This window comes from Lacerta agilis, chromosome 10 (assembly GCF_009819535.1).
Source record: "Lacerta agilis isolate rLacAgi1 chromosome 10, rLacAgi1.pri, whole genome shotgun sequence".
NCBI lineage: Eukaryota > Metazoa > Chordata > Lepidosauria > Squamata > Lacertidae > Lacerta > Lacerta agilis.
Window position 1 is genome coordinate 17222485 of NC_046321.1, and position 57338 is coordinate 17279822.

Below are 57338 nucleotides of genomic sequence, written 5' to 3' on the forward strand. Positions count from 1 at the left end.
CAGCTGTGTTAATATCGTGCAGGTGTGCTGGGCCAGACATTAGTTGCACTCCTGCACAGTCCTGACCCAGACACCTCAGTTTCTCTGGTGGGGCATCATGATTAGAGATGGAGGAAGAATTGGATTCAGTTTACATTTACAGATAAACTTTCCTAATTCACATTTTCCAAAACTATGTGCAAACTGAAATAGCCACACTTTGAAATTCACACTTACCTGAATTTTGCAATGCCGCTCTCCAGCCAAATTATGTGTGCATAAACGTGTGTGCATGAAAATGCACACATCAGGGGGGAAAGAGAGAGAGCTCTAATGATTACTATCACTTAAATCACACACCCAATTCATTTTTGGTGCCATGGGCAACAAAGAAGGAAGTGCTGGTACTCTGTACTGATGGGTGCTATCACAAAAAAGCACTGTATAAATTATCCACTATATTGGGAAAGAAAGTGACCAGGTGGTTTGGGTGGCTAAGTCTCCTATCCAGGCATTAACTGTTGATGGGCAATGTCAAGGCTCTGACTCTCCAAATGATCTCACCACATCCAAAAGCAAGGATGTTTTCTGCACAATGTCTTTCCTTCCATAGCATTTGGTAATCCCTCTTCCTTCTCTTCCTTTACCTTTTGGGACTTTTGTTACTCATTTTAAACAACACTATTAGCTTCTATCACCACCACTCCTAGATGCAAAATGACACACAAACCTGTGCATATTTGGATAAGGTAAAGGTAAAGGGACCCCTGACCATTAGGTCCAGTCATATCCGACTCTGGGGTTGCGGTGCTCATCTCACTTTACAGGCCGAGGGAGCCGGCCTACAGCTTCCGGGTCATGTGGCCAGCATGACTAAGCCGCTTCTGGCGAACCAGAGCAGCACATGGAAATGCCGTTTACCTTCCCGCCGGAGCGGTACCTATTTATCTACTTGCACTTTTGATGTGCTTTCGAACTGCTAGGTGGGCAGGAGCTGGGACCGAGCAACGGGAGCTCTCCCCATCACGGGGATTTGAACCGCCGACCTTCTGACCAGCAAGCCCTAGGCTCTGTGGTTTAACCCACAGTGCCACCCGCAACCCCACACATATTAGGATAAATTCCCACAAAAATGCTTGTGAATTTTTGTCAGGGCTTATATCTATTGTAAACGTGGGGAACCAAACATGAGACTGGAAAAAAGAGAAGTTAAAATTGACATATTCACCCATCCCTAATCGCAACGAGCACAAGCAAGTGCATGGAACACCTTCCTCATTAATGGCAGTATGGCAGAGCTGTCAACCTTCCCTTTTTTGCAACGGGAAACGGCGCTGGAATAAGAGAATTTCCCGCAAAAAAGGGGAAAGTTGACAGCTATGCAGTATGAGTGTCTTCCTACATGCAGGATTCCTTTTTGAGCTGCTGTTGCTGCGGCTTCTGAGCAGAATCACCTTCTTCTTCTTTGACGATCACTCGTAGCCGAGCAAGATTGTCTTCCATAAACATGGTTTTAACAATGAGTCTGTAAGGCCAATTCTGGATCCACACGTCCTTCCACAGTGGGGACATTCGTTTCCGGGTGGGAGTTGACCACGGTGTGGATTTGCCAAGTGTGCCTTCCTCCTAGCACGTTTCTCCCTTGCGTTCTGAGTTTGAGTGTCTTCATAGTGGCTGTCTAGTGGCCCATGGAAGGGGAGAGATTAATTACACAGCAATGCTGCTCAAATATTCAAAGCAGATGTTTTTGCTGAAAATGATGGCCAGCTTTTTTAAAAAAAAACAAATCCAGCAAGTATTTGTTGCCACATTATTATTATTTTTAAAAAGAAATCATTTTTCTTTTGTAGTCCAGGCATGAAGGCATTTGTTATTCAGCAGTTCATTATTCACTGACTTCATTATTTGTCCATTATTCAGTATAGGCTGGCAAGCTGCAGACTGATGAAAGTGCATCACATGATGATGAAGAAGGAGGTGCTGAGGTGCTGTAGTGTGGAATACTAACAATTATTTGGGCAACGGTCCAGCATATTGATGGAACATTGCAAAAAGTCCTAGATTCTTTGAGGGAGATGGATTGAGGATTAAATATGTCGATTAAAATTTAAACCTCCTATACACATGTGTGGGAGTAATGGAAAAGTAAGCAGGCTGTGAAACCTCTGTAGCTGAGCAAAACACTTATATGTTTTACAGTTTGCTGAAGCTTAAGAATTACGAAGTTATACTGTTTTATCCCCTTTTATTTGTGATCTGCTGACCTTCCTCTCTTCACCCCCGTTGCAGAGAATGAACCAGACATTTTTTAGTAAGATAAGCAAAAAGTTTTACTTGCATTTCAATGAAGGCAGCAAATGCATCAAAGTAGCGTGCAGAAATATACTTCTAAGTTACTGTAATATAAAAGTTGGTAGTCTCAAAATAGGGTGTGTGCGTGTGCGTGTGCATGCGTGCTTGGGCCCCCAGACACATGTCTGCTTAGCTTGGGAGCATGGTGGAAAAGAGAGAGTCTCCTCAGAGGCAGAAGGAAGTGTAAGGGATTACAGTGGTACCTCTGGTTGCGGACACGATCCATTCCAGGGTGTTGTTCGCACCCCGAAAAGTCCGCAACTAGAGTGGCGATTTTGCGCATGTGTGAAGTGCCGATAAGAGTGCTTCTGCGCATGCGGCGAAACCCGGAAGTTAACACTTCCGGGTTTGCCGCATTCTTAACATGAAAAAACACAACCTGAAGCGGCCGTAACCCGAGGTATGACTGTATCACATTTGTTACAGAATTGTGCTGAGAAGGCAAAAGAAGTGGCCCCACAGATTTCATGTATGATTTCATACATCTTATCTCATTGGTTTTCCAGCTCTAGAAAATACTAATAATATTATATTATATTATATTATATTACTGCATAATACACCACTTGACTGTAAAAAAACCACAAAGTGGTTTAGAAAAGATAAAACAAGCAAGAAACATAGAAAAGTTAAAATGCTAAAACAGATTAAAGTTACCTCAAATTTCTAAGCATCTGCAGCAAGGAAGACTGCACAGTGCCAGCCACTGGTGAAATGACTTGTAGAATGAAGGAACACTAGCAGGCAAGCTTCAAACATCTCAAAAATGTGTGATGGAAAACTCTGCATTCCCCCCTCCCTGTGAAAATTTCACCGAAATTGTGTTAACTTTTGAATGCAGTTGGTTTAAAATTAATTGATTGAAAAATAGTCAGGAAGATAGTGGGAGAAAGTTTTGGCACTTACAATTCAGTATTACTTCAGCTCATCACTTGAACACAGTAAAGGTGAGCTACACCTGGGATCTTATAGGTACGGAAAGCTCACATGAACTTGCCTAGGTCTAGAGCAAAGATTTACAGAGGCCTTTGCTTTTGGCTATTTGATTATTGCCATCATTTAAACAATGAGGGACAAAGAACTAGAATATATTGTAAATCAGAGGACCTGCAAAAAACACACCAAAAACCCCTGTAGAACCAGTGGGGAGTTTTATTTACCAGGGAAGTCCATCGCTCAGTGGTAGAGCATCTGCTTTGCATGCAGGTTCAATCTCTTGGCATCTCCAGGTATGGCTGGGAATGCCGCCTACCTGAAACTTTGGAGCGCCACTGCCTGTCATGGTAGACAGTTCTGAATGACACCATACCAAGGGTCTGACTTGGTGTATAAGGCAGCTTGCTATGTTCCTACCAGGCAAAAATAAACAAATGACCATTTGAGTACATATAGCTCCCATTACGTCTTACTGATCAGCTTTGTGGGTGATATCCCACAGCCACCTCTCACAGCAGCAGCAACTGGGATTGCATTTTAAATAAAACTATAAACTTCATTCTAGCAGCCACAAGGTGTCCCCAGTACTTTAGCTCCTGTTGGTGATCTATGTGCCCTGCACAGCAATCGGATTGGAATTTGGGAAAAGCAATTTAAATGAACTTTAAACAGTTGAATTCAAGGGTGATGCTGAGTCTTCTGCAGCAACAGGATTCCTGTACACAGCAGAGAGCCCAAAATACCCCCATGGCATGTACTGTATTTCCTGATCCCAAAGCATCATCCTAAGGGTTCTTAAAAAAATATGACTATGATTGCTGAGTACCCTTGGGAAACTCATTCACGAGAAAGGCTTCAGGAGTAAAACCTGAGGAAAAATCTATACCCACTGCCTTGCAGGACATATTCAGGAGGAGGAGGAGGAGGAGGAGGAGGAGAAGAAGAAGAAGAAGAAGAAGAAGAAGAAGAAGAAGAAGAAGAAGAAGAAGAGTTTGGATTTCATAGAATCATAGAATCATAGAATCATAGAGTTGGAAGAGACCACAAGGGCCATCCAGTCCAACCCCCTGGATGGAAACACCATCAAAGCATGCCTGACAGATGGAAACACCATCAAAGCATGCCTGACAGATGGCTGTCAAGCCTCTGCTTAAAGACCTCCAAAGAAGGAGACTCCACCACACTCCACCACACTCCTCACAGCAAATTCCACTGTCGAACAGCTCTTACTGTCAGGAAGTTCTTCCTAATGTTTAGGTGGAATCTTCTTTCTTGTAGTTTGAATCCATTGCCCCGTGTCCGCTTCTCTGGAGCAGCAGAAAACTGCTATCCCGCTTTTCACTACCCGAAGGAGTCTCAAAGCGGCTAACATTCTCCTTTCCCTTCCTCCCCCACAACAAACACTCTGTGAAGTGAGTGGGGCTGAGAGACTTCAGAGAAGTGTGACTAGCCCAAGGTCACCCAGCAGCTGCATGTGGAGGAGTGGAGACACGAACCCGGTTCCCCAGATTAGGAGTCTACCACTCTTAACCACTACACCACACTGGCTCTCAGAAAAGGCTAAGGAGTAAATCCTACCCAAATCTGGAGTGGAGTCCCTAAGAAGGTTGGATGACACCTTGTATGCCTCCTTCCAGCAACTTTTGCAGCCAAGCATATTGCTCTGCTTTCCTTTGGACCACATTAGTCTTCTTGTCTGGGTAGCCCAGGACCTCCATACACACTGCCCAGGCTTGTGCCCCAGAGAGGTGACTTCACTGCTGCTAATGCAGCAAAATCAACGCAGGAGGCAGCAGTTACAAGCTACTAGTCCCTCCAGTCACAGAGAATCAGCACTGTGATTCTCCAGCGGTTTTGCTTAATCCCCGGAGGTTAACTCCATTGTCTCTCGAGACAGATGGGTGCCAACAACAGCAACCCTTGGGGAACCCACCTTTCCTGGGTACCCAGTCACTATAGCGCCCATGGCGTCTGATTGGGTAGGATTAATCAGATGGGATGAATCCAGTCAATGAGTGAATGGTACATATAGAAATAGAACTTAAAACCGGCAAGTGGTGTTTAATACTTTATTATAGGAGTGGGGAGCCTTTGCACCCCCAGGTATTGCTAAACTACAGCTTCCATCAGCCCTAGCAAGCATGGCCAATAGGCAGGGGTGATGGGAATTGTAGTTTAGCAACATTTGGTGCTTTTTTAGCTGCTCTGTAATGTGTTTATGGAGGACCCAGCTGGCGCTGTGGGTTAAACCACAGAGTCTAGGGCTTGCCGATCAGAAGGTCGGCGGTTCGAATCCCTGCGACGGAGTGAGCTCCTGTTGTTCGGTCCTAGCTCCTGCCCACCTAGCAGTTCGAAAGCACGTCAAAAGTGCAAGTAGATAAATAGGGACCGCTCCAGCGGGAAGGTAAACGGCGTTTCCGTGTGCTGCTCTGGTTAGCCAGAAGCAGCTTTGTCATGCTGGCCACATGACCCGGAAGCTGTCTGCGGACAAACGCCGGCTCCCTCGGCCTATAGAGCGAGATGAGCGCCGCAACCCCAGAGTCGGACACGACTGGACCTGATGGTCAGGGGTCCCTTTACCTTTACCTTAATGTGTTTATGAGTGTGGTTTTGCCCACTGTAAGGTGCAACACTCACCTTAACTTCAAGGAATTGTGTGTTTGCACATGTAGGACCTGCACCAAAATGTGACAGTGCACCTCAATGTTCTCCTGTTCAGGCTTCCTGCCAACTTGCAAAAAGTGTGAGGAGCTCAAGCAGAACATTCCCTGCTCCCTCCCATTTTCTATTTTACTTCTCCAACAAACGCCCAGTTCTCCCTGTGTGTGTTGAGGTTCCTTTGGTGTTCGACCCCAATAGTGGATTTTTTTTTTTTTAAAAAAAGTTTTGTTTCTACATCTGCAAACATTTGCTCCCCTGTGTAAGTGAATGCCTCCCTCTTCCTCTGAGGCCTCATTCTAGCTCTATTTTTTTGTCAGCACTCATCATCCGAGTTTGCTATTAGAGGGAGTGATTAATGATCTAGCAGGAATCTTCTCATCTGTCAGATGGTGCTGCTGTTTTGGTTCCCTGCCTAAGACAATCTTGATGACACAGAAGAGATGCCACAGCGTGCATGATGCCAGGAGGAGCTGCCTCAGCACAAGGGTTTACAATGCTGCATCTCCCCTGTGTTTTGGGGAGACTTCTCCCATGCCTCCTGAGATGCACCACAGCACACAAGGGGTTCATTGGCAGGAAGGCAATTCAGAAATACGCCAAGTCAATAAATGATGGAGCCTTCTGCATTATCTATAAGGACTGCACACTTCCTGCTGTTCAGAGGGCTTTACCCTAAATGTTCGATTGCCTGGCAGAATTCTAAACCTCCAAAAAAAGAGAGAGAAGAAATATTTTCATTTTGCAGTTGGATATGGAGGGTGATTTTAGGTGTCCAAATGGAATATCTTCTGGCCCTGATTCATGACTTGGACATGGGGATGTTATGTTACAACTGGCTCAAAGTTTAGAAAAAGGATGGGCTGCTCCATGTTACAGAACTGGCTTGGCGGAACCAGAGCTACAGAAGCTGCAGATGACAAGTCCCTCATTTAAGAAGCCTCTGTGCATACTTTGGAAACTGGTCGTGGACATTGCAGAGCTGATGCCAGCCACCTGCCTGGTCCTTTCTGTGGTGTAAGCTGTGCCAGGCATAGAGAGGTAACCAGCAGCACCATTGATGTTGCCATCTCTGTGCACAGGGGGTTTCAAAGGTCATCAAGTGCACCACTGTGCCTTCGGAAAATCTCGGAGCAGTTGAGCCCTAAAATCACTGGTGGTATCTCTTCCCCAAATTTCAGGCAACAGCATGGAAAGCTTAAGGCAGCCTGCATCTGCTTGCTTGTTTCCACAGCCTTTGAGTAACAAATCCCTTTTCTGACTTTCAGCTTACATAGCATAATCTTGACAAGTGCATCCTTTGGCAGTCTCCTCTTCATGGAGATGCAGCTTTCCCCACCTATATTTCTTCTCCACTCTTGAGGGGAAAAAATGTAGTTTCTGTATAAACTAAAATAAATCGTAAAGAGAGCTCTATGAAAGCCTAGGCTTAAGGTGACATTCACTTTTAAAGTGCTATGATATGACTTTAAACAGTCATGGCTTACCCCCATGGAATTCTGGGAGCTGTTAAGGGTGCCGAGAGTTTTCTGTGAAGAGGGGTTGACTGTTAAATGGCTCTGAGAACTGTAGCTCTGGGAGGGGAATAGAGATCTCCTAACAATTGTCAACACCCTTAACCACAGCTCCCAGAATCCTTTGGGGGGAATGTCATGACTGTTTGAAGTGTCATGACAGTGTTTTAAATGTGTGGGGTGTGTTTGACCTAGGTCTAGAGTCAGGCCACAGAAAGGTACCTGGCTTTGCTGATCCTTAAATATAATGGGCTGCAGCTCTTGTTCATTCAACCTTCCCCAAGCAGGTATTGGCTGTGTCACAGATGAACACCTAGAATCTCTATAACAGGACATGTGTCCAGATGCCTTCCCACAATACATTTTTAGTTGTTTACAGATTTCTCACTGAAAGAGTAATGTGTGAAATGTCTAAAAAGCAACAAATTGCTTTGCAAATGCACATATCATACAGGTAGGCACATCAGGGGACTGTGATTGGCTAATGACCCACAAGCCCACATTTACTTGGTATGGTGACTCATTGATTTATTATCACATGAATTTTGGATCTTAGGTCTTCAGCAGCTGCCTGCTTCATGCATTTTAACTTCAACTTTGCCGGTTTTATAACCATGACTTGAGGCATCCAAGCAAAAAATTACTTAACTCCTATGAGCACCTTATGGCAAACAGTCACTGGATCTTCTGCCAGCTGCCAGAGAGATCCGAAGTGTTAAAATGTAAGACTTGAGCCTTCCCAAAGTTCAGTTGCAGATGTCAACACAGCATTATAATATGCCAACAAAACAAAAGTTGTAAGTGATATTCATCATACCAGTTAAGGATTGTAACCAATAATTATTTTGGGTTTACTTATGGAGCCTGCAACCCATTTGCACAGATGAGCCACAGATTGGGAAGTGCTGAGGTAGAGATCTGGATTCCAAGTGCTTAGCAACTGAGGCAGCACATCAAATCCAAACCACGTGTATATTATCTGGAAGACATTGGGACAGAATGCAATCAAGCACATAGAGAACAAATGAGAACTCAAACACTGCATCTAGACTGAGGTTGGGTTTTTTGTCTGGCATCTTTCCAAAACCCACAACTTGCCAGTCAAGATCATGATGACTGACAAGAGCAAACCTAAGCCAAAGAAGCAAGGAAGTGGAAAAAGGGTATATACCAAGCACATAAGTACCACAGGTGGAAGTCCAGCCCCAGGCAATGCAGGAATCTCAGCTAAAGCATCTGTTACAGATGGCCATCCAACCTCTGCTTAAAAACCTCAAATGAAGGAGAGTCCACAACCTCCCGAGGGAGACTGTTCCACAGTTGAACAGCTCTTGTGTGGGATAACAATTGCTTGGTGCATGGTCACATAACTTCCCCAGAGACAAATCAGAATGAATGATCACTCAACAGCCAGCATTATATAACATCCCCACAAGCTTTTGCAAACAAATCAAGATTAATTCTCAATTAATAGGTAGCCTGGAGCTGACCCCTGTGTGGACTTCTATGTTTTCTCTGACTCCAGCACAAGGCTTGTGTGACAGGAAGGGAGTTCCCTGGAACATCTCCCAATGGATCTTTTAGAAAGACATCCGCAGTGTTAACAGACCAGGTGGGAGGGCCGTGAGTCAGCCCAAGCAGTTCTATTAAAATCTCTGCACCTGTTTCAGGAAGAAAAGGGCCAAGCAGAATAGGAGACAGAGGAGGCTCTGCCAGCTGGCAAGAGATGAATAGAGGAAGAAGAGGGCTTGTCGGAAGAAGAGAACTGCTGAGATGTAGCTTGTCCCCATTGTTAGGTTTAGCATTTGGTAAGACAGGAAGGAGACTGCAGCACAACACAGGTTATGGAAGAATACTGAATCCCGACTCAAGCATTGGGATTAGTCCAGTGGTGGGTGGTGGTGTCTGTCAGCAATGGTAGGGAGGAAGACAGCTGGTCTACTGGTAGGTGGAGAGAAAAAATGAGGCAGGTGGGAGCTGGCTGAGGGCAGACTTGAGGCTGATGGGGCCGGTGTCCATTTGCCCTCATGGACCAGCCCCCAGCAGATTAGTCTTCCGCCATGTCTGGTGTGCAGTTAGCAGGCCAAATGGAGATATTTTGCACAGGGACAGTAAAGAATGCTGGGAATGCATGTAGTTTTTGATACTATAGTGGTTTTTAAATAAAGCATAAATTGGGGAATATGGGGTGTTGGGGGAGGGGTAGTACCTTTGGTGGGGGACACAGAGTGCTCCTTCTGTGGTAGTTTGACAACTTTTGGTCCCCACCCTGTACTCAGCTCTCACCTGTGGCTCCTAGAAGCTGTCATCATGCAACAGCAGTCACATCCTGGGAATGGCTTCAACTGGCCGGCTAGACCAGGTGAGGGTAGTCAATGGGTCTCAAACCCTCGGTGAGTTAGGAACTTCCCTTGCATTTGAAGACAGGCTCTGAGAGATTGAGTGGATGAGATCAATAGTGGGTCCAACAGTCAAGAAAGCAGTTTCTGCACATGCTGTAGAGGAAAGTGAGGGGCAGATGGGGCCTGTCAACTTGGGAAGGTAGCCCACCTAGGAGAAGGAAAACTCTGATCCTTCAAGATGGTGGCATACATTTAAAAGCAACATTATAAAATGCAGTTTAATAAAAGCAAATTAGTTTTAAAAAATACCGGTAATTAAAATACACCCAAACACATTTAAAACCAGCAATTAAAAGCAGCCTGCCCTGACAGTGGTCCAGTGACCAGCATTGTATATACCTTAATTTTCGGAATAAGAAGGTCTTAGCCTGTTGCTGGGGACGACAGAGGATGAGATGGTTGGACAGTGTTCTCGAAGCTACCAACACGAGTCTGACCAAACTGCGGGAGGCATTGGAAGACGGGAGTGCCTGGCGTGATCTGGTCCATAGGGTCATGAAGAGTCGGACACGACTAAATGACTAAACAACAACAACCACAACAACAAGCCTGTTGGTGGAAGGATAACAAAGAAGGAGCTAAGCGAGCCATTATTGGGAGAGAATTCCATAATATGGGAGCAACCATGGAAAAGACTCTCTCTCCTGATGATGGTGGAACAGAGGGAAGGTGTTCACTCAAGATCTTACTGCCTCGTCAGGTTCATAATCCATACAGGGCTTTATAACTCATGACCAGCACTTTGAATTGTGCCCAGAAATTAGTAGTTAGTGAAATTGATTTAACAAATGGTCAGGGATGAGGCTTTGTAGCTAAAGGTGACCGGGGCCTCTCCCTTCGGAGGATACTTTATAAAATTCCTAATTTGGCTAGAACAATATAGGTGGCAGCACTAACTGACTTTTAAACTTTTCAAATACGGATTGACAAACTTCTGTCCATTGAACCCTATTATTGCACTTTGGAACTTTTTTTGTCAACAAAGTTTTTAAATAGATTGTGTAGCGATGTGGCAAGGATAGCAAATTCCCAAATGAACTTTGTATAGTATTCTCTACAAATACAAAGGTTTTCCTAATCCTTGTCATAGGATCTCCTCATTCATGCAAATCTTCAGTTTTTGACTCTCTGCTGCTATTCCTTCAGCAGAAGAAGATTGGCTCTTTAAAGAGTCTTGTTTAAACAATTAGCTTCTTTAAAATGTTGGCATTTTACTCTAGACCCCTGCCATAAGCAATGATGCCTATTCAACATTGCTTTTATTTTTAAGCAAACCATCTGGTTGCCTAATCATATTACATACATACAATATGTAAATGTTATTGTATGGGGTAATATGGCTTGGTGGAATTTTTATATAGATATAAAAAGAGTATCAGGTACCTAGTGTGGCTTTAAAGGGGTTTAGGATATGGCACATGGGTCTAATGTTCATTGAGAAAGTACCCCTAGTTTCAAAAGTGGCTTGCAATGTGGTATTCAAGGTCTGCTGCCTTAGAACCTCAAGCCCAGAGCCTGTTTGCCATGTAGTTCTCAGCATCCTGGCCACTGGGAATAAGGGCTGTAGCATTCATCATTCAGCTGCTGTGTTCCCTCACCCCACTTTTCTGGTCATGCAAACTGACCCAGTCTCCTCCTTATTTATGTCTTTTAATAACATCTATGGGTATTTCAAGGCAGTGGTTCAGGGAAGGTGCTCTAATGTTAGAAGGGTCAAGTGGGTGCAACTGGGCGTGGTGCAAAACGTACAATAGCAAATAATGTGAATATTGTATGAAGGGTTTATCAGTTCGGAAAGGCGTGGGAGCGCCCTTATTGCCAGATGTTTTAAAAAGAGCATAGCTTCTGTTTGCTTAACTTAACTGTGCCATTCTGGAATGTTGCTGATTAGCAACATGCACTGGGAACTAGAGAGTATTGCGCTTTTTAGAGAACCCGGCCCTGATTTGGATGTGGTATAGTGGCTAGGCTGTGGGATCTGGAACAGGGAAAATCTGGGTTCAACTCTCTGATCAACCATCAGTTCTCTGGGTTACCTTAGGCAACCCATGACCCTTGGCCAAGATACTATAACAGGATTGTTTGGGAGGATGAACCCAGGAACAATGCCCCAATTTCCTTGGAGGAAGCAAGGCATACAATTAAGAAACTTGCAGCACAGAGGTCCACTACAATTGTCCGTCCCCTTGCCAGCCCTTACATTAAATGCTAGTTTTATGGCCCTGGCTGCATGCCCTAGTCTCTGCAGCCAGTTGTCCAACATTAGTTTCCCAGCTTTTAGCAATCTCCATTCTGGCTGCATAAAGCCAATCAGATATTTATGTGACATTCCTCCGTTCTCCCCTTCCCATACATTTAGCAAGCTCTTGCTTTGTAAATTTCATTCCTTGAAAATTAACTCCCAGTGCTTACATACTTCCTTGCAATGCCAGCACGTGTGAAGATACAAGCCTCTTTGATTGCATCCCCTACCGCTGTATCCATTTACAAATTTTCATAAATAAGTATCCAGTATGAAGTTTCCCAAATTGTTGCCAGGATGGACTTGATGGGCTGCTTCTTCCGCAATCTAACCAAAGCTAATAACTTTTAAATCCTGTTTATTCAACAAACAAACAAACAAACATTTATTTTATTTATTTCCCCAACTCAACTTAGGTCGAGGTGTGATTTCCTTGTCAGCCTCTGCCTCCCAGTTTAAGCTGCCTTCCAGGGTTGTTGTGAGGGTAAAACACTGCCATGCTGAGCATTTTTGAGGCAGGAGAGTGAGTGGAGAACAGAAATGAAATGGATAAATCCAATGCTATAGTTGCAGAACATGGGCCAACTTTTCGGCTCACTTTCGTTGTCCGTTCAAACAGCAATAATGTGGTAGCATTCAGGAAGAATTGCACAGCAAATCAAAGCAGCATGAACCCACTGCTGATGCACTATCATGGTGACAAGAACACCCCCCCCCCACACACAAGGTCATGCCCACACCATACATTTAGAAATGTAAAGTACTACACTTGGGCAAAAAAAAAAATGAAAGGCACAAATACAGGATGGGTGACACCTGGCTTGAGAGCAGTACATGTGAAAAGGATCTAGGAGTCTTGGTAGACCACAAACTTGACATGAGTCAACAGTGTGATGCAGCAGCTAAAAAAGCCAATGCAATTCTGGGCTGCATCAATAGGAGTATAGCGTCTAGATCAAGGGAAGTAATAGTGCCACTATATTCTGCTCTGGTCAGACCTCACCTGGAATACTGTGTCCAGTTCTGGGCACCACAGTTCAAGAAGGATACTGACAAGCTGGAATGTGTCTGGAAGAGGGCAACCAAAATGGTCAAAGGCCTGGAAACAATGCCTTATGAGGAATAGCTTAGGGAGCTGGGTATGTTTAGCCCGGAGAAGAGAAGGTTAAGGGGTGATATGATAGCCATGTTCAAATATATAAAAGGATGTCATATAGAGGAGGGTGAAAGGTTGTTTTCTGCTGCTCCAGAGAAGCGGACACGGAGCAATGGATTCAAACTACAAGAAAGAAGATTCCACCTAAACATTAGGAAGAACTTCCTGACAGTGAGAGCTGTTCAGCAGTGGAATTTGCTACCAAGGAGTGTGGTGGAGTCTCCTTCTTTGGAGGTCTTTAAGCAGAGGCTTGACAGCCATCTGTCAGGAATGCTTTGATGGTGTTTCCTGCTTGGCAGGGGGTTGGACTGGATGGCCCCTGTGGTCTCTTCCAACTCTATGATTCTATGATTCTGTTTTTGCAAAACACTTAGAGGTGTGTGTGTGTGTGTGTGTTTTTTTACAATCAAGTGGTACAGAAATCTTGCTTAAAGAAATACATTCACAGCACCTGGCTTCCTCCAGAGAATCCCAGGGACTGTAGATTACACATCACAGAGCTACAATTTCCAGCACCCTTTTAAATAAACTATGGTTCCCAGGATTCTTATTTTTTTTTGGGGGGGGGAAAGAGCTATGTGCTTTATACATGCTAGAAATGTATGGTTCCAGTTGTTATACCTCCCTCCTTCCCTCCCTCTTTGACAGCCAATTGCGATGCCTTTTTACTTGGGCACAAGTCCCACGGAGTTAACTTCCTAGCAAGCCCATTTATGACGGCACGGGTCGCATGTGTGAAAAACGCCCCCTCAGTGTTGTGAAATGATCACAGTCTCCACATTTTTGGCCTGCCTGCTGGCCTCCCTCCCACCCTCTACTCTCACTGCTTCATAAAGAGAAGTATTATAAGGCAATCCGAGAGAGAGAGAGCAAGCCCTTTCTCCCCCCTCTTCAGAAATGCATATACACACCCTAACCCTCCACCCACAAGAGAACTCTGGTGATAATTCGCTTGGAATATCTCATGTAAGGGGAGGGAAAGAAGGAGGAGAGAAAGAAAGAAAGAGGAGAGAGAGAGAGAGAGAGAAAGAGAAAGGTTTGTTTGCTCAGCCAACTCTCTCTCCCTCTCTCTTTAGTGGCTCCGGATTTGCTTTTTCCTTAATATATTGTTGATGTTGTGGCATTCCCCAGCTGGTTTGCAGTGACCTAACTGGAACAAGACGGAAGCGTTTGTGGGACCTCGGGTGAGTGGCTTTCCCTTTTGCCTGTCACTGATTTTGGTGCCCTGCTTCAGTCGGAGAAGCCTTGAGAGGCAGCGCAATGCAACATGGGAAGTTGTACTGGAGGCAGCAATGCTTCGGCCCAGGGAGAGTAGACTAACAGCACAATCCTAAGCCCCTCTGTGTTCAGTGGGTCTTTGGCCCCATCTGCAATGTACATTCAAAACAGCACCATGCCACTTTAAACAGTCACGACTCCCTTGCAAAGAATCCTGGAAGGTCTAGTTTGTAAAGGGTGGTGAGAGTTGTTAAAGGTAAAGGGACCCCTGACCATTAGGTCCAGTTGTGTCCGACTCTGGGATTGTGGCGCTCATCTCGCTTTATTGGCCGAGGGAGCTGGCGTACAGCTTCCGGGTCATGTGGCCAGCACGACTAAGCTGCTTCTGTGCATGGAAACGCCGTTTACCTTCCCGCCTGGAGCGGTACCTATTTATCTACTTGCACTTTGATGTGCTTTCAAACTGCTAGGTGGGCAGGAGCTGGGACCGAGCAATGGGAGCTCACCCTGTCGTGGGGATTTGAACTGCAGACCTTCCGATCGGCAAGCCCTAGGCTCTGTGGTTTAACCCACAGTGCCACCCACGTCCTGGTGAGAGTTGTTAGGAGACCCCTATTCCCCAACATACATAGTTGCAATTTACAGAGTTATTTAACAGTAAATTCCCAGGGAATTCTGGGAAATGTAGCTCCACGTGTGCCTAGGATTGCTAGCTGATAAAATGAATTGGCCTTAATGGAACTCCTAAGCAGGATTTCTTTTTTTAATGCTCCTTTCCACTGGGGATTCCCTAAGGAAAATGGTGTTGGGAGTAGGGATGGATGAGAAATCTGATTCAGTTCCCATTTGAAGATGAACCCACCAAAATTTCACTTTCTGAAACAATATGCAAATTTACACTTCTCTGAATTTTCAGTGCAGTTCTGCAGCCAAGTAATGTGTTCAAAAAAATGCACATACTAGGGTAAAAATTCGCATGTCAGTGGAAAACGCCTGCAAAAATGTGTTATATTAAGGAAAATTGTGTATATTGGGAGAAATTATCATTTAAAATGCTGGTGAATATTCACAAGGATCATTTAAAAAATAATCACAAACTTATGTGGAAATGTGGAGAACTGAATTTAAGGTTGGAAAAATGAAAAACGGGGAGAAACTGAAATGGACAGGCTCCCTCATCCCTAGCGATGGAAATGGAGAGGAACGGGGCAATGAAGAGGTTGTATGTGGGTGTGGAAGGACAGGCCATGACAGGGTCAAGCAATATGAATCACAGGCTGGAAATGAATTGTGAAACACTGGAAACTGAAGGCCCAGTGGTGTGTGTGTACATGTGTGGAAAACAGCAGACCAGACTCCAAGAATTTGTTTTCATTACAATGAGGTTGAGAAATCACATTGTTTCCCTGAAAACAAGCACCTTGGGGAAAACATGGTTTGGTGCTTGGTGTGTGTGTTTGAGCCAGGCTAATACCTCTGTGAAACAAATTTAGGCTCCTTGATATATCCATTTTATTGTGCATCCATGATGATTTGGTCTCGTGATGTTATTGGAGCGGTCATACGCAAGACCATTGGCACTTGCGAACGTTTTGGTGCAGGGATACTGCTTCATTCACACCTCTTGCCCCCATGATAGAGGGGACCCAGGACTGTGTGACATCAGTGCAATGTTTGTGCATGCCTTGCCATGTGCAAGCATGACATCAGCACACACGTTTGTGCCCATGTTTTTTCCCTCAAATGAGCACACATCAGCCCAGTGCTGGCCTGCCCATGAGGCAAGGTGAGGCGACTGCCTTGGGCGGCAGTATCCATGGGGCAGCAGATCCTGATGTAGATCTTTATTTCCCACCACCTCCTGTTCCTGATGTAGCTTTTCATGCACCCATTTTTCCCCTGGTGGAGAGGAGGATGCCATTCTGTGGTTTGCCTCAGGCACCCAAATGTCTTGAGCAAGCCGTGCATCATCCCATGTGGGGTTTATTGCTGCATATATCAATCTGTCTGTATGTGAGCCTGCAGCAGATAATTTAAAAGAGTTCCTAAAGGAAGTCCCTTATCTATTGACCTTAATGTTGCTGCTGTAAGCACAGTTGTGGCACTCCTTCAACTAGCAGTTGCTGATACAAGGTGTCAAACCTTGGACTTTACCTCTGGGGCTGTTCCTCAACCAGGCTTGGCAGGCCTATTCTGAACACTGGCAAAGAGAGTTGCTTCCACAGAGATGTAGGCAGAGATTAACTTGGCCAAAAGTCACTTGGGATGAACTGCAAATGTCTCGATTCCTTAGCAAATTGACTCTCTCACCTGCATAGGTGTGCAGCAGGACAGCCCACCACAGGGAATCACGAGCAGTATGGAGTACACTGTTGATGATCCCTCATCTCAGCCAATGCCATCATCTGAGACAGGGCTGTGCCAAACCAAACATTCAGGAATACCAAACAGCCACCCCTTTTAATGGAGCAATTGGTGGCGGTGCTGGTGGTGGGGAACCCTGGTGTTATAGTCATATCTCTGTTTAGAAGTAATCCTCACTGAGTTAGATGGGACCTACTCCCATGTAAGTGTGTATAGGACCACAGCAACCAAAAATGTATTTGCTCTGGGCTTTGATGAGTTAGGATAAGAATGGTTGCTAATTTGTTAGTAGAATCATAGAACCGTAGTGTTGGAAGGGGACCCCGGGTGTGATCTAGTCCATGTTCATTCTTTCTAGACTAGCTTTTATATTATCCATACATAGTATCCTTGGGGGGAAAAGGTGTTTTGCAAAATTTCTGCAAATGGGAATGCAGAGTCCTCCCCTTAGGATTCTAGTCTAAAGGCAGCAATATACACTGCATACAAACTCTTATAATGTAAACCTGATACCCTTGTCTTATATGGACAAACTTTGTGATTGGACTGCTGTCTCTCTTAAAAAAAAATTTATACAGCCGAGGGGGACCCAATGGCTGGTGGAGGTGAGAAATGCAACACATTAAAAAAAAGGATGAATGAGGGTGCAGATTTGAATAAATTTTGCATATGCTTTTTGCAGTAAATAAAATGAAGGGGGGAATGGAAAACAAGCAAGGTCCCAACCAAAGAACAATGGTAACTTAAACAGATGGAATACGCGCAGCTTGCAGATTTAACATGTAGAATAAGAGAACATGAAGAATGTACGTTTAAAGAAGTCTGGAAAATGTTTGCTGAATATATGGGTGAAAATTGTGTTAATTTAAAAACACTGGTAGCATTGAGATAAATTCAACAGTGTAAATAAGTTTGGATGGATGTAACAATAGATTACTGAATGCTTTGGTTCATGTAAAATATGCAGGGATGTATGATGTGCAAAATGAACCATGGAAAGAGAAGAAGGGAAGTCATTGATTTAAGGTTGTTTAAATGAATGTTTTGAAATGTAAATTAGAATACACACACACACACATATGATCTGCACATGGATCCCTACATTTCCATCTAGGCATGCAAGAGGCTAGATCCCATTCCTGCACCAGCAAAAGGTGCACGAAAGCACAGAACAGAGGTGGGGAAAGGTGTAGCCTGGGGAGTGGGTATGGGCTGGAGAGAGTCCTGAGGGCCAGTTAGAGAAGCCTTAAGGGCCACATTTGACATCCAGTTGGCTTGAGGTTCCCCATGTTGTAGATTGTGCAGGGATTTCCATCAGTTTGTCCATTCTGATTCTGATTCTTGTCTACAAAGCTCAGCAAGCCCAGGTCCATCCCTGTAGAGGGACCAGTAAGGAATGGCACTGATGAATCCTACAAACAGAGAGACACAATTCAGGCTTTAATCATACTGGACATATGACTTGGGAGTGCTTTGCAAGCGTCATGCCACATTATACGATGCGCTTAAAATAGTCTTCTTAGCAATTTCATAGTGGTCTGTGAATTTTGCAATGATAAATTGATCTACAGAACTCCCCTTTCTCCTCTTGCCTTTTAAAAAAATAAGATATAGGAAGCTGACTTATAACACATTCTGGCCAATAGGCTCATCTAGCCCAGGGCTGTTTACCCTGACTGGCAGCTGTTCTCTAGGATTTCTCTGGCAGAAGCAATTAAACCTTGGATTTTGTAATGATGATGATGATAATTATAATAATAATAATAATAATAATAATAATAATAATAATAATAATAATTTATTTATACCCCACCCATCTGGCTGAGTTTCCCCAGCCACTCTGGGCGGCTCCCAATCGAGTGTTAAAAGCAATACAGCATTAAATATTAAAAACTTCCCTAAACAGGGCTGCCTTCAGATGTCTTTTAAAAACAGGATAGCTGTTTATTTCCTTGACATCTGATGGGAGGGCGTTCCGCAGGGTGGGTGCCACTACCGAGAAGGCCCTCTGTCTGGTTCCCTGTAACCTCACTGGGAATCGCCAGAAGGCCCTCGGCACTGGATCTCAGTGTGCAGGCTGAATGATGGGGTGGAGATGGAGACACTCCTTCAGGTATACAAGACAGAGGCCATTTAGGGCTTTAAAGGTCAGCACCAACAGTATGTACCAGTACTTTTGGGGAAAGTTGCAGGAACTTTGAATTCTGATTTCTGCAGTGGTATGGATTTTCTGAAAAATTCTGAATGGGGAAATTTTTCCAGTAGATTTTGCTGATGTAAACTACCCTGTGCAAATCTGCATAAGGTAGTTCGCACCAAAAATGTTCCTGATGCCCTAGAGAGCGATCCAATTTAGCATGTTTGGCTTAATATTATATTTGTACTTGGCATCTATTCATTTCTACTAACAAACTTATGAAATGGACAAAAAAGAATTCTGCAGAAAAGATTCTGCTCCACATCACTGTAAGCCCGTCGAGGTTTGTGCTTCATCAGAACAAGTGTCTGATCAAGTGTTCTCATAATGCAAGTAAATAGTTATAAAAACAGGTTGGCTATGGAGATATGCTTTGTTTTCATCCCTAATAAGCAAATAAATTGAAGTTAGATCTTCTGCTGTCTGCCCATAATGACATTGCTAATAAGCGTTGTCCGAAGTACCGCTATGCTTGATGATTTGCATTTGGCAGACGCAAATTGGAACGCGGTGAAGACTGTGACAGTTCAGAACAGGTTCCATTACAAAGGCATTGGCTTTCGTTCACTTGACAAGCCATGGAGCTCTGACGAGATGGAGGAGGCATCTGCGCTGAACACGCATTTTCCTTAGCTGATCAGCCAGATGGCATGTTTGCAACAGATATGGATACAGCAGATGACTCTCTTAGCAATCGGAGGATTTTGGAGAAGCAGGATGGTGTGTGTGTGTGTGTGTGTGTTTGTGTGTGTGTGTGTGTGTTTGCAAACAGTGAAGCTGATCTTCAGCACAGCAGGTGGAAGGCCATCAATGAAAAAAGAAAAGGTGAAAATAGAGTTCATTTGGGTCAGGGTCATTATACAGGAAGCATATCAGGTTTGCTGACACATATGAGGCCCAGACATGGGAAGGCAATATGGGATAGGACAAGGAGGAGAGGAGGTTGCAGGGCCTGGGAGGGAGGAGAGGAAACAGGAGTGAGGGGAAAAGGGGAGAAACACAAATAGCTGTGTGTGCTGCCACCATCCAGCTTCCTGTGGTGGCTCCTCACTACAACTGCTGCCGCAGGGATTTCTGAGGGAGCATCTTGCCCTGAGGAGAGAAGCAGAAGCAACTTCGGGAATCAGGCTCCCTGCTGCCTTATATAATATTTTAATAGGGCTTAAAAAGAAAAGATGCTTATTGTAAGGAACTTACATAAAGCGTCTCATGAGTTCTGCCTGAAAAGAGGTATATAAATATCTTGAATGAATGAAAAATGGTGCCTTGGTAGGAAGGATTATTGTGTGCCTTGTGGTGGTTGTGGTGGTGGGGTCGTCAAGAGAAACAGAATTTTTAAAATCTTGTCTCGCTGCAATTTATCTCATGGTTAGGTATTTGGGATTTTTAAAAAAATATAAGTTCAGAATTTGAATCACTGAAATTCAAAAATTCTGAGTTCAAATTGCACATATAAACCACACTATTTGACTTTAGTCTTTGGTTTGAATTAAATATGGGTGTGTTGTAACTGTGTAGGCAGTAGGAAGTACACTGTTTTTTTAAAAAAAATATTTGCAGTGATGACTTTTCTTCAGGTTCATATACAAAAATGGCTTCACAGATATAAATTAACTTGCTTTTCACTATTATTGCTTTTACTGATAGGTGAAAGTTCTCAAGGTTACTACCAGGGCAAGCCTATATTTGCCTAAGCTGTTGCGAATTAGACTGAAGTGATGCAAAGCTTCTGAGGAATGGTTCAGCTAGATAAGGATTATAGAATCCGTTACTTCTGGTTAAACAGTTACATTCAAAGTTTTAAATTTTAGTTACATTTTATTTTATTTTATTTTACTTTTCTTCTTTCTTTCTTTCTTTCTTTCTTTCTTTCTTTCTTTCTTTCTTTCTTTCTTTCTTTCTTTCTTTCTTTCTTTCTTTCTTTCTTTCTCATACTCTGGCCATTGCTGATTCACATAGATGTGAAGAAGTGGTTTTAGACCAGTGATGGCTGTGGATTGAATCCAATGTAAACCATAAGTGGAGTAGACGCATTGGAATAATGGACATGACTTAGGTTTATTCATTTCAGTGGGTGTACTATGAATAGAGTAGATACGACCCTGTATCATTTTCCCCACAAAGGTCAGCCTCAAGTAGCAATTTCAGTAGTCTATATTTCTCATTTTTCCAACCTTAAATTCAGTTCTCTACATTGCTGCAATAAAATAAAATAAAATAAAATGTGTGTACTGCCCTATACCCACAGGCCTCAGGTTGTTGTTGTTTTTTAAAAAGATCCTCATGAAAAATCACCAGCATTTTACTGCAAATTTCACTGAATAAATACATTTTTGCATGTGGTTTTGACTAATGTACACATTCTTTGCTGATAATTTCCCCTAAAATAATGCACTTTTGGATGTTATTTTCAAGAATATATTTATTTTTATGCACACCATCTCTAATATATGCATTAAAAAAAAAACAACCAAACCCATTTTTTGGAGAATTGCATCTCAAAATTTGGAGAAGTGTGAATGTTGAAGGATAGCTGTGTTTTAGTTCTCATGTTATTTTGGAAAGTGCAGATTCAATAGATTCACCCTTAGATGCAAAGTGGATCCAATTTCACCCCCCTAGCCCCGCCTTATTTTCACTGGTTCACTCATTGGTTCATGCTCACCTCAAACATAAAAAAATGTCTGGCCAAAACAAAGCAAAACAAAACATCTTGATAGGAATCCTATGAGATTCCCCACATCATGTGATCTGCCTTCCCCTCTGCCATCCCTTGCCCTTCAGAGCCATGGAAAGCAAAGGACCTTGGGATGCAGAATCCAGTGGGATCATGGTTGTGCCAGAAGTAGAAGAACAGCCAGGAGAGAGGACGGATGAGCTCGAGGACAGAGGACAGTGGACCAACAAAGTGGAGTTTCTACTGTCTGTGGCTGGAGAGATCATTGGTCTGGGCAATGTATGGAGATTCCCTTATCTCTGCTACAAGAACGGAGGTGGTAAGTGCACAGCATCCATAATTTTTCTAGTGCCCTTTATTTCATTGTAGCCATTGGTCATCAGGAAACAATAAAAAATAATCATAGCAGCGCATTTTAAGCTTGCAATACAGCAAGCCACATGCAATATGCAGACTAAACATAAAACTCGCTATAAAATTTACGATGTGCAATGAAGAAACTAATTAAAAATATATCAGATTAAAAAAAATATCATTAGATAAGATGGTCCCCTCAGCACCTGCTAATCATATTTTGTGCAGCAGATTTATTGCAAAGAGGACTATTTTATGAGCTGGATATTTGTCCCAAAGTAGATAACAGATTTCCACAGCCTTGCACAAGTTAGGCGTTCTGTTTCGAAACTGTGCAATCATTTCTTTGTGTCAAAGAACTGTGAGCTCAATTCACCCCTTCCCCAGTGGTGGCACCAGAATTTTTTTTGGGGGGAGGGGGACACACATAAGGGGCATAGTATATCTCTAGGTGGATGAGTTGTGTCCCTCATGATCACTGAAAAAAAAAATAGTAGCATATGCTATTGACAGGAGTCCAGCAAAGGGGAGGAGCCAGTGGGAGAGGTGAGCACCATGCTTGGGTGTGTGCTTGCCTCCCTTGCCCCCTGTTGAGAGAGGGGGAAAGTAGTTGGGGGTGTTTTAGAATAGAGAAGGGGGTGTTTTAAAACAGAGTAGTTGGGGTGTTTTAGTCAGAGGTAGATTCCACTTCCTCACTGCTTCTCTGCTCTCGTTTTTCACTGCCCTCCATTTTGTAAAAACAAAAAATGGTGATGGAACTCTAATACAGTCCTACCTTGGAAGTTGAACGGAATCCATTCCGGAAGTCGGTTCAACTTCCAAAATGCTTGGACATTTGGGTTCCAAAACATGTTCACAAACCGGAACACTCACTTCCGGGTTTGCAGCGTCCGGGAGCCAAAACGTTTGAGAACTAAGCTGTTCGAAAACCAAGGTACGACTGTTGATTTGCATTTGTGGAGGCAGCTATTTTTGCATGATCATTAGTCCAGCCCTGTGAAAATATCACTTCCCCCTCTTTTTAACAAAGGTGTTAACAATGACTTTGCTTCAGCTTCTCTCCCTGCTCTCTTTCCCCACAGGTGCCTTCTTCATCCCATATCTCATATTCCTCTTTACTTGTGGGATCCCAGTATTCTTGCTGGAGACAGCCCTTGGGCAGTATACCGGCCAGGGTGGGATCACTGCCTGGAGACGGATCTGCCCTATCTTTGAAGGCAAGTTGGTAGTACACAGGAAGTCCTGGTAGCTTTCCGTCAAACACGCACTGTACTTTTTGATCTAATTCCCTCTGAGCTCCCCTGCTACAGGGCATGGCTCAGAGCCAGCTGCTGTTGTACCTGTTCAGAGCTGCAGTCTAAGTCAAAAGGGCGAGTCATTCTGAAGTGCAGATATTGGAAGCAGAGCTGGTACTCAATACAGAGTCAAAAGGTGGTGGCAAAGTAGCAGCCAGAAGCAGAACAAGTTTAAAACTGTGGAGCCCCTGCCAAGGCAGATGTGAAGCAGAGGTGAAAGGGCAGATATTCAGAGGAGGAGGAAGCGGCGGCAGCAGCAAGGAACCGCAAGTGTGCAAGTCTTTCTGCGTTTAAGATAAAAACGTGAGCTCCCTGTTTGCAGCAGCAGTGAGGAGTTGAAGGGCAAGGTGATTTCCTGCATGGTGTTGTTTATGCTAGGAGTGGCAGGTTACACTGCAGAGATACAAACTGATCCTGTACAACAGGGATGGGGAACCTCATGCAAAGGGCCAAATGTGGCCCTCCAAGTCTCTCTGCCTGGCCCTAGGAACTCTCCACAGGCCACACCCCTCGTGGCCATTGCTTCACCCCCAAGTGTTTTTGCCTGCCTAGAACGTGTGCTTGAATTCTGGTAATGTTTCTTGCTTGCCTGGATGAAGGATAGAGGTGTGTGTGTGTGTGTGTGTGTGTGTACTAACTTACTGTACAAATATGAAATTTGCATCCATTGCCCTGCAATAGTCCTGCCCTCCACAGGCATGTGGATCTCACCTGCCTTCAGACCAGAGTTGGGGAACTAGTGACCTTCTGGATATTGCTGGACTCCAGCTCCCATCAGACCCTGTGAGCACGGCCTGGGATGATGGCAGTGACATCTGGAGATCCACAGCTTCCCCACCTCTGCTTCTGGCCAGTCTCTGAACTATGTTTGGTCCTATCAGTAACTGAAAACCTAGGTCTTTTTCAATCACAGCTTGACAGGAAATTTTGGCCCCTTTTTCTGTTTTTAACCATCACCTTTATCTCTCTCTCTCTCTGCCACTCAGGAATTGGCTATGCTTCCCAAGTCATCGAATCATTCCTGAATGTCTACTACATCATCATATTGGCTTGGGCCCTGTTCTACCTATTTAACTCCTTCACTGCTGTTCTACCCTGGGCCAGCTGCAGTAATACCTGGAACACAGGTATGACTCTGGCAAGATGTCACCTCCTGCATGGCTTTCTGAAGAATGGAACTGTAGTTCTTCTTACTTTGCTATATAGGTTCAGGCACAAGATACATTGGCACACGAAATTAAAAATGCAAATCCTTTTCTCACCCCCTGGCTGGTGAAAATATAATAAGCAATTGACAATTGAAATTAGCAAAAAATACTTGGCTTTTGAATATTGTCACTCCTGATGTGACATTTGTGTCCATTTATTCTTTTGCATAGAGTGGCTGGTTAGTCCTATGTAGGACATTATTGGGCAGATGAGAACATATAGTGGGTTTATCCAATGCTACTCAGAATAGACTTATGGAAATTAGTGTACATGGCTAACTCAGGCCCATTAATTTCAATGGGTCTCTTCTGAGTTAGGACTTAGATAGGCCGTTGAATGAACCCCAGATGTTGTGGTTAAAACTATTGGAAGAATTCAAAGGCTATCCCAAATCTGTTGGCTGAGTTTTCTCCATCATTCTCTGCCTAAGGTTAGGGATGGCTCTGGACCATAGGCAACCCAGCACTTGTGATACGTCTTTCTCTTGTCTTTGATACTGCCTATTTTCAAGATACTAGTGATGTGGGATGTACCTTTATTTGTTTATTTATTTATTTTTTAAAATAACTCACGATGTCTCGGAAAGAAAAACCCTTGTGTGAAGAGGTTCCCTACAAGGTTGTGGCTGTTTTCATCTCATGAGTGCAACTCCCAGAGTAGTTTTTCTTTCCTCCTTAGATATGTTGTAGTCAATTCTGTTCTGAGTAAAAATAAAATAAAATTTTTTAAAAGTCCAGTTCTTTCCCCTTATAGCCTCTGTGTGCCCGGCTGGTTCCTGGCTTTGTGGACAGACTTTCTGTGAGCTGATTGTGACCTTCTGAACTCATGACTGAAAGGATAAGAATGTTGTACCACTGCCCTCCTCACATGGCAATAAACACTGCAACACCCCCCCCCCCCGTCTGCCTCTCTCTTTCAAGTCGCTGAAGAGACCAGAGTCTCATGCAGTGGGGCTGTGAACCACACCTTTGTACAGCCCGCCTTTGCTTTATTCCCTTTTATTCCGAATCCACAGGGCCCTGGAGAAGCAAGGCCAGGCCGCGGAGGTTCCACCTGACCCCTGAATGCCTCTTGCCTTCTGTTTCAGCCTCTTGCCTCTTTCTCTGCAGGCTGGAACAAGTGTATCCACCTTGTAAATCGCCATTTTCCTTTTCCTCATACCAGGCATTTAATTTTTGATGACATCTTAAAGCTCTGATCCCTGTTCCCAGTCTGTAGGTGGCCTTCCCTTCATAATTTCCAAGTAGGGCACCCATGCCACAAGTTAACAGCACACCCAGCGCACATCTGAATAGCATGGCACCCCCCCCAAATAATAATGGGAACTGTGGTTTGTTAACGGGTGCTGGGGAATGGCATCTTTGTGAAGGGGAAACTACAGTTCCCAGGATTCTTTGAGGGAGGGTAGTCATGTGCTTTAAACTTGCTTTAAAATGTATGATGTGGAACTGCCCACTGTTTGCTAATTTTAGACTCTTTATGGTCCTCCGGGGGGGGGGGGCAGGTGAGGGTCATCTCTTTATAAATGGCCATGGGTAAAGTCACTTACTTTAAAATGGAGTAAACCAGCCCTGCTGCATTTGGGGTCCTTCATGCTCATGGCGCTGTGGTCTTGGGCTTGCCAATCAGAAGTCGGCAGTTCGAATCCCTGCAATTGGGTGAGCTTCCATTGCTCTGTCTCAGCTCCTGCCAACCTAGCAGTTCAAAAGCATGCCAGTGCAAGTAGATAAACAGTACCACTGTGGAGGGAAGGTAAACACCATTTCCGTGCGCGTCTGGTTTCTGTCACAGTGTCCTGTTGCACCAGAAACAGTTTAGTCATGCTGACCACATGACTCGGAAAGCAGTCTGTGGACAAATGCCGGCTCCCTCGGCCTGAAAGCGAGATGAGCACCGCAACCCCATAGTCACCTTTGACGGGACTTAATCATCCAGGGAAATTTACCTTTACCTTTTACTGTTGGAGGTAGTATGCCTCTGAATATCTGAATGGTTGCTGGGATTGGAGGAGGGAGAGTGTGATGTGAAACTCAGGAACCTTTTTGCAGACTTTCTGTGGGCATCTGGTTTGCCACTGATGGGTGGCAAGAGGGTGATGGACTAGGCTGGACTTTGTCTTGGCTCCGCAGGGCTATTATTTTATATTTATATGCCACCCATTTGACTGGATTGACCCAGCCACTTTGGGCAGCTTCCAACAAAATATTAAAAACATGACAAAACATCAAACATTGAAAACTTTCCTGTACACAGAAGTTCTTATCCCATCCTGGAGGCATCACCAAAAAAAGAGGACCCATATTTGATTTTTAGATTTATAGATCTGAAGATTTATATACACAGAGGCAATTTTAAAATTATCACTATCACTTAAATAGGAATACAACACACCCAATGCTTTTTTTGGGGTGTTTGTTTTTGTTTTTTTAAAAAGGAGAGGTGCCGGTATTCCTATCTTGATGTGTGTGCCAGCGCACAATTGCTGCCAAGGGCAACAAAGAAAGAGGCGATGGTCCTCTGTGCTGATTTGTACCACCACAAAAAAAACACCACTGCATAAATTCCCCATAATATTTGGAAAGAAAGTGACCAAGGTGTCTTGGGCAGCTGCTCAGACTGCTGTCCAGGCACTAAGTAGTGTTGATGGGCAATGTCAAAGTCCTGACTGCTCTCTCTCTTCTTGTGGGTTCTTCTGCATCTTTAGCATGGACAACTCTTCAGATAGAGAGAGGGCTCCTTCAAACAGAGATCTGCCCTTTCTAAAGTAAGACACAGAGCCACCCTATGAGTGTGTGTGTTTGTGTGTGTGTGTAGGGGAGTTATTGACACATGCCCCACAGTCTTGCCTTGATGGCACCAGTGCAAGAAAGGTTCAGTCCTGCTTCCCAAATGATCCAGAAGCGAGGATGTTTTCTTGTGGATGTCTTTCCTTCCCAAAATATTATTATTATTTAACATTTGCTAATTGCTGCTCCTTCTCTTTCATTTCCTCTTGGGGCTTTCATTACTCATTTAAAATACCTTGTTAGATTCTATCGCCACCACGGCTAGATGCCCTGCCACTTACTTCCCTCTCTAGGAATTTCACCAATAAACTGCTGTCTTTCTTTGCCCCTCCCCACCTTGTGTAAGTGAGGGTGGACTTGGATGAATGCAAAGCGATGGCAGAAGACGAGTGGGGGGGGGAGGAGGGGAAATGTGAATTTGTATCTGTGTTGCTCAGGAATAACCTGCATACCACAAACATCTGGATTCTATAAATAAGGAGCTGTCACTTCCTTCTGAAACTCTGGGCAGGGAGGGTACTGGTCAAAGTCAGGCCAGAATGTAGTTGTAGCCCTGCAGTCTCTCACCCAATCACTTTTCTGCTTTCCACAGCTCTTTGTGTGGACTTTCTGAACAGCTCGAGTTCAGAGGACAAGATCATGCCAGCTAACGCCACCTCTCCAGCCATTGAGTTCTGGGAGTATGTATTCAGATTTTTCTGATCCCCCCTGCCCCACCTTATAATTTACAGGCAGGAGACTTTTGAATGTGGCCTCTGTAATGTTCCAGCAAAAGGAAGTTACAAGGAGCAAGCACACAAGACCCCAGGCATAGGGGAACTTCATGAGTTTATTGACAGGGGCACTGAAAAAAAAAAGTCAGGGATTGGACAAGGATGTGAACATTTGTATGCCTCAAGTTCTGTGCAAGATAAAAAGGCTAAATGTCCACTGTCCAAAGGAGGGGAAACCATGCAAAGTGATGAGCGGGGAGGGTAAGTCTGTGGAAAGAGGGCGATGGCTATTGCTCAAGATCGTAAGATAAATTGAAACCAAGTACAAAGATCAAATGGAGGAAGATGAAGGAAAGTCATTTAGGCATCGGCACTGTAAGTAATGGGTTCTAAAGGAAACCAACTATACAGGGATCTAAGTGAAAATAATCAGGAATGGGCTGGAGTTGGCTAATAGTGAAACGTCAGGCTTGGGACATCACCCTGTATCTCGTCTTTTAATCCGCATTGGCAGGAGGAGAGTCTTGGGAATAACGGATGGGATACATAATCTGGGCACCGTGAGGTGGGAACTGGCTCTCTGCCTCTTGCTTGCCTGGATCATCTGCTACTTCTGCATCTGGAAAGGAGTCAAGTCCACTGGCAAGGTAGGAGCAACCGTGTGCTTGTCACTTCCTAAAATGTATTGATCCGACCTGTCAGTTCCCTGTGTCAGAGGAGGAGCAGAAAGGAAGAGGGAGGAGACCCGAGGGTCAATTCCTTCCTTCCTTCCTTCCTTCCTTCCTTCCTTCCTTCCTTCCTTCCTTCCTTCCTTCCTTTCCTTCCTTCCTAATTTTTTATTAGTTTTCAATTACAATAATCCAATATTAGCCCCATTATAACAATGCCAAATTATAATACAATTACTAATACCGAAGATTTAGATGCCAAATTATGTAATTTAGGTGGCCCCCCATGTGCTAGAATTGATGGTTTGATGATTTACTTTACTTCAGCATTCCAAAATCTTATTTATTTCAATTACGCTCCAGTCAAAATAGCAATCCCTTATACAACAACTGCAATATTAACAACTTCCATTCGTATAGACACATTAAATGATTTCTAAATCAACAGGTGAAGCATTCAAACTATATCCTTGTTCTTCCTGTGTGTGGCAATTATTCTGTCCGTGATGTTTCTTTCTGCCCTTGTAAAATATTATGTCTATCTTTTCCCCGGTTGTTGTTGTTCTCCTTCATGCCTTGGGTGGAGCAAATATCCCATTGTTGTTTCAGAAGTTCTCCATTGCTCTGTCCTGTGCTTCATTGTTCTGCAACTTCAACAGCTGCTGCAAAAATAACACTGTCCCAATAAATAACCTGTTTTCTCGCCTTTCCCCCCCTCTCAGCCTGGGAAATAGAGTGATCTGCAAATAATTCAGTAATGAGCTAATCAGCTCCTTGGCAAGCTCGCAGATTCCTTTCATCCCTCTGTTCAGCTGAAGATAAACCTGAGGGTCAATTTCAGGTAGCATCACCTACCGTGTGTGGTGATGTTATCGCAAGGTGCATTCCACCATCCTTGGCTCACAGCATGCTCATGTTGGAGGCAGGGAAATGTGCAGTGGCTCTGTCACCTAAGGATGCTGGGTAATTTCACACATAATATTAGTTCACATGTTATGCTAAGTCATGGTTTAGTGCAAATGTGTGGGCTCTGGAAGAGGAGATGACAGATGCTTTGCTCCTGCATGGTGGTTCTACTACAGAGCTGAGCTAAGCCAGGGGTTGGCTTAGAGTATTGCTTGAACCCAGGCTTGTGATTTAGCTCTGGCACTGTGGTTTAAACCACTGTGCTACTTGGACTTGCCGATTGGAAGGTCGGCAATTTGAATCCCCGCGATGGGGTGAGCTCCCATTGTTCGGTCCCAGCTCCTGCCTACCTAGCAGTTTGAAAGCACGCAGTGCAAGTAGATAAATAGGTACCACTCCGGCAGGAAGGTAAACGGTGTTTCCCGTGCACTGCTCTGGTTTTGCCAGAAGCAGCGTAGTCATGCTGGTCACATGACCTGGAAAAACTGTCTGTTGAAGCGGACAAGTGCTGGCTCCCTCGGCCTGTAAAGCGAGATGAACGCAGCAACCCCAGGGTCGTTCGCGACTGGACGTAACTGTCAGGGGTCCCTTTACCTTTATGTTTAGACTAACCATGAGCTGTAACCAAGGTTTGTTCGATGGATTATGTCTTGTAATCTGAAACCATGAGCCGTGGTTTAGTGCAGTGAAGCAGCTGAATGACTGAGGAAAAGCAAAGCAGCTGTCTTCTCCTGATCCAGAAGCCTATGCACATTCACACTAAACCATGGCTTGGCTTAGTGTGATATGTGAGCATAGTTACTTTGCTTGATTTGATTGGCAGTTCTGACTGCCAATGAGTCATCCCTAAATGTCAGCTTCTTTTAACAGCAGCAACAATAGTTCTTTTAAAAACAAAAAAAAGGTTTTGCTCAGCCCAGGATAAAATAATCTGTTTTAATTGTTCTAACTCACCTAAACTGCAAGGCTGCATGAAGGTGGGCTGGGCTGAGCACTTTGCTAGGCAGTGCCAACACAAATAATCTCCACTTTTCTACAAGGTTGTTCTCAGATTACCTTCCTTCTCTAACCCGGATCACAGGACTTTGTTTCTTCATCTCCGTTCTGCTTGCCTGCAGGTGGTCTACTTCACTGCCACATTTCCTTAACCTGATGTTGATTGTTCTGCTGGGTTCGAGGAGTCACTCTTCCTGGTGCAACTGAAGGGATTCTGTTCTATTTGAAGCCAGACATTTCAAGACTAGCAGATCCCCAGGTGAGTTATGGATGATTCTGATCTGATGGGCTTGAATTTGGTGGCTAGATCTCACAAGATCTGATTTTTCTCCTCCATACCTACCCGAAGAACCAAGAACTAAGAACGTGAACCAATTAAACCAGTAGAATAAAATGTCCACGCAAACAGAAAATATTACACATTAAAGAGGATGGGGAAATCTGTCAGTTTCTCTCTATTGTTCTCATTTTTTTTGTCCAATCTTAAATTCATATTTCTGCATCGTTTGGATTTTTTATTTTTTTTAAAAAAAGAAATCCTCCTGGACAAAAATATCTAGGGTCACACAGGGCAACCTTGTTCCCTCTAAAGCATTTTTAGCATTCCACCTTAAAGGCAACAGCCCTTTCTAAAGGGCAGCAGAAGTTTACTCTAGCACGAGGACTGCTGTTTGCCAGAATAATTTTAAAATATGGATATGTTAGGCCATTGGCACTTAAGGCACAGCAAATGCGGCTTGCTTCTATTAAATATTCAATACCTGACAGATGGCTTCACCGAGCCCTAAGTGAAATGATTAAGAAAGAGAAAGATAAGTCTCTTCTAATTTACTGGGATCTGGCCTGAGTTTCTCAAGGATAACGTCAGAATTTCCCCAGAGAGGCCAGAAGGTTTCTAGCCAAAGAAAAACCCCTGAAAAATTACATAGTTATTCATCTCAACTGTGGAGCAATCAGGAAACATGGAAATATGGGAACTATTTCTGCACAGTTTGTGGTACAACTATTATTAACAGGGTAGCTTGGTACTTTTTTCTTCTCTCTCTCTCTCTCTCTCCTCTCGCTCTCTCTGTCTCTCTCTCTCTCTACTCTCTCTCCTCCTCTCTCTCTCTCTCACACACCACACACACACACACAGGACAGCCCTCTATTTTATCTCTCTCTCCTCTCATCTCTCTCTCCTCACTCTCTCTCCTCTACACACACACACACACACACACACACACAGGACAGCCCTCTATTTGAAAGGTTGTTGGGTCCAAGCCTAGTTTAAAGGTAAAAAATAAGAAGGAGGGGCAGAGGCCTTGAAGTTGCCCATCACAGTTACATCCAGACTGAGCAGCATAGAGGCCGCCATCTTCTCACTGTAGTGAGATGTGTTGCATTGCTATTGAAATTATAGTTATTGGGTTGTGATCAACTAAGTCCTACTAAGGGTAACCCACTGAAATAATGCACCTAAGTGATTCAGGCAATTGATTCCAATGCTTCTACTCTGAGTAGGCCAGCATCACATTATGAAATTCTTCTGCACTACTATTTTTTTGGGAGGGGGGAATGGATTTCCTCTTTTTTGGTGGCACACAAATGCAATGCTTCTTTGTGATTATACCTGCTGGTACAGAGTACCATCCACTTTTGTAGGCTTTTACTGCGCAGGTACACACAGCACTTTGATCAAGATATGAGCACTGGTATCTTCATTATTTTTTTACCAAAACAATCACTGTACTGTACAAGTGGCAACTCAAATATGAAACTAGTGATGGGCTATCCATTCCTGCTACAGGTTTATGCCCCATTGCCATTAAAAAAAAGAGAGGGTGTTTTGTGTCCTTTGTTTCTAAAGAGATTTCTACCCTACTTTTTGGTCACACGGGCTACCCATACATTGCTTACATGTTGGGTGGTGTGGTGGGAGAATTGTCTTTGGTTCTCCTGTTGGCGCCGTGATCACATCACTGCTTGATCCCATGCAGATAAGCAGCCGCATTGCCAACGTTGGGTAGGCAGCTCCACCCGACCCCACATGCCACTGCTGACAACTTATATCTTTAGCAATAGAAAAAAAATAATAAAACCAAGGCAAGCTGAAAATACAACCCAGAAAGAAGATTAAACAAATAGTTTCAGCAGCCAAGAAATGAACGGAGAGCACAAGCAACCAAATAATGCTCAAAGCCAAGCAGCCAACAAATCAGTATATGGGCACAACTAAAACATAAATATATCAGACACGCTTCATAAATATAGTAGTATTAGGAATTGTAGCTCTTATTAGCCAGCAACGCAAAACATGTCATAGAAACAGACTGCAGCTGGCATCATTTAGGGCCCTGGCCTCCAAGCCAAGTGGAAATGAATGAGACAGAAAATTGGGGGGGGGGACCAACTCTTTCAAGACTCTGTTGTTGTTGTTGTTCAGTCATTCAGTCGTGTCCAACTCTTCGTGACCCCATGGACCAGAGCAAGCCAGGCACCCCTATCCTCCACTGCCTCCCGCAGTTTGGCCAAACTCATGCCAGCACTTCAAGAACACTGTCCAACCATCTCATCCTCTGTTGTCCCCTTCTCCTTGTGCCCTCCATCTTCCCCAACATCAGGGTCTTTTCCAGGGAGTCTTCTCTTCTCATGAGGTGGCCAAAGTATTGGAGCCTCAACCTCAGGATCTGTCCTTCCAGTGAGCACTCAGGGCTGATTTCTTTAAGGATGGATATGTTTGATCTTTTTGCAGTCCATGGGACTCTCAAGAGTCTCTAGAGTTCGCATTTTAGTACCAACCTATATAACTCACATTTCTCAAACGGCTTAGTTGTTGAACAAATCGGCTCCCGAATGTTGCAAACATGGAAGTAAGTGTTCTGGTTTGCGAACATTTTTTGGAAGCTGAATGTCCGACGCAGCTTCTGCTTGAGTGCAGGAAGCTCCTGCAGCCAATTGGAAGCCACGCCTTGGTTTTTGAATGGTTTTGGGAGTCAAACAGACTCCCAGGATGGATTAAGTCCGAGAACCAAGATACCACTGTATATGAAAAACAGTTATCCTCTGAATTTTTCACTTCCCTGAAGTTTGCAGTACTGTTCTCAACCCCAAGTGTGCCCTAAAGTACATATATTAATGAAAATAAAGCACGCATACACACCCCACCCCACCTATCTCCCCATCCCACCCACCTCCACCTCCTCCCTTTTCTTCCTAATGTCTCAACAACAAAAACTGATTTGTAAAAATGTTATATGGAAAAAATATGAGAGAGACATTGCACTACCTTTGTAAATCAAGAAAATCTTTAATAAAATATTAAAAATAAAATAAAACATTACAAAAGTCAAGAATGCACATTTAACACAAGAAATTCAATAGGGCTTCTCTTACTCAGTTGCCAAAGCAGCAACTGTCACATGCGCATAAAAGACGTCACCTAAGCACGGCAGTTGACACAGATGCAGGATTTGTGCCTGGCATCTCAAACGACCGTGATGTTTGCTTTCTGAATCTAGACCGTGATTGTTTGCTTTCTGAATCTAGAAATGCTTTGCTCTAGGTATGGATGGATGCAGGCACTCAGATCTTCTTTTCTTATGCCATCTGCCAGGGGTGCCTCATAGCTTTGGGCAGCTACAACGTACAACAACAATTGCTACAGGTAAGGAGGTGTCCCCACCCCCCAAATCTCAACTACTTTGACAAAATGTAAACAAACAAAAAACTCAAAAACTTTGTCCAGATTTTCACTTTTGGGAATATTGCAACCCTACTTAGCTGTGCTTCACTGTGATCAGGCTCCCTTGGGTTGGGATTCTGCAGCAAGCGGTTCCAAATTCTATGACTGGAATAGAATTTTCCACCCCACCAAGGTTTTGGACATGGGTTTCCCTCTACTCATGATGCTTCCTTTTGAGTTGTCCAAATTATTTCACCACCCCCACCCCCAATATGCTCATCATGATTCAACCAATCTCATTCGCAGCGAGACTTGTGTACCACTTGGAGAATACCCTCCCCATAAAAGTCCACTTGGTGCCAATACAGGTATAATTCTGATGCCAATTAAAGGCTTGTCTCTTTGCCTCTGCATTTGCAGTAGTTGCTTTATCCTTTAGTTGATGGTAGGTTAGCCGGTTCTCTTGTTTTAGCTGCTCTTATTGTTTATTGATGATTTATTATTGTGCCTTATATGATTTTATACCTCCTCTGTTTTGTACTGAGCTCTGGGATCCACTAAGGTGAAGGGCAGACTACAAAGGCTCTTCATAAGTAATGTAAATAAAGTAATGACCTGGATTAATTTTCTGAGGACATTCAGCTAACAATGATTTAATGGTTGCTTTTGGGGTGTGGTTTTTTTGGACTGATGGCCTATGTGTGTGAGTGTGTATTCGCCATATATTAAGTCATAACACTGTTGACTATGGCCTATCAGGAGATGTGAGGGCTTGAATGTAAGATCTTCTGCCTTGCGAACTGGTAGGTCTGGTGCTCAAATTCTGGGATAAAAGGTGGATGGGGGCTTTAATTAAATTTAATGCACAAGCCCTACCCCCAGCCTGGTGGTGCAAAGGACAGGAGCATCCTCCAGTTGTAACCCACTCACTTTCGTTTTGCCCCGGCAGGGATTGTTTTATGCTCTGCTTCCTGAATAGCGCCACCAGTTTTGTGGCTGGCTTTGCCATCTTCTCCGTGTTGGGCTTCATGGCGCACGAACAGGGTGTGCCTGTCTCATATGTGGCTGAATCAGGTGAGCATGCAGGGACTGCAACAAAGAGACTGGTGAATATAAAGCATGGGTTGGGGTCTTAAGAGTGGAACTATGAACAGGAAGCTGCCATATACTGAGCCCATTGGTCCAATTAGCTCAGTATTGTCCACAATGACTGGCAGTGGCTCTCCAGGACTTCAGGCAGGGGGCATTTCCAACCCTATATTGAAATGCTGTGGATTGAACCTGGGACCTTTTGCATGCAAAGCAGATGTTCTACCACTGAGCTATGGCCTTTCCCAAGACTGAAGAGACACATAAAAGTTATCAGGACTACAGGTGGAAAACATTTTTTTTTAATTTCCTCTAAAACTGTTGATGTTCTGAGTTTGTTCTTTGGCCAGAACCAGCTGACATTACATATTAGGGCATAAACGGAGTGGAATAATGCATATCTTCATAAGGTAAAAGAGATGTGGGGAGGACTAATTGACCCCGCCCTGATGGGATGGACTGAGCATGTTTAGAGGGTGTGGAATCCAGACTGACTGTTGGGAATGAGAGGGCCAGAATTGAGTGGATGGGATCCCAGAACCTGGAAGCTTTTGTTGTAGGTCCCACTACGACACTAAAGGAGGTTAAAAAAAATTGCTAGAAAGGCCAGCATAAAATATTAGATTGAACATCTGGTTAGAAAGATAAAGGGCACTGGGTTGTATCCAATAAATTATATCCGGAGTAGACCCATTGAGTTCAATGGACTTGACTAACTTGAGTCCATTGGTGTGAATAGGTCTACTATGAGTATGACTTGGTTTGATGCAACTGTTTGGGTGGAATTCTGTGCAGCGCGAAGGAGAATGTTCTATCAGCACAACCATTATATGCTTGTCTGATGGAAGAATCTCTCCTTTCCTCCCACCTGTTCACTGTTCTGGGAGTTTGCCAAATCCTCCAGAGCAGATTTAGGGGATGCACAGGGTGAATGAGGGGAGGGAGTGGAAAGTCCTGTTCTGCTAGTGGAAGTCCTTGCACCAACTTCTGACAGCTGAATGGGGTAGTTGAATCTGGCCCTTTCCCTCCATCTTGTTGTACATGGAAAGACACCTCGTGATAGATGTAGATGTGCCTACATCAACCCAGTTACAGGTAAGTAGCCGTGTTGGTCTGCCATAGTCAAAACAAAATAAGAAATAAAAAAATTCCTTCCAGTAGCACCTTAGAGACCAACTAAGTTTGTTCTTGGTATGAGCTTTCGTGTGCATGCACACTTCTTCAGATACATCAACCCAGTTTATCTATTGGGTTAGTGAAACATCAGTTCACCTGTTTCTGCTCAATTGGTAGGTCCTGGCTTAGCATTTATCGCCTACCCAAAAGCTGTCACCATGATGCCTGTGTCTCAGTTCTGGTCCTGCTTGTTCTTCCTTATGCTGATCTTCTTGGGACTGGACAGTCAAGTACGGAAAAATATTTATCATTTTCCTGAGTTTGGGGGTGGTATGTCTGTAATAGTACCTTGCAGGAAAAAAACCTACTAAATGGTGTCTGGAAAAAAGGAGTGACACAAATAAATGATAAGCATTGATTTGTTGTACTGTATAGATTGGTGAAAAGATGTGGGAAGCTGTCACTGCGACCTGCATCAGATGTGCATTATTAATTACCTTAATTAACTGATTGATTAATTAATTAATTCAATTTCTATACTTCCCTTCATCCAAAGAGCACAGGGATGTTCACAACATAAAAATACATAATAAAACAAAACAAACCACCACCACCACCACCAATAACCCCCCTCACAAACACATTTAAAAGGCCATAGAATGTTAAGCAGCTAAAGGACAGGTTATAGAGAAATGTTTTTGCCTGGAGCCTAAAGACAGGTAATGAAAGTGCCAGGTGAGCCGTCACGATCCACAGGTTTTGCTAGCACAAATGCAAACTTCCTTCTTGTTGCATCCATTGGCCCCCCCCCCACCTTTTTGGATTTCCAATTGAAACATGTCATTTCCCAAGCTGCTGATATGGTTAAATATTATGAAGTGGGGAGAGAGAAGAAAAGCTGCTGTATTGGCTAATTGCAATGCATGGTGGCCACTATTTATAGATCTACACACACACACACACACACACACACACATGATGGCCCATCTAATGAAGTACTCTCTGTTGTGACTGGCACAGTCTTTCTAGGGTCTTGCATGGAGGTATCTCCTGAGCCTTTTAACTGGAGCTGCCAAGAAATAACCGCGAGTCTTCAGCATGCAGAAAAAATGTTCTGCCATCGCTGAGTTACAAACAATCCCCAGAGGCAAGCGGAAGTTTTGGCTTCCAGCCACTTTGACTTGTGCCAAGGCAGTCATGCACACACCCATGTGGAAGGATTCAGGCCACTTGGGGCATGCCATTGCCAACACTGTGTGTGTGGTAGGGTGGGGTTGGTTTCCAGCAGTGTATCTCAAGTCCAGTCCTGCATGTGCTGGGAGATGTGCATGAGCGGGTTATGGCTACAAGTAGATATAGCTAAGAGTGAACACTGACAAGGAAATTGGAGGAGAGGGAGGACCGAGGAAGGGGAGCTCTGGAACATGGTAATTTCCTGATACGTCTATTTCTTCCATAGTTTGTCTGTGTCGAGAGCTTTGGTGACAGCCATTGTTGACTTGTTCCCCGGACATCTTCCGTAAGAAAGGACGCCGGGAGGTGCTGATCCTGGGCATTGCAGTGATCTGCTACTTGATTGGCTTGCTACTGGTCACTGAGGTGAGAAGGCAGAGCTCAGTGGGAGGGCAGAAGAGGAGGTTTGGAAATAACATCTGCCCTAGTCAACCACCAATGGCATACAATCATTATTATCCAGCACTCTAAGCTCACATAAATGGTTAGAAGAAGCTGCAACGTGATTTGCATTTCCATATGTTATACAGTTGAACGGAATCTGTTCTGGGAGTCCGTTCGACTTGCAAAACGTTCAGAAACCAAAGCGTGGCTTCTGATGGGCTGCAGGAAACTCCTGCAGTCTATCGGAAGCCACAAAAGCCGCACTGGACATTCGGCGCAGGAAGCAAGAGGCTGTGCCCTGGCTGCGTTCTGGCTTAAATGCAGCCAGCCACGCCCGTCAGCTGTACCAATTGGTCAGCCAGCCGGGCACCGTGCCCAGGGTTCAGCCAACAGGGGCAGGGGATGGAGTCATCCCCTGCGCACGTGTAGGGCTCGTGCTGACTGCAACCCCCCCTCCTTCCTAAGGGGCAGAAGGGGCTTTGGTGCCTGACCCAAATAAATCACTACCCCTCTTTTCTTCCTGGTTTTGTCTTTAGGGTGCCTTTTGAACCAGGGGTGGAGAACTATTCTCAGTCTGAGAGCTGTGTTCCTTCATAGGTCATCTTCTGGAGGCCACGGACCAAGAGGTCTGTGGCCATAGGCAAAATTGGCTGCAACAACAAATACAATTTTTATCTTTGTACATTAGGCTACATATCCAGCCACACAGAACGTTATTGGTTTCTACACGCAAACCCATCCTCCACCCAGGCAAGCAATCAAAAAGCCCCCAATTGAAGTCTCCATTCATTGTGAGAGGAGAAGGCTGGGGGCCTTGGTGAGGTTTGAGAGTGCTTTGATGCCAATGGGTGTCACACTAGGGACACCAGAGGTAACTGCCCCCATTTCATCTGTGAAATGATGGAGAATGTGAGGCACCATCTGTACTATGTGAGGATTCAAAGTCTGTGCATCAAGCCCCCAGATGGCTCACCTTAGAGAACATACATGTACCATCTGTGCAAGGAAGCCAGAGCTGGCACCAAATGTCAGCAGGCCAGGCATTTGCTGAGGGGCAGAGTCTGGCAGAGGGCCCAGTGCTGGGCCGATTTCCCCATTGCACAACAGGAAGACTCCCTGTTCTCAGCAGCAGAAGAGTGTAGGGATTCCCGTTCCATTTCCTCTTTCAGGCCCCTATTCCATGAAGTATTGGAACTTGCCCCAGAGGCACTTGGACCATTGCATTTTCCAGGTGGATGTGCACAGCATCAGTCCCTCCACTTTGTGGAATTGCAAAAATGTGTAGGCATGCTGTGAATGTAGGAAATGAGAAGGGCTGTGATCCCCTTTCACTAAGACCTGTAATCCAGGAAGGGGGAACCTGGTGCTCTCCAATTGTTGCTGGACTACAACTCCCAGCATCCTTAAGCCCGAGGCCATGTGGGCTGGGGCTGATGGGAGCTGGAGTCCAACAACATCTGAAGGGCTACAGATCCTGGCTGCAAGGCATTTTGACAACACCCTGCCATAGTGAGGAGGCATTTAGCTGGGTTTGCTTGACAGATTTTTTTTTTAATAGCAAAGTGAGTTCTTCTGTGCTTCTTAATACCATACTAATATAGCTCACCGGTTGTTGGCTTCTTCAGACATTTTGCTCTGCTTGTTTGCAAATGGTCTTCCTTTCCCCCCTTTGTGCCTTTTGTAGGGTGGAATGTACATCTTCCAGCTGTTTGATTATTACGCAGCCAGTGGGACATGCCTGCTCTTCCTCGCTATCTTTGAAGTCGTCTGCATTGGATGGGTTTATGGTATGTAGAAGTTCTGGGATTGGGGAGAAATTTGGTTTGGGTTCACACTTTAAGGCATATAGCCACAGTTTGCACATCCTGAAATGATGTGTGAAATGATATGCAACTGTCCTTTGAAATTCATGCATCGCTGAAATTTGCAATGCTCTTTTCCAACCCCGAAATGTGCACCAAAATGCATGGCATGTCAGCATCTGAAAAGGGCCCTCCTTCTCTACTACAAGGATCTTTTCCTCCAATCAGCACGGAGAGGGGAGGGGGGAGTTTAAACTTTCTCTCTCCTGATCTCTCCTCTGCCAATTAGCAGGAAACAGCTCAGCAGCAGAGAACAGGGTACAAGGCTGAGTCTGTCTCCTGAGATTTCCATGCAGGGAGAAAGCAAACCTGCATTTCCTTTTTTAAAAATAATATAATATACTTTTTATTAGTTTCAATTACAGTCCAATAATAGCCTCATTATAACAAAACCAATTTATAATGCAATTATTAATAACAATTGTTCGAGTACTCAATTATATAATTTAGATAAAGTGCCCCCCCCGCATGCTAGAATTGATGGCTTGATTATTGCTTTATTTCTGCATTCCAAAATCTTATTAATTTCCATAACATTCCAGTCATAATAATAATCCTTATACAACAACTGCAATATTAATAACTTCTATTTGTGTTGACACATAAATGATTGATAAAACTACAGGTGAGGAACTCAAACTGTATCCTTGTTCTTCCAGTGTGTGTGGAAGTTATTCTGTCCATGGTGTTTCTTCCAGTCCTTGTAAGATGTTACGTCTTTCTTCCCCCCGGTTGTTGCTTCCACACCCCAGTCCCAAGGTGTGCCCCTCGGAGCGGGGAGATTCCACATACTTGACCTGCATGACAACTGTATTTCTCAAAAACACGCTTACCTCATTTGTATGACATATTTAGATCTACATCTAAGATAGGTTTATTTGCTTCTCCTGCTGGTTAATTTCAATATTTGACCGGTGTGGTCTCTTGTTATGCCGGTTGCCCATACTGAACTACCCCAGTGTTAACATCCCAGCAACTCCTTATGCAAACGAGGGACTTGTTGAAAGACAAATAACGCATTCATAGTTCTTTTGGTGACAGAATGCTATTGCTGGAAAGACTTAGGAAGGATCCCCTGACTTCCTGTGTGCATGCTCACATGCCTAATTATAACGGCTTAGGGAGCTGGGTATGTTTAGCCTGGAGAAGAGAAGGTTAAGGGGTGATATATAGCCATGTTCAAATATATAAAAGGATGTCATATAGAGGAGGGAGAAAGGTTGTTTTCTGCTGCTCCAAAGAAGCGGACACGAGCAATGGATTCAAACTACAAGAAAGAAGATTCCACCTAAACATTAGGAAGAACTTCCTGACAGTGAGAGCTGTTCGGCAGTGGAATTTGTTACCAAGGAGTGTGGTGGAGTCTCCTTCTTTGGAGTCTTTAAGCAGAGGCTTGACAGCCATCTGTCAGGAATGCTTGATGGTGTTTCCTGCTTGGCGGGGGGGTTGGACTGGATGGGCCTTGTGGTCTCTTCCAACTCTATGATTCTATGCGCTCCATTCTAAATCTCTTCCTCCCCCATCCCAAAACCTCACTCCATGTTGACATGAAATACCATGTAGGTAAATGGGCAACTTGTGCCCAGGGATTGCTCCTCCTCTTGCCCTCTCTCCATCCCAGGATATGTAGTTTGGCAGCCCAAATCTGCTTTGCTTATGCTGCAAAGGATTACAGCAAACATCGTAAATAAAGACACATGTTTCAGACTTGCCTGTTGGCAGCCATGATGCTGCCACCCACACAGCCTGGCAGCTTTTCCTCCTGCCTGTCAAGAACACGTCGTGACAAAGATTTGAGGATTTCCTGCATATGGCTTTATTTCTGTGAAAGGAGTGTGCCATTCCAGCCAACTTTTGGTTGCTGTTGCAGTTGCCAAAAGTAAGAGTCTGGATGGGAGTCTTCTCCCCCCCTCCCCCTCCCCCCTCTCACACACACACCACACATGTTTTAAAAAGATTGGAATAATAACACAGCCCAGGGAGCATTTTCTGAACAGCACCCGTGTATATGACCCCAAGATTACTTACTCTGAAAGAGATCTTCTCCCTGTTGGAGCAGAAGTCGGGTTAAAGCTGTTGGAATATTAGAGATAACCAGGTTTGGCACTGGGTGAAAGAATGCTCAGGGCAATGTTCTGAGTGGCCTTGAAATGAATCCATGGCCTGTCTCTAATAATTTTCAATAAGTGTAACTTTCTTGCACAAGCAGACAGACAAATTTGGACAGACAGAGTTGGTGTGGCAAATAGTACAAGCTGTGAAATGGGATATTCCCACCCCCTTCAGATCTTAACCAGCTGCAAACTTGCAAGATCGCATTAAGATTAAGGTAATAGGCAGTTCCCTCAGCTTTTCCTCTGCAATATTCAGAGTCAGTGGGTAATAATATTGCTGGCCTTTGATTCAGACTGTTATAAAAGGATTCTGCAATGATAGGTGGGGAGGGTGTGTGTTCAGAATGCTTGAAACGTGCTATTAAAATGCTAAGTATGGTTATGCTAGTATTTGGGCACAGGTGTTGCAAGTTGGATACCTATGCCAGGTGAGCAACCAGGAGCAGGCTGAAGATATACTATGGTACAGAGGTGGAGCACTGACCACTTCTTGGGGCATGGGGAGCACCTTGTTGTGTGGTAGTTGCTAGGATGACTGGGGACCAAGAAGCTCTTTGAGGCAGGGTGCATACTGCTTCCATGGACTGCTGCTTTGTGACAGTATTTCAGCTTGTGTGCTTTAGGTTGTCCAGGATAACAGCGAACACCTCCATTTACTTAAACAAAGCTCTCCCTAAGGAGTTATTCAAGGCCCTTCTCTACGGCAGTGTACATAATCCTTTTGAATAGATAACCGGGGGTGGGGAGGCAGTGCCACATCCTTCTTCCAGCCTCCACTTTTGCCGGAGAGCAGCACGGGCTGACTGAACTGATGACTCCTTAAGCCTGATTAATTTTTTTCCATCATCATTTTGAAATATAGAGCATGCCAACCTCCCCGTTCAAGGACTCTGTAAATCCATTCGTGTCAGGTTCCATTGCTTTCTACTACATCACCCCTTGCCTTTGATGGGTTGGGCTGAGATCTTTGCAGTGCAGCATTTCTGCAGGAGGCAGACGAGTAAAGAAAGCTTTAACAATGCTACCATAGTCATAGAATCATAGTACTGCAGAGTTGGAAGGGACCATGTGGGTCATCTACTCCAACCCCCTGCAATGCAGGAACCTTTTGCCTAACATGGGACTCGAAAACCATGATCCTGAGATTAAGAGTCTCATGCTCTACCAGCTGAGCAGTGTTGGTGTATATGTCCCAAATTGCTGCTGTTACTCACTTTTTGCTTATCTAAAATGTTTCCTTTTCTCTCCCCACCTACTAGATTGCCATTCCCCTGAACTAGCAAAATGTCTGCTTTTTATAAAAAGTTGTATCTCAGTATCTCATAGTAAGTCACCCTTGACTTCTGATGTTGCTTGCATCCCAGTTTGCTAATCTTCCCTGATGTCACAGCAGGCATATGTGCGTTGGGGTGTGGGGAAGGTTTCATAGTGACTTGCCAGTGGTTTACTTGCTGTGATTCACAGAGACTGAGCCACTTGGGATCAGGCACTTGGACCTTTGATTCTGAATCCCAACTCCAGAAGTAACTTTTTAATTAATGTAACTCTTTCATTTCTGTCTAAATGCTATGGGCTTTGGAATAGGATTCCTTGTTTGCTCAGTTATGGAGTGGCTTCAGAGCCTGAAGATGAAAACAGAGAGATGGCACTTGCTGCATGACTCTGAAATTTAAAAACTAGCATTACTTCAACGATGCTACAAGCAGGACAAGTTATAGCTAATGTTTTGTGATACTCCATTTCAAATGTTCACAGAGCAGGGAGCAGGACTGAGCCTATAGTTCCAGTTCCTGACCTCCACACATTCATTCGTCATAGATCTGAATAAAGTACTGCTGGGGCCAAACAAAGTATCACCCACAAATTTGATGTAAAATGTGGAGGATTGGGTTTTTGTTGGGAGTGAAATGCACCAGTGTACCGGCAGGGTTGGGTTGTGGTGGTTTGGTGACTGCCCCAGGACTGTAGAGATTAACGGAGCCATACTCTGGTCTCTGTCACTAGCCAGACCATCAATATTGACTGGGACCCAGCACCCCTGCTTCCCAGGAAAATCAAGCGTAGCTGCCTCAACGGATACTTTCCTCTTCTAACAACATTTCCCCCCTTTTGTGTAACATCTATTAGATTGTGATCTTTAAGGGAAACATGCTCTATCTTTTCATATGTGGACAGCCCTTAGAAAACATTATGTGCCCTAAATAATAATAATAATAATAATAATAATAATAATAATAATAATGCCTGCAGCACAGGAAGACTTCTAGTGCAATGCTTCAGCCTAGCACCAGAAATTTAGGCAAGTATCCCTGCATTGCCCACATGGTTGGGCAATGCTTGCTGTCACTGGTAGAGAGTGAGCATTGTACAATCACCTAGGCAACAGAGGGTCATTTTGTCTCCTCATGTCACGCCCCCAGAAGCTAGGCAAGCATCCTTGGGTTGCCTAGGCAACTGTGCAATGCTCACTCTCTTCTGGCAAGAAGGACAATTGCACAGTTTTTTAGGCAATGCAGTGATGCCTAATGTCCAGAGCCATGGGAGGTGGAGACTCACAGTGGAAGCTGGCAGTGACTGGTGCTAGTGAAATGTGGGCAGGTAAGAACAGGACCTTGGACAGCTCTGAAAGCCAGTAGCAACTGTAGATGTTGCCTCTGCAGGGAGTTGGTGCCAGGCCAAGCCTTATTTAAGCAGACAAAACCTGGAGTGTGGTAGGCCTTGCCTTTCAGGAGTTGTTAAAGGGGAATCACCTCATTCTGTAGTCCTCAAGGCAGCAGAAACGGAGGTACAGCAAAGGACTCATCCCCTGAGTCAGAGAATGGTGGCAGGACTGTGGCTTCTGGTTGGGAGTGTCCTGAACAAGATACTGTCAGATCTTCCCCACATCCATGAAGGAAGCAGTTTGTCATACCCTGCAAGAACCTTGTCCAAGAAATATGGCCCTCTTGCTGAGAGTGGCCAAACTCTGGTTTGAAGGCTTTCTTTTGGGTTAAAAAGGATGAGGGGAATCCTTGGCCATCTCATCATAGCTGTCAACTTTTTCCCTTTTATAAGGGAAATTCCCTTATTCCGAATAGGATTCCTCGCAAGAAAAGGGAAAAGTTGACAGCTATGCATCTCATAACACCCCACCTTGACAGTTCTTAGAATTTCACCCTACCTCTAAAGATTAATGCAATATTCAGAAGGTGTCTCCCTCCCCTCAGCCAAGCTTATAAAAATCACCGACCCAGCACTCCTTATGACTAAACAGATAAGACACCACTAAAACCGACCAACCGTATAAGAACAACAACTGTTATTTTTATGGAACATAAAACAGCATTATGCTTAAAGATGAAAAAGAACAATAAAACATTTTAACTCTGAAGATAAGATATGAAAAGCCAATAAATAAAATGCCTTGTAAATCACCAAAAAGGATTACTTCTAACAGAACTTTGTTTGCATTCCAATGGTTTCAAGTTTCCCTCCAATTCATTAAAAAATGGCCTAACAACAATAACGATAACAATTTTATTATTTATAACCCACCCGTCTGGCTGGGTTGTCCCGGCCACTCTGGGAGGCTTACAACACATATAAAAACATAATAATATGAATACACCATTTAATCTTGTTCATAACAGCAAGATTTCCTCAGTTTACTTCATCACTGGTAATGAGGTGAGGTTTCTAGAACAGGGATGAGGAGTTTGTGGCCCTCTGAACATGGTGGGGACTCCCAGCTTCCCCCAGCAGGCAAGACCCACTATCAGGGATGATGGGAGTTAGTGTTCAACAGCATCTGGAGGTGGTCCCCATCCCTGGGCTAGCGATGGTTGAGATATAGGAAACCCAGCTTCAAAACCCCAGTCAGCCATGAAGTTGACAAAATGGTCTCTTGATATGGTTGTTGTTCGGTTGCCCAGATCTATTTGGAGAAAAGAGGCAATGGAAACATACAAATAAACTACAGAGTTGATGTCTCTCTCTCTCTCTCTCTCTCTCTCTCTGTGTGTGTGTGTGTGTGTGTAATCAAGTTAATCTGTGTCATCTGGTTCATAATATTATGGATTTATGTTGATTTTTTTTTAAAAAACCACCCTTCTCTTTCTTTGTGGGCATCAAGGAGCAGACCGTTTCTATGACAACATTGAGGATATGATTGGCTACCGGCCATGGCCCTTGGTTAAAGTGTGCTGGCTCTTTCTCACACCAGGAGTTTGTCTGGTAGGTAGATTGTATCTTTTGTGCCATGTTTTAGGTCTTTAATGCATCTCTGAATGAGGATGAAACATTGAACTTTCCATGAGGATTGCAGTAAAGACTTTCTTGTTCTTCTGTTGCAGTGTTGCTGAAGTAACAATGTAGTTCAGAATACTAAAAACAGAATAAAGCTTCAAACATTAAAAACTACCCTAAACATGGCTGCCTTCAGGTGTCTTCTAAAAGTCAGATAGTTGTTTATCTCCTTGACATCTGATGGGAGGGCGCTCCACAGGGCGGGTGCCACTACCGAGAAGGCCCTCTGCCTGGTTCCCTGTAACCTCACTTCTCGCAGTGAGGGAACCGCCAGAAGGCCCCTCATTACCCCTGCTTATTGGCCATACTATCTGGGAATTGTAGTTCACACCATCTGGAGGGCACCAGGTCAGGAAGGGCAGCCCAAGAGGATCTTCACAACTACCTCTCCATGGGCTACCAGGACTCAAGTTCAGTGTGGGTTGTCTTCCTCTCCACAGCTTAAATCATTCTGCTACAAAGTATTAAGTTATAAATATCAGTATACAGCTCTTTTCCAGAGTTATCTTCTCATTGCACTTAGCATAGCAGTCATGCTTTCTGCTTTTGTCTTCTTCAGGCCACCTTCCTGTTTTCACTCATTAGGTACACACCGCTCACGTATAACAAAGTATACGAATATCCGCCATGGGGTATTGCTGTGGGCTGGTTGATGGCGCTGTCCTCTATTATCTGCATCCCATTGTACGCTGTGTTCATCCTCCTGAAAACCAAAGGATCATTAAAAGAGGTAAAAGAAAGTGAGGCATCTCTAAGGTCACAGAACTTTGGCTTGCTATTGGGTAGGGCTGTTCACTGACTTGCAAAGTGTGAAATTGGGAGCTTCTGTGATTTTTGGTGTAGTACAGAAAGTCAGAATGGCCTTGGTTTGCTGTGTCCCAAAATAATTGTGTGTTAGTGACATCCTAAGCCATGAAGCAATACTCTGGTTATTTCAGAGGACCTAACCCCGAATTCTACTTAATTGCAGGCATTGTTTTTTTATAAACTTATTAGCATATTTAAAAGCATACCTGGCTTGATATGCATGCAGTTCCCCATGAACAACAGATTGACACCATACATTGGATTGGGTATGGCAGACCAAGAGCCATATGCAAGGCCCTTGTTGGACTGTTACATCAAGGAAATGGCCAATCTGTTTGGGGAAAGGAAGACCCCTATACAACAGCAGGAATCATGCCAAACTCCAGTTTAGGAAAGTTTACTCTGTTTTGGGGTAATGTGTGAATGGACAGATCATTGTTTGTGAATTGTGATTTGTGATGTTGATGTTATTTATTTATTTAATAAATGCTTAACCCACCTTCAACACCCCAAGTTGTTAAAAACTCAATCAATGTAACAAGAGCATGCTAAAAGTCAAGTTATTAAAATTTGATTGGCAAACTAAAATCAGAGACCGTGGTTTGAAGTCAGTTGGCAAACCAGGGTTTGTCGCAGCTATGGTTTGATGCGGTGTCTGAATTGACAAATTACAGCTCTTGTTCCACCTCTAAAGGTTGGAGTGCTGAGCAGATGAGAGCAACCAAGAAGTTCTAAACTATTATTTGCTTGTAAATTTGGAACAGGGGTGAGCAACCTACAGACCTTGACCTAATTTTATGCAGCCCCGAGCCTTGGGAGAGGAGAAATGGAGAAGGGAGTCAAAATTAGTGGAGTGATGGAAAGATGAGAGGGGAAAGCTCTCTGCAAGTGATCAGTTCATAACTCTGGCAAGAATGATCTGTCTAGTCCCCAGCTCCCTGTTGGCAGGAAGTGGGAGGGAAGACAAATGGGGTGGGGGAGAGGTGGAAGAAAGATAGAGTGAGAAGGGGCAGCCCTGCCTGCCTGCCTCTGGTGTTATCTCCTTCCACCACTGGCATGAAATCCCTGGCAGACCAGTGCAGAGGGAATGAAGCCCTCAACAGAAGAAAGTTCCCCTATCCCGATTTGGATGCTTGCAGCTTGTTCTGGGGTTCTAAGACAATGCTTCATACAAACCACAGTTTAATGTGATGTCTAAAAATCGAGCCGTTGACTTTTAATCTTGTGCATCTTTGGTGCAAGATCATTGTTGTTGGCTTGCTGAAAACTGCAGCTTTTGGAATGACAGATAATTTGGAAAGGATGAAATGCAATCTTCTAGGCACACACCTCATTCGGTGGTCTGCCTGCATGTGAAGCAATTTAAGTCGCAGTGACAAGTGGCTGGGAAATCTCACACTCTAGCACTGAAGAGAATGAACTTTGCAGAGGGTGCCCTTCCTAGTGCTCTGACCTCCGGGAAGGTGATGTTGTGCCTGCAGGCCCTTGTTTACTGACTAGGGATTCTAACATAATGAGGAATGACAGGCTGTATGCTGGCGCTGATTTAATGTCCACCTCAGGTGGACAAGTTGTGAGGCAAAGCCCCGGACAGGGAAGAAAAGGAAGGGGAGCCTTGAGGAAAACACACAGATGAGGCAAAGGGCACAAACAAATGAAAAATATGCAGCAGGAAGGAAAGATCAGAAATATTGCATTATAAAAAGACTTCACTGTTTCCAGTTGGGTGTATCCACAGCTACATGTAGTACAATGACACTTTTTCTTGTGTGTGATAAGGAGGGCACCTACCTGAAGGGGAACGTGCGATGTGGTTCACTTGTTGACAGGGAGTGAATTGCTAGTGGAGTTTTTGACAGGTGGACAACTTTTTTGTTTGGAGAGGGAGAGCAAAGGTGTGTTTTCAGGAGACAATTTGGTTCTACCTTGATATTGCCTTTAACACCTTTGAAGACAGCTGCACCATTTCCAGTCAACTGTGTTGACACAGCATGCCTCATATGGTCAAAGTGGAATGAAAAGGAATATCCTTTGTTCTCTGGAGGTTTTAATTCACCGCTGCTGAGGTATTAACTATAAGATCTTTAAATGATCTTTAAATGTGTTGTCTTCAATATGCAGTACTTTCCTGTCTTCAAGTCATAACATGATGAGCCTAGGGATGTGAATATCTCCATTGTTGAGAATCACACTGGAAAGGAATAATAATAATTGGCATAATTTAATAGGTTTCTGAGCCTCTTTTCTACTTGCAACACTCTAACAGTACAGAAGTAAGTCCTTTTGAATTCAGTGAGGACTACTCCCTGGCAAATGGGGTTAGGACTGTAGGCTTAGTGATTTACAACCATGTAAAAACCATGTGAAATTGACAATTTTTTTTGAAAAAAGAAATTGACAATTCTTAATTTACTCACTTATTATGGAGACATTGATTTACTGGCCAGCTACAAAAGAAGAACAGGAGCCCTGACCGTTAGGTCCAGTCGCAGACGACTCTGGGGTTGTGGCGGCACTCATCTCGCTTTACTGGCCGAGGGAGCCGGCGTACAGCTTCTGGGTCATGTGGCCAGAATGACTAAGTCGCTTCTGGTGAACCAGAGCAGCGCACGGATACGCCATTTACCTTCCCACCGGAGTGGTACCTATTTATCTACTTGCACTTCCTGCAGCCATCAGAAACCATGCTTTGGTTTTTGAACGTTTTGGAAGTCGAACTGACTTCCAGAACGGATTCCGTTCAACTCCCAAGGTACGACTGTATGTTCCCAGTACTAACTTACTCTTTATTCCAGGTATTACCATCCACACTGAGTATGTGGATGAGTCTGCCCTTTTGGGGTTTTCTAGCTTGTATGTATTTGACATACATATTGGTGTCGCCTCCATTATGCCCTCCTCTGGTCTTCCTATAGATTTTTATCTCGAGATAAGTGCCCCCCACCGTTTCTGTCACTATTCAACAAGGTTTCTGCTGTGCTCACTATATCACCTATCATTTCCTTTAAAATGAAGCACTTCAGCCCACCCATCTCTGCCTGAAGTCTTTAGGCATTAGTACATAAACACCTGCATGTGTCTTTATGTCTCTGGCATATGCATTTTGCCCTACGATGCCCTGGCCTCTTTGAATCAGCCCCTTTTCCAGCTGGCTGTGGAACAGCAATGCCTGAGCAGCATTAAAGGGCCCTGGTGTGGAATCAGCTTAAGACAATAAAAAGAAACTACAGGACCAATAACCCAAGAAATAGACAGCATTAAACCATTTGTGCTGGATTGCCTTGTTGATTTCAGTTTATTGTCTTAGCCAAAGGCCATAACAAATACCACTGAATATAGTTAGCAAGCACAGATGGGGAAAACATTACAAAATAGAACAATTAAATATATACAAATGGAACAAATATCAACTCTCCCCCATTTTCTGTTTTAATAAAATTAAAATAATAAAGATTTTTTTTTAAAAAAAAAACCCATTTGGTTCAGAGCAATTCTTGCACAACATTTAATTAGGTGAAAACAAAACAAATATTATTATTGTTGTTGTTTTAAAAAACCCCCAGTGCAAAACATCCTAGCAGCAAGATGATCTGGTTTGCCAAATTACTTAATTCCACCAGAAATGAAATCTAGGCCTTTAGGAAACCCAGAAAAGCAAGAGCAGCACCAGTTTTGCTTAATTTCTGATATTATCTGGCTCTTTTTTTATTATCAGGGTCTTTTCCAGGGAGTCTTCTCTTCTCATGAGTATTGGAGCCTCAGCTTCAGGATCAGTCCTTCCAATGAGCACCCAGGGCTGATTTCCTTCAGAATGGATAGGTTTGATCTTCTTGCAGTCCGTGGGACTCTCAAGAGTCTCCTCCAGCACCATAATTCAAAAGCATCAATTCTTCGGCAATCAGCCTTCTTTATGGTCCAGCTCTCATTATGGTCTTCCCTATACGGACTGGCAATGGCTCTCCAGGGTTTCAAGTAGGATTTTCCCCAATCCGTACCTGGAAGCACCAGTGATTGGACTTGGGACCTTCTGCATGCTAAGCAGTTGCTCTACAGTTGAGCTACATCCCTCCTGCTACTTTCCTTCTACTTTATGCTATAAAGTGTGCACCACGTTGGTGTTACTGAAAGTCACTTCTATTTGACATGGGTTTGGGAGGAGGAAGGGGTCTCATACTTTGAGTCAATCCCAGAAGTGATTTAAAACAACAACAACAACAACAACAACAACAACAACAACAACAACAACCTAACACTTTGCAGCAAACTGCATTTCTGTGAATTTATTCTTGTCTTTGAAAAGTTTTGAAAAATTAAATGATAAAAACCCTTTGAGTTAACATCCCACTCCTTTGCTGACATATCATTCTGATTTGGTGCCTTCTGCTCACATGAAGAATTCTAGATTTATTATGTTTAGAAGGTTTTTGTAGAAACATCAGAGTAACTAATTAACTCCAGGAAACACTTTCAAAAATGAAAGCATTTCTTCTTGCTTCTGGGATTCCAGTAATGATAGGAACAGGCAGGCATATGTACTTTCCTGCCATCATATTTTTCAAACTCCTCTCAGTGATCCTGAGGGCTAGAGACTTCATTAAACAAACAAACAAAATGAGAACTGAGATTCTTAAGGCTTCATCACAAGCTTCCAGGCCTCATGTTGCTCACAGCAGCTGGGTTAACCAGTGCTTCATGAATCAGAGCAATGTACCCAGTCCTGAAATTGTGAAGTGCCAAGGTTAATTAACTTTGCAAAACTCCCAGATGCAAATTCTGACATTTAACTGACTTATGCTAGTGCATGCTTTTAGTTTAAGGACGTGAAGGGTGCTGTTAATTTCCTCTATTGTTTTAGATGGGTACTTCCTATATGCCTGTGTGCCGTCTTGAGTCTTGGTCTGAGCAAAAGGCGGGATATTAATATTACTAGTATTAATAATAAGTGGATGCTCTTGCCATGGCACCAGATTGGGTCAGATCTTGAGCATTTTATCAAAAAGAGAAAGCAATGCATTGGAGTGAGCATAGGAGTCCTCTGCTCCTTAAGTTGATGGCTGGAGTGAACTGCTACTGCTTGAAATGGTGGTTACCAATAAGCCGTTCGAGGGCTTGCTCTGGATGAAGGGCAGGCAGTGCAGCAGCCTGAAAAACGTGAAGCTTAAGAAGGTTCAGCACAGCCAGCAGTGGCTTGTAAGGCTGGTGGGTGGAGGCAGCAGCATCCTTCCATTTGCAGCTTTGCACTTGTCGAGATGGGGCAAGCCACGAGAGTAAGATCAGGGGTACTCCAGGATGGTGGCAACCTCCAGGTGCGAATGTATCTGTGGGGCTGCTGCCATTCCACCCCTCTCCCAACCTTGTCCCAGCACACCCACCAAGAGGTCACCATTACCACCATCGCCAGCCGCAAGTAGCATAGGGGAGGAATTTGATTCAGGTTGCAATTAAAGTCCATCTATCACTATGAACTTTCTGAAATCAAAAGCAACTGAAACACAACCGACACGTATTTCAAGCCAAACATATATTTACCCGGTTAATGTGAGGGTAGTTGAAGCTGTCCATTATCACAAGCAGAGATACTGCTCTGGCCTAATGGATCTAATGCCGAAATAAGACGGATTAGTATCCTGTTCTGCTGCGGGTTGGGGCGCACGGAGGAAGTGGCAATGAATTTTAGAATTTCATCCAGTGAGTCATGTCTGAAATGAAGCAAGTCAGGATCCTGGTCAGCTCCCATGGGGCCCTGCTACTTGAGTTGGCAAGATGTCTCAGCTAACAAAGCTATAAAAAGGCTAGCAGGGCCTGCCTTTCAAATGGCTCTGTCCCCTTGGCAGAGCGGTTTGCATTGTTTTAAAGGGCCTGTGACCTAGTCTGCAGCTGCATGCTCCTGTGGAGCAGTTCCAGGGGAATTAGCTACTAATTCACACTGTTCTTCTGTCATTCATCCAGATGAGCAAGAAGCACTATCAGAGTTTGAGGACACATTCCATCCAGGCAAAAACACTCCACCGTGGGGTGTGGCTGGGGGAGAGGGGTGTGGCTGAGGAGGTGTGGCCCAAGGAGTGTCCCAAGGACCAGATAGAGACATAGCTGTCAACCCTCCCTGCTGTTTCCCAATGCTATAATAAGGGAATTTCCCGCAAAAAAGGGAAAGGTTGACAGCTATGGATAGAGAGGCCTGGAGGACCACACTTGGAGGTATCCCAGGATGCTTTGCTGTTCTCCCCAAACCTGTGCCAACCGCACTACCTATCTGTAAGCACTGCTGAATGTTTATTGGGCTCTACCATATGTTAAAAAAAAGTGAGCCTAAAGGCATAATGGATCAGAATGTTACGTTGTTTCCCTTCTGCTCATTTAGATGTGTCTTCCAATAATCATGCATTAGGAAGTACAATGGATTTGCTCATGGAATGTCTTTGCCCAGAGCAATGGATACAGATGGCTATTGAGTGGTGTCTGTCTAACAGCTTCATTAACAGCTACATTGTCTGCTCCCTGCTTGTCTTTCTACAGCGGTTACGCCAGCTCACTTCTGCAGCAGAGGACTTGCCCCAGCCCAAGAAGCACCTGATTGCCTTATCTGGACAGTGCTTCAAGCCGAGAAGTCAACATCCAGGCAAGGAAGTGCTCATCACCACAGAGAAGGAAACCAACTTCTAGACCTCCCAGGGAAGAACTTCTTTACCTTCTGGAGACATCTCTCCTTATTTCTTTTGTGTCCTGCTTAAATCTGGGATGAGCTGCTGTTCAGGGTCCCTTAAGATGCCATCACCTTCTTCCCTTTGCATTTACTTAGCATACAGACTGGAATAGGGCCAATGGAACAGTCACTGTAGAGGTGAAAAATTGTCTGTGAAGGGTCCAGAGCTCAGAGGAAACCTGAATTCCTGTTTACTGGCAGTGCTAGGGGATTGAACCTGGCACATTGTGCATGCAACACAGGTGCTTTAACCACTGTGCTGTACACTCCTTCCCATTTATAAGAAATAAATTAGCAGCAAGATGTTGGAAAAGACAGTGAATAAAGCTAGCCAGTTCAAGTTCCTGTGACTTCCTGAAAGTTTCTTCCACTGCTGGCTTAACTCACTGGCAAAAACATTTCACTTTCCTTCAACACCCGAATCTCCAGCCATATCTGCATGACCTAACTGCAGGAATTGTGGCAAAGTTGGTGGATTACTGTTGTGTTGTTTTTAAATTTAAAATTCACAAAGATCTTTGCTGTAGGTGAGATTCCTTTTTTATTTTTATCTTAAGAAGATTGGCAACAATCCTCATTTGGATGTAGAAACCAGAGCTTGATCACTCAGCCTCTCCCATTACGCAGGAGGCCCTGGAGGGGGGAAAGGCGATAAATTGGAAGCAAGATGAGTTTGTCAGAAAAAGAGCATGTCAAAGCCACTTAAGATCTTTCTCTTTTTTTCTCCTTTGAGAAGAGACTAGTGCAGAAAGGAAATGGAGCAGGCAGACAGTATTTCAGCTTGAATATCCATTGTTTGATTCAGCTCTGTGTGACATCCCTGAGTTGCTGGGAAAACCTGAGAAATGCAAGTTGAATGCAACTGCCATATAAGCAAATGCCAAAACTGCATTAGAAGTTCAGGACAGCCTGGATCATATAGGAGATAACAAAGCTGAAGTCTCTGACCTCATGATGCTAGCTTAGCATTTGTGATACAGAGGTTGGCATATGGTCTGCGGCACAAAATAAGAGGTAGTGGGGGTGGGAGGGAAATGGAAGACACAACAAGCTAGAAAATCAATTTCTGTGCACAGAGTCCTGGTTTGCTTTCATTTATTTCTTGTGTAAATGTTCACTGCTAACCAAGGTCAATTCAATATCCTAAACACCAGGAGGGAACCCTTTTTGCATTGTGAATGTTGTGGCTGCAGCTAGGGATGTTGGAGAATTCTGACGAAAATGGAAACAGGAGTGGAAATTGCCTGTGTTTGTTTATTTGTCCCATGTCCGGAAATCCATTGAGTATGATCAGTAATTGCTGCTGCTGTTTTCTTTCAGCCCTCAAATGATAAGCAATTGATTCCAACCCTCCTCTCCCATATTTGCGTTGTGTTTCCTTTGTATTCCTTGCAGAATTTTGGAGAAAAGTTAAAGGTTTACTGCATCTCAGTTTGCCTATTGCTTCAAGGAGTGTGAATTGCATAAACTTGGATTAAAATGCAGGTTGAGCCAAATTTCACCTCCACCCCTCGATTGGGCAAGATGTGCTGTCTCAGTAATGGAAAGGCCGGTACTGAAATGGTCAAATCATATACCACGAATGTCAACAGGAGCCAGGGTCCATTTCAGCACTTGGAACTCCTTGGCCAGTTGTTGAGAGCCCAGTGCCTGGTAGGGCACACCAGCACTAACACCTACCTTTGGCCCCCATGTCAGGTAGATGGATCTGTGAGTCACCATTCACATTTCCCACAATGAACCAGAACAGCTGCCTGTTTCTAGTTCTGCTTTGGCAAAACTTACACACACTTACCTAGGACAATCTCTTTGAATGTTCATAGGATCTGTTTGTAGACAATAGTTTGATCCAATGCAGCGCTAAGTTGAAGTCTCTTAGTGGTATACTTGTTCCACTGGAAAAATGTGTTGCACCAGTGGAACATTGATGCACGAGAGAATGCATAAGCAGCTTGCTGGTAACTTTGTTGTACAATAGACTGTGCAGTCTCGTATGGAACAAGTTTCTGCTAGCACAACTGTTGCAATAGATTCCTCTGTTGCATAACATTAAAACTCAGCCACCCACTTGCACAAGAATCCTTGTGCTAGTGGACAGAAAACACTGAATACAGCCCATAGAAATGATATGCTCATGAGAGTTTTGATCTGTCAGGTTTTTTTCCTCCACCAGCAGAAGTTATTCCTAATTCCAAGGTGTTCATCAGCAACTTGAATGTTCATAAAAAGCCATCTAACTCTTGTTTACAGCATTTGTGAGTACAGAAGACATCCCATAAATGATTGACAAGTGTTGCTTTTTACTCTACTCCCATGCCTTCCCTAGCAGTCTGGTATGCAGAAATGAAGCAACTGAAGTGTTTCCTATCACTTTGGGCCAATTCCCAGTCTTCAGTGGTTCCTGGTAGAGTGCCACAGAAGCAGAGGAGGCAATAAGTCTGCAGCCAGGTGGTGTCCATGCCGTTTGTCAGAATCCTAAGCTACCACTATTTTGCAAATCGCAATAGCCACACAAGTCTTCACATTATCTATCCAAATAGTGCTTCCATCTGACAATCTCTCAGCTGCCAGCAATGGCCCTGCATGTTCCCTTGGCACCCTGTTTGCAAAATTTAAGAATTTTGCAAAATACAAATGCACTTTCACTTTCACAAGATTAATATGCTGCCTTTGGCTGTGCTTGAGGGTTGATTTCAAAAACTCCCACTGGAAAAAAACATTTATGTCCATGTGGGGATGGCAGTATTGAGTCAGTGGCTCATGTGCTTCTGGCTTGCACTCTTTATGAAGATTTGAGGAGTGAGGTTATTAACCCTCTATTACTGTCCATGCTGGGTTGCTCAACCATTGCTACCATGTCCTTTCTTTTAGCAGATCAAGATGATCAGGTGACAGCGAAAACAGCAAGGTTTTTCGCAGGTGCAAGTAGAATAAGATCTTTTATATGATTATTGTTGTAAACCTCCAAAATGTATTTTGTATAGTTAAGTTTTTACCTCTATCTTTAGTACATTTTGTTTTGTTTTAGTGCTATGGCTAGTGGCCGATGCAAATAAAAATTCTTCTGATTATGATTGTTCCAAACCAGGGAATGCATCATTGGCTAAATGTCAGGCTGCACAGGAAGAAAGAGCTGCCAACAGCAGCTCGCTGAGTTTTATTTGTCATAGATGTACATTTACATCTTTATATTTTTCATAAACCTTTGTACTTAAGATATACTCAATAAACAGCATTTCTTTAATTATGAACCAACAATAGTTGTGGTTTTGCTTTCTTTCCTATGGAGAAGAGAAGGTCCAGAAGATGTAACCTTTGATCAAGAGAAAAACCCAGAGAATTTCAATGTATTAGCAGTTGACAGAATTTAATGGAAGGAGTGGCGCTTTTGAGTCGTGAACTTGGACACAACCTATGCTTCATTTTAATAGCTAGAGAAAATATTTGACTGATGCTTTAC

The 57338-nt window shown here is 44.0% G+C and overlaps 1 protein-coding gene across 1 annotated transcript; it reads left to right on the forward strand.

The window, feature by feature from the left end:
• The first annotated feature begins 14265 nt into the window (after positions 1 to 14265).
• LOC117053760 (sodium- and chloride-dependent betaine transporter-like) lies at positions 14266 to 57136 on the forward strand. The gene is given in 20 exon segments (XM_033161873.1): positions 14266 to 14423; positions 21803 to 22014; positions 23132 to 23266; positions 24331 to 24471; positions 27932 to 28019; positions 28567 to 28699; positions 30745 to 30771; positions 30773 to 30796; positions 30798 to 30881; positions 34167 to 34246; positions 34248 to 34268; positions 35236 to 35360; positions 36669 to 36781; positions 37951 to 37968; positions 37970 to 37996; positions 37998 to 38090; positions 39793 to 39895; positions 46196 to 46296; positions 46928 to 47098; positions 53692 to 57136. Coding segments are annotated over 19 exon segments (1839 nt in total). The 5' UTR covers positions 14266 to 14423; positions 21803 to 21806; the 3' UTR covers positions 53839 to 57136.
• Positions 57137 to 57338: the final 202 nt, after the last annotated feature.